Genomic DNA, 72,089 nt, shown 5'->3' with positions numbered 1-72,089 from the left:
TATTGATAACAAGGGATTATAAGTTCAATTGTCTGATAATTGACAAGATCAAGACAGTTTACATCGCAATCAAAGTAGTAGCAGCGGACCAAAGTATCAGTTTTAATGGCATGATTTAGTATTTTCTGGTTTGGGTTTGTCAACAAAGATTATGACTTATGAAGAGACCAGATGTATAAGTTTTGTTAACACATCAAAAATGTCTTGACTAAAACGATTGATGGGCATCATTATGGAGCTTGACATAAACCATTAACAATGTGCATATTCATTAATGAGAAATATATAACAAAATTAATGTAACATGTCATGATGAATGTTATAGACTTCATTAAGTAGTGCATGAATATCCAAACAATCAAAAAGACTAGATATTCCATTTCCTATAGTACACAACACAACCTTTCTCAGTACACATTTGACAAAACCACCTCACTTCAACTGGCAAAACATCTCTAATTCATCCAGGTCAAGCCTTCCTGAGAGGGGAGAAAAAGAAAGTAAATATGAAGGTGTTTACTGAAATAAATTTTCAAACATCAAATGTAAACAGTGAAAATTATTCTCAAAACTTTGCAAAAAGTCCTAACAAATAAAAAGAAATGTTCATTTCCTTGCCAATCATGCAACAAGAAAATAAAACTTTGCTTTTAGGAGATTTATCAATTATTGATATCACCTTTAATTAATCCAGGCTTATCTTGAGCTGGGGTAACAATGAGAAGGGACCATAGAGGACTCAAATTTAAAGAGGTTAGGTGTTCTTTACTGCTTAAGGACTATTATTTTTTTACTTTTTCTTTTTTATGGATACTTGTCTCCCCATTCATGGGAGCAAACCATGGACCCAATCACTTGGCCATGGCCTACCTATAGGTACTGAAAAGTATAAAGTTAACTTGGTTTTAAGGCACAATTACTGTCAACATTGATAAAAAAAATTGTAATATTAACAGGTAAATAATTAGAATTTGAGGTTTATTCTATTTCAGATTAAAAGAGAAAGGGAGAGAGAACATAATTAGCCGCGCTATTAGGCCAATAATAAATGAATACAATAAAAAGATCACCAACCACAGACCCATTCATGAATTAAGAATTAAGAGCCGAATTTGTTTGACCTAACTGAATAGGAGAGGCAAACTAATGATTGCTTCAAAACTCAGTATGCAAAATTTGGCTGTATATTACTTATTATTCCCAGAAGTCATTTTCCATACCTTTAATAGCTCTAAATCTTTTCATTTACTAAACCTTCCTCTCTCATATAATCAAAACTTCATCATCCATTGTTTATGATCCATAATTATTGATATAAAGTTGTTGATATACCTATAGAGAGACACGTTGCTCATATGAAAATTGACCCCTAAATACTAATGTCTACACCATTTTCTATTAGGACTACCTAACCTAGGACCATACTATCAATTATCAAAATACCTTTTATCATATCATGGTATTAGAAAATGCCACATGTGATGTGTTATTATCACCTCCAAAGTTCTACCATGATCAATTAAAATTCAATCAATGCCAAGCTTAAGCAAAAGTTTATTTCTTCAAATACATAATTAAATGTTCCTACCCATAATTCAGACCTTAAAGACAAATATTTCATGGAATTTTCAATACAAAAAAATCCCATGGTTTAAAATGTGTAATCATTATTGATCTTCAACTACAATGCATTAAGCCTTGTAGTAAATGTAGACAGATACAAGAAAGCAACTCTCAACAAGGCCAGAGCAGAAGAAAAAATAAATAAAAATACAGATAGGCATAAAGATACGTTTACATTATAGAGTTATAAGGGCTTCAACTTGTTTAGTTTTATTCATACCAAGAAAATAAAAATATGTCAATAAGAATGTCAACTTCATGAAAGAAAATATTGCTTAGAACAAGAAAATGTACATAAAAATAAATAAATAAAAAGTTCAATCTTCCAAATGGGTTTCGAATTTCCCCAGCATTAATCAATCAAATGCAATCATCCAAATATAAATCAACAAAATCAAAGGTCGGATCCATCATACAACAACTGAAATACAAAATCCACATACATAAAAGCACGAACCTGAATCAAAATCAGGTAATGATTATCTTGAAAAGGACGAAGTAGAGGAAGCCAAAAAAAATGAGGAGGAAAAGGTAATCCACAAAAACAAACAGCTTGGTTGAGCCATGGTTCCTCTCCTTCGTCGTCGTCTTGTTCTTGGTGTTGATGTTGATGTTGTCTGGTTCAGGCTGCGGGTCCAGTAATTCAAGTTTCGCCATTTTTGCGTTGCAGGTGAAGATCTAAGCCCGGAGGGGTTGAATATGGAACAAGTTTTCGAGATCTGGGGCTATTTTCGCAAATTTAGAACCTTGGAGGGTTCCTATACTATATTTCACATTTACATTTGTTGTTCTTTTGCGCTAGTTAAAATACCCTACTTACCCTAACATAGATTCTAATGTTGAATTAAAAAAAAAAAAAATTGTGTAAGCTCTCGGGAGTTGGGAGTTCTTTGCTGACACTTAAAAAAATAATTTTTTATTTAATTAATTAAAATTTTAAAAATTAAACATAAAATAGTATTTAATAATTCTATTTTTATTTATTATTTTTAAAAAATTTAATTAAAATTCATTAAATTTTTAAAACAAAAATTTTTCACTTTCAAAAATTTTTTAAACCATTTTTTATTTTTTAGTTTTTTTTTTCTTCTCTTCTTCAAATCAACACTCATATTATATTGTTAAACAAAAAATAAAAGTAAAAGTTATCAAAAGTATTTATTATTTTTTGTTTTTAAAAACAAAAAACAAAAATAGTTATCAAATATATTTTTATTTTTTAAAAATAAAGAAACAAAAATAAAAATAATATTTCTATTTTTTTGTTTAAAAAATTCAAAAATAAAAATTTTACCAAACACAACCGTAATTTTTCTTGCTTTAATTAAAGAGATTTTTACATAAAATACTAATTTTCGCTAAAAAATTACGTTTTTACGGTCAAACATTTTTTTCTTTCAATTTGACAGTTTTTACTTTTTTCTTTTTTTGTGTTGTTTCAAGTTTTTTTTTACGTTGTTTTTAGATTTTTTTTGAGTTAATTTTTATTAAAATAGGAACTGTAAAAAAGTAAAAATAAAAATAAAAATAAAAAATGTGTATTTAAGAAAAAAAATCTCTTAATTTAAATGTCTTTTTTTCTCTTACTTTCCAAAGAATTCAATTTTGGCCAAAAAATTAAATGAAAATTTTATTTTGAGCTGTTTTTTCCCATAACATAATTAAAACTAATAAATTGATTGTTGAATAAGCTATAACTTTTTTACCAAATTAGTTTTTACTACTTGAAACTAAGTTTTTTTGGGTCTTGGAAACCGAAATTGGTACCCTTGATGCTTATATACTATTGTATGCTAGTCTTTTTCACCTTGTTGACGTTGATTCACCCTTTGGAGTAATATTTTGTCATTGTGACTTGTCAAAAAGCTATTGTATCATACTTGGTCTATAATAATGTGTTGAATATGTTATGATTGGTTAAATACATAGTGTAATTATTAGGCACAAAGAGATGCAAAAACCATAACGGTTTCACTAAAGTCAACACGTGAATGTTGACAATTGGTATAGACATCTATAAATCTTCTTTTTGGGTCCAAAGTGTTTCTTTTGAGTGTATAAGAGTACCCAAAAAGTTTTGAGGTGCCAAGTCAGAGAGACATTCGTTGCGTTACTGGTCCTTTGAATCACTACATAGGCAACACATCGCCTGCATGGTGGTGATGCATCGCCTGGGCGGTCTGCACAAGACCGTATAGTGACGTGTTTTTTGCTCTAAAATTCAAATCAAATGCTTTAATCTCATTGGTTGAGTCTGATGAGGGATTCTATTCTGATGAGGGATTCTATATTATTTAAAGGGGTCACGAGTTTTTGGTAAATTGATTACTCACCTCTCTCTCTCTAGCTCTCAAGATTACTAGTTTTCTCCAAGATCTTCATCAAGAAAGTTTAACTTGCATGAAGATTCAAGACTTGTAACTCTCAATCTCATTCCATTGTAGTAACTTCAAGCAATCTCAAGGGGAGGCTAGGAATAGTGATTTTTGGACAATAGATCTTCATTTGTGTCAAGTCTTCTTACATTTTGTGATTCACATGTAACTTGGTTTTCTCTTCACAAATGTCTATTCTTTTCTCTTGATCTAATCTGTGTTATTCTATCATTAAATCCATGGTTGTATTATGATTAAATGTTTCTAAATTCATATTATAATTGTTTAATTACTTATTATTAATTTATCAAGATTTGCATTCATACTTTAAATATGTTTATTTAATTATCAAGATTTGCATTCATACTTTGAATATGGTTCTTGATTAGTCTTTGACCCTCCATGGTTTGAAATATTGAATTAATTCTCATTATTTATTATTGGTTTAGAAAGTGTAAGCCATAAATCCCTAATAGAATGAAACCTTGGAATTTTAATAATAAAAAAAATTAGAGAACATATGATTTCAACATTTAAGGCAAAACATAGTCCAAAGACCAAATTCACAACATTTTTTCTTTAATAAAAAAAATCTAGAATCATTTACATTTAGAAATTTGGAGTTTCTCAATCAATCCATGATTATCAAATAAATTTGGAGATTTCTCCGAAAAACCTAATTCTCTTTGAGCTCGTGTTCTAAAAAGAGAGCTATTACCTTAACAACGATATCATTGATGCTAAATGTGACTCGAAATATTCTTCTGTTTGGAGGAGTTTGATATAGGGGGAGAAGATTATTATGAATGGCTCTAGATGGAGAAATGGGGATGGGAATAGTGTTCAAATTTTGCATGACCCCTGGATTCGAGACCCTTTAGCTTCAACATTTATGATAAGCCTACTATCTTGATGATTTTCATGTGATTAACTTGAATCTTGGAAATGGACAATGAGATGTTGACTTCCTTAGAAGAGTGTTTAATGAAGACGAGGCTAATCTCATTCTTAAAATCCCTTGTGAGAATGACTCTTTGAGTGATAAGTTGATGTGGCATTACACCAAAAAATGGAGAATACAATGTTCGTAGTGGGTATAAAAGGACCATGAGTTTAAGCAATATAGCTGAGACATCGGATACTATGAGAACTAAATCATGGTCGAAGTTCCTCTGGAAGATGAGAGTGCCACCCACAATTAAACACTCTTTTTTGGAAAATTAGTCATTCTTGTCTTCCTAATAACCGTGCTTTGTTTTGCAGATATGTCATACCGATCCTTTATGTTTAAGGTTCTCTGGTGGTCATATGGAGAATGCTTTCCATGCTTTTTGGCGATGCCCAAGCATTGTGAAATTTTGGAAACAAGTTGGCTTTTGGCAACACATAAAGAATTGTTTTGAATATGATCCCATTTTGTTTTTGTCTAGGATTCATAGGGTGCTTTCTAGAGAAGAGTTTGACCTCTTTGCTATCATGTTCTGGTAGCTTTGGTACGTGAGGAACAAGCTAAGGAGAAAATGTGCCAGATTCGGTTGACTTGCTAGAGTGGTGCTCAAAGTTCAATATTGAGTTAAAGAATGCTAACTCAACGTATGTTCGAAATGAAGCCGGGTGGAAACCGCCAATGAAAAACCAAGTTAAAATAAATGTGGATCCGTGTGTGCACCACAATGACAGTGGTTGTGGAGCGGGTGTTGTGGCAAGGGACTGTCGTGGACAATGTATTGCAACAAAGGCATCTTTCTTTCAAAGGCCTTATGATGTTTAATAGCCGAATTATTTTCTATCAAAGAGGGCTTGTTATTGGCTAGCAAGTCGGGTTTACAACAATTTATTGTTGAATCTGATTGTATTAATGAAGTTTCAATTAGGGATGGAAACAGTGCGAGTAATTGGCAGCAGGTGCTCCCCCGGCCCCATCCCTGTTAATCATTTTAATCCACATCCCCACATATTCTCCGTTGAGGATGGGCGGGGAATCCCTGTTGGAGTGGGAATCCCCACGGGTACCCATTTATTTATAAATAAAATAAACAAAGGTAGATCACCTAAAATTAATATATATTACACTATTTTAATCACTCAAAGCATTAAATATGTCCAAAATAAAAATAAAAAAATATTTTAAAAGTTACTATTATGCTACAAAGTTACATAAAGAAACATGTAAAATAAATAAAAAAAATTAAGCGTGACCATGTTGGGGCGGAGAATGATATCCCTGTCCCCGCCCCGTTTAACATTCGGGGTTAGAAAATGGCCCTCATCCCCACCCTATTAGGGGCAAAAACCCGCGGGGCCCCATCCCCGTGGGAAAATTTTCCATCCCTAGTTTTAATGCTTCAGCAAAGTAGTATTTTTTATGATGATTTCGAGTAGGGTTGTTCAATTTTGTTTTGCAACTAGTCAAATGTGAATAACCTGTCCAAACTAATCAAAAAAAAATCGATGAAAAACACAACTAAAAAAATTGACAAAAAATGTAACCCGAAAAAACTAACGAAATCTTAACTCGCTCAATTATTACATTAGGTGGGTTGGAAATGGTCCAACCTGCCCAATGTAACACAAACCACCCATTTAACACTTACACTTAATTTATATTAAAAATTATTATTTTGAGGATGAATGTTCAATGTTGATTTAATTAATTTAATGAATAGTTTCTCATAGTCAAAACAATTTTAATTTAGAATAATATTTTTTATAATAAATTTAAAATAATTCATCAAAAATATCTATTTTTTTTTGTTAAAATTTTATTATCTCAAAGCATTTAATTATGTTACCAAGTTACCCTATAATACATTGAAATAATTAAACAAGCTCAATAACATGATTAAGAAAAATGAAATCAAGTTGAGCGGGGTTAACTTGACCAACCTGACCATTTTATTGGACGGGTTCAGAAACTTTTTCCCCTTAATTGGGTAAGTTACGAATTGGCATATGTGAACCCAACTTTAACATTGGACAGGTATAAAACCCCTATAATCCCACAAACTCGTCCGATAAACAGCCCTAAATTAAAAAGTCTAATTTAGGGTATTATAAACTTTATCCCCAGTATTGGTTTTGGTGATTTTTGTGTTGAGTTTAGAGAAACAATAGGTTAGCTCATTGTTTAGCCAAGACAAATTTAGTTTATGTAGAATAGGGATCTTCCCTTGTTGCTTATTTTGTCATTTAGACCAACTTTACCCATTCCTTTGTAGTTAGTTTATTGGGCTTTTTTCTTGTATACTCATATACAGAATAAAAGTTGTAAAAATACAGTGAGGCGGCATTAATTACATTTATATGGTCAATCAAAAATTTAAACAAAAATACGACTTCTTCTTTAATGAGCTCGCACTCAAAGGAAGCTTATCTCTTCTAAAACCCAAAACCAACGAAACAATCAAAAGCAAACCAGAAAATCCTCTCCATGACGGTGATTTACCAATAAAATGGAAAACAACCCATCACAGCGACTGGAAAACACCTAAATAACATTCAATTCCAACGAAATTGAGACAAAAACAGGTAAGAAACGGAAGAAAAAAAAATTCAATTATAAAAAAAAATTCAAACACTTAATATCTGGTATAAATATATTTTTCATTTTTCCAGAACAAATGAGGTACAAGGGGAAACATTAATAATGAGTTTCCAAACGAAGTGGAATCGTAATCTCAAGTATGACAATTTTAATATTTTTCCTAAATATTTTAATTAAATATGATTGCAAACTATTTTACCTGTTGCTTACCGATAATTGTCTTTCAAATCTTGTTGTTTTTTGGTTTCTACAACAAATAGATATAAAAAAACAACTGAATATTAATTCGTGTTGTTTTTTTTGTTTTGTCTTTAAACAACTGGATATGAAAAAAAAACACAAAATCCTGTGATCCGCAAGGGGAAAGACCAGGTAAAAATTGTGCAATCCCACATCGCCTAGGGAAGGTCAAGTGTGATGATTCTAAGACTGTTTAGGTATGGAACTACACAGTTGAAGAGAGCTTAAATGGATTGATGGGTACTACCTATTCCAAAAAGATGCATCTCCTTTTCGGTAGTCCATTACTTGAGAACTCCAAAGTTAAGCGTGCTTGACCTAGAGTAGCTCATGATGGGTGACCTCCTGGAAATTTTTCCCAGGGAGCGTGTGAGTGAGGACAAAGCATGCTGGAAAGACTCATGTTGATTTGCAGGGCTAGTCGTCATTCCAGGAAGCAGCTATAGTGACGTGGGGCGTTACAAATGGTATCAGAGCCTTGACCCAGCCAAAAGTGTGGCCGACGGGGACATCGGACCCCTAAGGGTGGGTGATTGTGACAGTCAGAATCCCGTGATCCGCAGGGGGAAAGACCAGGTAAAAAGATGTGCAATCCCACACCGCCTAGTGAATGTCAAGTGTGATGATTCTAAGATTGTGTAGGTATGGGACTACACCATTGAAGATGACTTAAATGGATTGATGGGTACTACCTATGCCAACAATATGCATCTTCTTTTCGGTAGCCCATCACTTGAGAACTCCAAAGTTAAGCGTGCTTGACTTGGAGTAGTCTCATGATGGGTGACCTCGTGGGAAGTTTTCCCAAGAAGCCTGCGAGTGAGGACAAAGCACGCTGGAAAGACTCATGTTGGTTTGTAGGGTTAGTCATCATTCCAGGAAGCAGTCATTGTGACGTGGAGCGTTACACTTATAATCAATCAAACTTTCCTTATTGTCATTTCTAGTCTTATAGAAATTCATAAGGTAAAGGAACAACGACAACAAAACATAATATGGTTCCATAGCCTTCAACGCAACACTTTCATATCGCTCACTTTTCAATGAGTTATACATGAAAATGATCCTCTCATTGACATTCAAACGACCTAGAATCCAATAACTATCCTTCCTCATATTTATTGGAAACAACATATGATCACATTCAATCCATGGTCTACCACACATCAACATTTTCCCCTTGGTAAACTCAACAACCTCATGCTTTAGATTCACAATAGAACCATCCTTATTCTTCTGCACAAATTCCTCATACAAAGAAGAAATAGAATCACTAAAACAACAATCTATTGTAATGAAGTTCACCTTAGGCCCAGGTAAATACTACCCCTTTTTTTTTTATGTAATAAAATATTACATCAATGTGTTGTAAACAACACAAAAACAATAACAACAAAATCATAAATAAACCCATTAAAACAACTAAACTGTAACAAAACAACAACCATTATAAAAATAATCAAAATGCTCGGTAACTATAAATAAATAGCAGAACAACACAAAAACAACATTAAAAATTAAAAAACATAATGAATCAGTAAGACATTCGCCACAATGAACAAGAGTGTGGAACCAGATCTTATCATTCACAGAATCAACACTCAGATCAAATGGAGGAGTAAATAGATTCTTGTGTTTTCTGGTAAATATTGTTCTTCCTGCCAAACAAAAAATAAAAAAAATACATATTATAATTGAATAATGAAATCAATACAAAAAACAAAAAGAACAAAAATATTAACATACCTCACCCTTTTGTTTCGACCATCAGCTAACCAAGCATCAAACTCCTCCTCATGAATTGGATCATGAACTTGCCCAATGTTCTCATCTAGTGGCAGTAAATCTTTAGCATAACTAACCACCTTGTAATCTTCAACTTCTTGAACTGAACGAGAACCACCAGATTCAAAATCCTTACAAAATGGAGACTTCAAAATAGCTCCAGGTTTTGCGAGCCTCTTCTCAACAACAGGAGTTGCTTGTAGATCAACTGCCCCAACCTTGTCAGAAATAACAACTTCAGGCTACTGAACTGATGCAGCAACAGAAGCATCCTCAACTGTTTTGGCAACCGAACTTACATTGTCAGCAACAGCCGATCCACTTGAAAACAATTGGAAAACAACAATGAAAAACACATATAAAAGATAAACATTTATCATAATAAAAATAAATCAGCAATACAAAAACAACATTTAGACAACATCAAAATAACATTTATAATAATCAAATAAAGTTAGCAACACAAAAAAAAAAAACATTCAGACAACAACAAAACAACAACACAACTAACCATCATTTTTGACACAGCTGCTAATCCAGTCAATACAGGATTATCAACTTGAAGTTGGCTTAGTCCATTGAAAAAATTATCTAAATCCTTCTCACTATCAGCCTTAAAAAAATACATAAAAAATTTAAACAAATTAATGTTACAATATTGAAATTAAATAAATGAAATATTCATACGTACCTTGCCAACTTTTTCCTCAACGACTTTTTGAGAAGATCCCTCGACAACATTTGAATCTTCATCCACATCAACTTTCTCTCCAACATTATCGCCAATATCTACTTCATCACCACCTCCACCATGATGATGATCACTTTGGCCCTAAAAAACATCATTCTTATCATCACTTTCCTTATCATCCTCATCATCATCATTATCCTTTAACTCCTCATCATTGTTCTTATTATGAATGTCAGCATCACTTTCGGTCTCTTCATCATCTTCAACACCCACATCAACCTTAGCATGAACAGTTTCCTACACAAACAACATTTGGGTTTTTTGTTTCTTTAACAATAAAACAAATACTAAAAAAATAAGACAAAATTTTCAATACCTTTGAAACAGAATGCTCAAACATTGAATAAATTTTTTTGTGCAAATCTTGTACAGAAGAAATAAGATCCTTAAAATTCAGCTCAACAAAGGCTTTCAAGACAAACATGCCAGTGAACAACGACTGCTGCTGACTTACAACCTAGAAAGTTTTCTCTTTAATTCGTCAATACTAGATGAGGAAGCACTTTTATCTACCTTTGAAGAACAACCACCATCAAATGTCTTATCTGGAAAATCATCATCTTCAACTTCTTCCGCATCAAGTTTCGTTTCATGAACAACACGTTTATCTTTACCAGGGTCATCAAGTGTTCGATCTTGAAAAAACCCTTTCAAATTCAACTCAGCAAGCTCTGTATCAGTGGGAACCAAGTTTTGTAGTCGTAACTGCAACAGTAAAACAACAACAAAACAACATAAACGAAACATCAAATTATTAACAACAAAATCCAGAGAAACGGAAAATCAACAAGAAATAAACAACATAAGAAAATATACATTTGCCAAAGGAATATAAAAAATGTGCCTCTTCAATTCGTACAAAGTTGGAGTTTTTATACCAGTGCTCCAGTTTAAAATGCTTGGAACTGTAGCACTCTCACGAACAACATATTTGCCTTCAATGTAAGGGAAACACTCGAAAAACCAAACTTGGAAAGCATAAGGACAACCTAACAACCTATAATAACATTCATAATGATCTTTGTCATGAGCTCTTACTATTTGTTTTTCTTCTTAATCCCACTAGCAATCTTCCCCTTAAAAGACTTCAAAGTAACAGCAAACGACTCCTTCCCCCAAAAATATTCATGATAAAGGCTACTATCAACAATATCTTTATCTTCTTTAGAAACTGCTCTATCCTTAGGACCACTCAAAAGAAAACACTGAACCAAATACAGAACAACTAATTTGATGGCAAGCTCATCATCATTCCCCCACATCTAACCATTAAATGCATCTTTTATTATTTTGCTTACTCCAACGAGACACTTTTCAATAATACTATTGTAATCTTGCCTATAATCCATTTTGTTACATTCCCCATGGCAATCCAAGCTAGTGATCAAACTAAATTCCTCAATACTAAATTTGATCCTACGAACAGAAATATTTGCCCAAAACTCATCAGGATTAGGCTGATTAACCTCACTCAACAACAAACTATGGGACAGTTGAGGTTGAAATGTGAAACTAGGAATACCCAAATAATGACCAAATATGGTTTTAGAAAACATCACCTTCTGCCTATCAGAAAAATGCTTATTCAAGTTTGTAATGACACTATAATTACAAGTTGCAACCAATTTAGTATTAAAATAGTCTGACTCGGCATAATTGTTGTCCCAAACCTACAAACAAAAATAAAATAAGTTACATAAACATAAAACAATAACAAATACAAACAAAACAAAAAAACCAATAAAACCCTAAAACAACATGTAATTAGAAACAAAACCAAAAAAAAAAAATTAAACCAATTAAAAAAAAATGCATACAAGTTTCAAATCAATACAAAAAAAAAAAAAAAAAAAAAACTAGAATACTTTAACAAAATCACAAAATAATGATCACAAATAATTTTCCCAAAAAAAAAAAGCAAAACAGATAAACGAAAGCAATTAGAAAAATAAATAAATAAATAAAAATCAACCTTAGCCCCTTTATCCGCTTACACTATTTCCCTCTTCATTCCAGAAACTTCAGAAATTTTGGGACCACCACTTTTAGTTCTTAACCTTTTTGCTTTCCTATCTTCAACTTGATCAGAAATAACACGTTTCTTCAAAGATTTAGAACTATCTTCATCAGTTTTTTTTGGATTGCCTTTAGGTTGTTTTCCTTTCGTGGACCGACCAACAACTTTCTTCCCCATTCTCGAAATCTCTTTACAAGGCTTAGATGATTTTCTGGGTTTTTTTTGGAGATGGAGAACATGAAGCAGAACGTAATAGCCATCTCCAGTGACACACCACTATTTATAGAGATACAAAAACGGTTTACAGAAATTTGAAATTAAAATTTTGTTAAGAAAGAGGGGGAAAACAAAAAATGCTTCATAACCTATAATGTGATAGCTATAAGATCGTGGAGATAAAACTGTTCATTTAACCAAGAAGATCATGAGAAGATAGAGAATGGACTGAAGAGAAAAAAATAGTGGATTGAAGGTGCAGGAGTTGTACAAACGTGTAAGTTATTTCAATATATATATATATATATCTTCTATATAATAAGTGTATAGATAACGGAAATTATTAGTTTTAACAGTTTTTTATTTTTTAATGTTAACTTTAATGGAATATTATTATATTTAACAGACTATTCTTATATTTAACGGTAGTTTGTAAACACTTAAACTTAAATAAAATAAAATAAAATATTTTTGAGATATTTTATAATGATAATTATTTAAAAATAATAAATAATTAAACAAAATAAAATAGGATATTTTGAGATATTTTACAATGATAATATTTAAAAATAATAAATAATTAAACAAATTAAAATATGATATGTTTGAGATGTTTTACAATGATAATTATTTAAAAATAATAAAATCATACGTTTTATAACTTAAATAAAATTTAATTAAATTTAAACTCACTTATTAGAATAATATCATATTAAACATATAATATAATCTATTGTCAATTAGCAACAAATTATTTATAAAAAAAAAACTAGCAAGAAACTTAAATTTAAAATCAACGTAATATATAGTGTATATATATATATATTGTAAGCTAAACGTTTAAAAAAGTAAAAATCGTGTGCACATAGAGGAAACCGTAATCTTGTAATATTAAATATATTATACAGTAAAAAAAACTGTATAAAAAAAAATTGGCGCCTAGTAATAAGAAAGTAAAAATAGTGTCAATTTTAGCACTCCACATAAATTTCTCTAGTTTATTCAGCCTTATTTGGACTTTGGATTTTAATTTGTGTAAATCCTATAATCGGCATTTTTATAGAAATATCTTTTTCTTATAAGATTAATTGGTTGTTTCCCTTTATTATAATTTTCGGAAATCCACTTTCCCATTTTGTGAATTTTGGATAATTATGAGCTTCCTTATTTAGCATATATTGTCTCAATTTGTTTATAAAAGGAAGATTTATATTGCAAATATTCAGTACTTACCCAAAGTTGTTTCTGGTTTATTTGCTTATATATTTTCGTGCAGCTCAAGAATTAATAAACAGGAAACTGGATCCTTAGGGTGTGATTGGTAGGGGATTTGGAAATGATTTTATGATTTTGAAAACTTAAAATTTATGGGACCTACCAAAATATTTGATTGGTAGATTGTTTTTGAAAACTATATCCTAATCATAATTCTAATTTTGTGTTGTAATTTAGAAAACAACAATTTTGCGTTTTCTCTGTTTTGTGATTTTTTCTCCAAAAACTTAAAATCAAAATCAGGATTTGTTTGTTCTCTTTATTCCTATCCTTTGTATCATTGCTTGTATTTATTTATTTTTTTTGTCAATTTTTATGACTTGAGTATGTTCCCATTAGTAATAAGGTGTTTATGGAACATTTTATGATATTTATGCACAATTCAAAAATAAGTTGTGCTGGTATTTTTATAGATGACAATGCAATATTGTTATAAATTTAATCAATAATTATTATTAAATTTTAATTTATCAATATAATTAAATTTTACTTAATTAAATCTATTGATAAATCAAAATTTAATATTATACAACCTATGTATATAAAATATATAAAATTAAAATAATATTCAAATTCAGCTGTTTCAATCACATATTCAGTTTATGTTATATTTTCAAATTTAATACCAATCACAGATTCATTTTTTTAAAACTCAAAAACAGTTTAATTGAACCAATCACATTTTCAGAAACATGATTTCAGTCACTAAATTCAGATTTTCATTTTAGAATCTCACTTTTCAAAAATACAGTTTTCTAATCGCGAACCAATCAGACCCTTAATGTCATTAATTGCTGTTTCCTTTTTTAGCTTGTTTTTTATCCGACACAGGTCTGAGCTGTCCCCACCAAAATCGTATCTGTTGGATCAGCATCTTGTAAAAAAGGCAACTCTTCATCAATCAAGAATAACTTCTATGACTCTTGCCTTTTTTAGAAGAATTCTTTCTCACCTTTATGAGCACGAAAAAGGACTCTATAAATAGGGCTCTAAAGGCAGTGATAAAAGTGAACTCTTTTGTGCATTATTCGTGAGCATTATTGTAATATTTGTGAGAGTTCCTCTTTGTATTCAAGATCATAAGTATTCACGTGATCTTGTAGAAATATGTGTGTTTAGTTTTTAGTGGTGGGTTTATACCATGTTCATGAGTGAATACACATTGTAATTTAAACACAACGTTTATAGTCTTCGGGGGAAGATTTTTACAAGCCTTGCGTCGGGAGGATGCAAGCACTCGCTGGCCATTGAAGGGAGTTCAAGTGGTTGAGCGTTTCAATCAAAATCAGATTAGTGAAGAGAAGTACAACAAAGTTGCAGCAAATCTCAAGAGGGAGTATTGTTTTGTTTAAGTCAATATTTTGTACTTGTGATTCTTTAGTAATTGGTTTTATTCTCTCGGCGTGGCCCCAAGGAGTAGGTTATCCGAAAGAGTTTTTGAACCTTGTAAAAATTCGTTGTGTTCTTTATTGTTTTGCACTGTCTTTTTATTGTGTTTAGTTTCTGTCGTGACAAGTTCGGATTCTGTCCCGACAGAACTGGAATCTGTGTAAACAGTTAATTACCTGTTATCCCCAAAAATTGGAGATCATTGACGTGGCAATAGAGGTGACAAGTGGCAGTGCATGGTCCGTAAACGACACATTAATAGTCAATAAATATATTGGCTCCTCAGAGTTGTGATAAAGTGATCTGGCTTAGGAGTGACCCGGTAGACCAATGAAGAATTTTCACTGGCCAGTCAAGTGTCATGACCGACCAGGCATGACCTTGTACGACCAGTCATATGATTGTCTGCCCAGGCATAACCTTGTTTGCCCAGGCATGACCTTGTCCGACCAGTCATGACCATGTTCGACCAGTCATGACCATGTCCGACCAGTCATGACCTGTCTGCCCAGCCAAGTGCATGTCTGCCCAGTCATGACTTGTCTGCCCAGCCAAGTGCATGTCTGCCTAGTCATGACCTGTCTGCCTAGTCAAGTGCATGTCTGCCCAGCCAAGTGCATGTTTGCCCAGTTAAGTTCGTGTCTGCCCAGTGAAGGTTTGGGCGACCAGACTGAATGTGGTATGGATCGACTAGATAGAGCAAGACTATGTCAAGATTCCCATAAACGACTTCAACAAGAATCGGTCTTAGCATACGCGGGAATCTCTCAATTTATCCCACGAATTTAGTGTATTTTTATATTTTGAATATTATTGTAATTTTAATATAATGAGAATAATAAAATATCCCGATTATGGGGGATATCATCTGTACGATCCTGAGCCTATAAATACAAGGCTTATGACATCATAAAGAGGACTTTTGGGGGAACTGTTTGATTCAAATTCTTATTTTCTAGAGAGAGAGAGTACTTGTATTTGGGAGAATTCTTGTATTCTTGTAATATGCACTGAAGAAACTCAGTTGACTCAGGTTCATCTGATCTTGAGTGCAGATCTATAATCACAACTCTAAGTGGATTAGGCTATTACCAACACATTGGGGCTGAACCACTATAAAAATCGTCTGTGTCGTTTATTTCTCTTGAAGGATTTTATCGTTTTTGACATCTACACGTCGTTGGCCAAAAATGCGGTCAACATTTTGGTGCTTTCATTGAGAGCCTGAAGAGAAAGACAGACGGTCCCTGAAGTATTATGGCGCCTAAGAACACCAATGCGGCCTCCAAGAAGACAGGCTCTTCTAAAGAGCCTGCCATATCAGAAGGTCCTAGCCTTCAAGATCGTGAAACTGAGCCTAGGGTCATGCTCGAGGACGTGACTCCAGAAGTCGAAGAACTCCAAGAGGCCATGGGGGCCTTCCAGGAGGAGATGGTACAATTCCACGCTAGACAGGAGGCGTTTGCTGAAGAAATGGCTAGGCAAAAGGCTGCGTTCGAGCAGCAAAGACGGGAGATGGACGCTAGGAGTGAGGAGATCCGACGATAGCAGGAGGAGGCCGATAGGCGACATCATGAAGCAGTACTTGCTCTAGAAGCAGCTACCCAATTGGCCCAAGCCAATGCTCAAGCCACTGCACAAGCAACCACCCAGGGAGCAAGAAATAATAACGTTGGTCGAAGGACCACTGACAGAGCCGATTCTCGAGGACCGGGCAGAAGCAGGAGTAACCCCCCTGGTCGGGAAGATGATGGGGACCGATCCAGAACTGCCTCGACGCAAAGGGAGCACTCTAGAACCCCCTCCAGGAGCCACCGATCAGAGACTTCTAGATCAGAAAGTCACCAGTCGGGAAGTAAAAAGACTCCACCCAGGCAGGATTAGACCAAGACTCCTCGAGAGAATAGGACTTCACAATTCAAAGATGGGCATGGTCATGATGAGGCTGATAGTCATCACACCGACCAATCAAAGGAAAAGGAGGGCAATGACCAACAAGGAGGAAAAGACTGCCCAAGGCGTACCGAAAGGCCTCCACTGCACCCCGGCCAGCAACGTAGTGGGAGAACGCAAGTCTCGCGTAGTAAGCTCTCTGGGAAATCGAAGAGTACGGTGGTCGATCGAGCAGGAGAGCAGGCTTCCCGAAAGGATCTAAGGGATGTTATCACCAACAAGAGGATGACCGTCCCGGTCGAAGGGCAAAATCTGGACCACCCTGCCAATCAAGTAGAAATACTTGACGACGGCGCGCCAGATGGTAATGCCCGACCAGGCGGTCAAGATCTTGGGACTCCATCAGTTGCACCAGCCATCCAAGCCCAGCTGGATGTACCAGCAGCTGCAGTGCAAGGTTTGTCAAAACGACCTTCCAGGATAGATGCAATAGACCACCGGAGTGGCAGCCCATTTTGTGCCCAGATTAGAGCAACCTAGCCACCGGCAAAATATAAAGCACCGGTACTGCCAATATATACAGAAAAGGCAGATCCCATCAGACATATTGGGAATTTTGAGGACCAGATGGAATTGCTAGGAGTAAGTGACGATTATCGGTGTAGAGTTTTCCTGACTACATTATCGGATACTGCCCAGGAATGGTATTGGAAGTTTAAGCCGAACTCCATTACCTCTTGGGAAGCATTCAGGAAGGAGTTTTGTAGACAATTCAACACTGCCCAGACTCCACCAGTTTATGCAAACCACTTGGCAGATATCAAACAAGGAAAAGATGAGTCTCTAAAGAATTATATACAGAGATTCATGAGAGATGGCAATAGAGCAACTGCTGTAAGAGACGAGGGGAAGATGGTTGCCATATCTGTTGGGATAACTTATTAGAGCCCTTTGTGGGATAGTATACATAGAAATCCAATTTCAACACTTCAGCAATTTCTTGACCGGGCGGACAAGTATATGAAATTGGATGATGCAATAGAGAAATAGGAGAATGGCATAAACAATCCGGGCGGATCAAGTGACTCTGGTGGAAGGAAACGTGGAAATAACGGGTCTGACCACCATGAGGAAAAGAAAGCAAAGTTGAATTCAAATGAAAAGCCAACCAAGTATGAGCCTCAATTCACTAACTACACCACTCTCTCGACCAGCCGAACGAAGATATATCTTGCTAGTCATGAAGAGGTTCCCTACAAGAAACCTCCACCCATCAGGAAAGAGATGAGGAAGAGAGACATGAATAAGTTTTGTCGTTTCCATGGAGATTATGGTCACGACACGAATGAATGCAATCACCTCAAGGACGAGATAGAATTTCTTCTTCGGTCGGGCAAGTTGAGAAAGTACCGGGCAGAGACACCCCAGGGAGAAGGAGGCAGCAGTGATCCTGGTTTCAAGCGACAAAGATCTCCACCCTTGAAGCCCGGATCTGTGGACTTTACCTTAGACACTATATGTGGAGGTCCACACTTGGCTGAGGAAAGTAACGAAGCAAAGGAGAAGTATGCTGAGCGGGAGTGCTAGGATCAGAAACCACTGGAGTGGCGAGCATCAGAGGATATATTATTTTTAAATACCGCTTGCAGAGTGGTAGCTTGATTTCGAGTTGTTTGACTTGTTATTTAAGTTTGGTTTATGAGTTGGTTATTTGCTAACCAGTCATTTTATTTTTGAAAATTTTTGGTTGTTTAAGACTCGTTATTAGACATGTTTTGTCCTTTTTAATTTACGAGTAATAAAAGAGACTACGCGTAGCGTGGTCGATTCTTGCTACAAATATGCATTTGTGTTAGTTATCCGAGAAATGTTCAACTGGTCGGTAAAATCGGACAGTGTTCAACTGGTCGATACGTTCAAGCAGTGTTCAACTGCTTGAATATTTTCAATATATTCTGTGTTTCACGAGCAATTAACTGCTCGAACAGATTCGGTCAAGTAGCAAGTGACTAAGGATCTTTCAACCCTCGATCACCTGGGGGGCACATGGGGTATACTGGTATATAATGTAACACAGGCAATAAGAGCACGAGTTAATATATCTGTTTTAGGCTGACTTGTAAATTTTCGAAGTCCAAAAAGGCCATTAAGCTAACTTGTTTCACAAAGCTTAAGTAACTTGGAATTTTTTAAAATTTCAAGTTAGGAGCAGATATTCGTGTGACAATAAACATTATGCTCATGAAATGTTAGAGCAATAAGAGTGTGAGAAAGTATACTTAGTATGGACTTATGAAATGTCTAGAATTTCTAAGTTAGAAAACTAAGTACTCATGCGAAAATATAAGGCATACATCAGAGTGACTTTACTATTCACAAAAAACTTATAACTTTTTAAGTCTAAAAAGACTTAGAATGTTTTAAGTTAACAAAGAAAAGTAAAGTATAAATGCCAACAGCTCGGTTGTACGAGAAAAATATCAAAGCTGCTAAGTAACAATTGTCTTCACAACAAAAAAGAGTAAACTACTGGCAAGGTACAAAGTCTAGCTGATAAGGTGCAACATTTTCCTGGTCGGGAGGAATACAACTTCCCTGGTCAGCTGAGCATGTATCACTGGTCGAGTAGGAAACTCTATTGTTGAGCATTACTAATAGCGAAGAGTCGCTACTTGGAGGAGTATCGCTCGGTTGCGAGATGAAAGTATCAGAATTCGTGTGGTTATCACCTCCCTTATAGTCGAAGCGATTCCTCTACAAAAAATAAAAATGGGGAGGTGAGTAGCCGTACAAATATAATTCAATAGAGCAGTGTTTATTTTTCTACTTAGAAAAAATTTATCTAAAGAAGAAAAATTTTAGCATGCATGGGAAAAAATAAATTTAGTGCCTAAAAAGTGCTTAAGATCCCTAGGGTGAGCGTGAATTAAAAGTTTTGGACATAGAATTTTTTTTTTCCAAGTGGCGTGCCAAGTGCCTAGAGCATGCCATGCTTGGTCCGAGCGGCGTGCCTAATGCCGAGGAGCTGGGCGATGCATCCGATCGGATGCCTAGACACCCGATGAGATGCGCGCATGGAGCTGCTGTCCGAGGAGATGCGCGCCTGGGGTCCGAGGAGCTGCGCCTCATCCGAGCGGTGCACCTGGTTCAATGAGCTGCGCACCTTGCGTCCGAAGAGCCCAGCGCCCTTGGCGTGTCTACGTGGGTGTCCGACCGGACACCTAGTGTCCGAGGAGGCGTGTCCGAGGGCTCTGTGGGGTCTAGTCTAAGCAGCTCAAGCGTGCGGGTCTGAGGTTCCGAGGGCCCTAGTCCGAGTATAGCTAACATCCGATCAGATGCCCTCTGGACCGAGGGGCTATTGTATGGTCCGATCGGATCATACTTTTTATAAAGAAAAAAAACCAATGGCCAAACGGCCATACCCCATATCTCATGCCCAAACCTCACCATAAACCCTAAGCCGAAAGCTAAGCCTAAAATCCCTAGCACAAACACATTTTTTCACCCAAAACACACAGCCATAAGATCAAAAAATTGAATTTGAAGAAATCAAAAGGCAAGTGCAGTCGTGGGTTTACGTGAAAGTTATTGACTGGATAGGAGCTTTTGAATGACCTCAAGAACATTTTGCTAGAAGAAAAGTTTATCATACGAGAAAATCGTATAATAAACTTGGGGGACAAATGTTATCCCAAAAAATTGGAAATCGATGACGTGGCAATAGAGGTGACAAGTGGCAGTGCATGGTCCGTAAACGACATATTAATAGTCAATAAATATATTGGCTCCTCAGAGTTGTGATAAAGTGATCTGGCTTAGGAGTGACCCGGTAGACCAATGAAGAATTTTCACTGGCCAGTCAAGTGTCATGACCGACCAGGCATGACCTTGTCCGACCAGTCATATGATTGTCTGCCCAGGCATAACCTTGTCTGCCCAGGCATGACCTTGTCTGCCCAGTCATGACCATGTCCGACCAGGGACCAGTCATGACCATGTTCGACCAGTCTGCCCAGCCAAGTGTATGTCTGCCCAGTCAAGTGCATGTTTGCCCAGTCATGACCTGTCTGCCCAGTCATGACCTGTCTGCCCAGTCAAGTGCATGTCTACCCAGCCAAGTGCATGTCTGCCCAGTCATGACCTGTCTGTTGAGTCAAGTGCATGTCTGCCCAGTTAAGTGCGTGTCTGCCCAGTGAAGGTTTGGGTGACCAGACTGAATGTGATATGGATCGACTAGATAGAGCAGGACTACGTCAAGATTCCCAGAAACGACTTCAACAAGAATCAGTCTTGGCATACGCGGGAATCTCTCAATTTATCCCACGAATTTAGTGTATTGTTATATTTTGAATATTATTGTAATTTTAATATAATGAGAATAATAAAATATCCCGATTATGGGGGATATCATCTGTACGATCCTAAGCCTATAAATACAAGGCTTATGGCATCATAAAGAGGACTTTTGGGGGAACTGTTTGATTCGAATTCTTATTTTCCAGAGAGAGAAAGTACTTGTATTTGGGAGAATTCTTGTATTCTTGTAATATGCACTGAAGAAACTCAGTTGACTCAGGTTCATCTGATCTTGAGTGCAGATCTATAATCATAACTCTAAGTGAATTAGGCTATTACCAACACATTGGGGCTGAACCACTATAAAAATCGTTTGTGTCGTTTATTTATCTTGAAGGTTTTTATCGTTTTTGACGTCTACACGTCGTTGGCCAAAAACGCGGTTAACATTACCTTTCCGCACTTTAATTAATTCAAATTGTTTAACTAATTTGGTAATTACTAAAAACGAAATTTCAATTTGGAAAAAAATAAAATCCAAATAATTCTATTTTTTCATGTCTAGATTGATTGAATCAATAAGTTAATAATTTTTTTTTTAAATTTACAACAGTTATAAATACATAAAAAATATATATATTATAAAAAAAAATTCTTATCAAATTTGTGAAAAATATTTCGCTTTACTTTTTTCCTGACCTAATTATTTCCTTCAAAATAAAAAATATTAAATATAAATTTAAGCTTTTTTGGTGTTCCGACGAACATGTCGATTGAATGACCTAGAAATGTGTTCCTTATATTTCTGCATAGTTATTACCGTCACTCTATCAAAGACAAAATCGTATTCGGCTTAAATTTGAGGAAGAAAAACGACATGCTGTTTAAAATTTGAGTTGTCGTATTTCAAGCTCGTAACGACAATATTATTGTTCTAGAGAATTGCCAAAGAAAAGAACATACAAGAAAACATCTGATAGCCCATATATCCCCCCAAAAAAAAACACATCTGATATATTGTGTCTATATACTATATTGGTATATCATATATCCCCATTTATATGTGTATAAATAAATAAATATATATTTTTAGCGCAATTTTTTTGTTTGCATGAATGTAAGTAATAACTTTATACAACAAATTTACCAAAATCTTGTCTTCTTCTCCTGAGACCATAACTTATAACATATATAACAAAGACTTGGCTAGACCTACCTCTTTCTTCCCTCTTCCATACCATCATTTCCAAATGCATAAGCAGTGAACAGATCCTCCAATATTGACAATTCCTTTTACTTTGCAGCACTCTCACCATTCATTAAAATATTTGGTTGGTTCCCAACCAGAAAATTGTCATGTATACCAACAAATTTAGTCCTGGCCAAAAAAAAAAACAAAAAAAGCTAACTGAATCCCATGTGAGCAAATATTGATGCCCTTGGCTTCTATGAACATGAAGATAACAAACTGAACTTCTGAGACAGGTCTTATGGTTTAGAATGTTGTTCCTTACCTTGGATTCATTGCTTTGACTTGATGAAGGGTCAGAATTTATATTTACTGATGTTTCAGATGTTCTTGACTCGGACTTCTCGTTTGAGTAACTAGAGGAGGCAAATAAGAAAATTATGTCAAACTTCTAAGAATAAGACCAAAAAAACCACATTGAGATATAAGAGTTTCAAGAATTTTCTTTTATCAAAATGGTCAATAACAAAAGGATTAAGTCAACAACAAGTGAAAGAAAGATAAGATGTCCAAAATCTAATTGCTTGCACTTAAGAATGAGGACACAAATGGGCAAAACCAAGTTGACTAGCTAATGACAGACACGTGATACTGAAGCAGAGAACAGAAGTGAACCAAAACATTTCAGATGATTTGCATGATTTAAAATACATGGTTTTCTAGTAAATCCATTATTGTTTATATGCTTTTTGGTTTTCAAAAGACCAATGATGTTTGTCACCATAACAGGAGAAGAAAGCATAATCTATTGGTTATAACTCAAAGGAACATGGAAAAGAAAAATAGACAATTCCTGTGCAGTGATGAAAAATTTAACATAAGAAAACCACTGAAATGAGATGCTTACGTTGACAGTATTGTTACCCAGATGAGCTCCACACAGTCCACCCAAAGCAGCCTTTGTTCAATAGGGACCACACCATAGGTGATTAGATGAGCAAATGGCCAAAGCTTCCAACCAGCCTGTACAGCCAAGCATAACAATAAATAATGTTAACATAAGAAATAAACAGAAACCAAAGTATCAGTTGAGCCCTTACTCAGATGATCTCAAACAATACAAGCACTGTAATCATATACCGAAGAAAAACAAGTTGAAATGAATTGCTTACTTGTTACACTCCTACAAGTTCCAGTAAGTTTCATAATAAAATTTCTTTGAAAGGTCATATACAGATTTACATTTCACACCAATTTAAAGACATAGATGCAATGCAACCACTGTCTAAACAAAAGAAGATAAAGACTTAGAAGCCTAAATCATCCCTTCATAAAATTTGGACATAAATTACCAGGCTGCCAAACTCATCATGATTATTAAACAACCAATCAAGAAATGCATATTTAGCTGCTGCATCAATTTTTAAACTTAGTTCCCCCTTTTCTCTTTTATTGATTGGGTCATGTACTTATACCATAACAGCAATGTGCAATAGCATGTATCCACCAAGTGAACCTAAATGCATTCGATAAGTGGCTGACAAATTTAACCAAAGATCAGGTCAATATGTGTAAAAATTCTTTGACAGAAAACGATTCATGCTTATCTAAACTGGTTTATGAGGATAAGCATAAGAGTTTCTTACAGTCAGCATGGGCCAAAATGTTGACTTCAGTTCACTCAAAAGACTGATTGGGGATTCAAAACGTAAGAGCCCCAAAACGAAAAAATAGATACTGTTCCAAATTGCCGCCCATACAGTTTGGTCAAAGGCAACTTTGGCTGGAACCACCCACCAATCCTCAAAAGGGAAAAGAGCCTACAAACCAAAGTCAATGATTTTCAGCCATTCACAGCAAACCAAGAAACAAGCCAAGAACATGTGATCTGAAAACAATTATCACCTCACAAAATTGGTAGTAGTAGTGGGAAAGGGAGCCATGGAGAGTAAAACCAACAAGGCCTGATCTGAACACGCGTGTTCTTTCAATTTCAAAAAGCGGTTTTCCTTCATAACACTGTATATTTAAGGAAAGATAATCAAGAGATCACCAAATGTAAAGGAGTTATGATTTCATGACGATTTACAGTAATGCCTTACTTGTGCAATCCAATCTCCAATGGCGTAGACAACACCACTAATTGCCATTTTGGACAGAACAGGATTTGCTTTGAGCGCTTGTTCATAGGCAATCCAATTGTGTTGGGGTGCATATCTTAGAACCTCATAAATTGTCCACCCCTGAATAGTAATAAAATATAAATAAAAAAGAGCTCTGATGTGCAAAAGGATACAACTTTGCCAACTTATCAATTACTTAGACAAATTTGATTCCACCAAAATCATTTTTGTTTTAAAATCTCACCAGTCTTCATAAATAAACATCCAAATCAATCAGCTATCAAGAAGAACCGCATAACATAATTGCTGGAGAATTAACACTACATTGAAAACACTAGCAAAGAAAGATGGCACTTTAAGCAAATTATTTAACAAAAACCCACCACAAAAGTCATAGAACCAATCATAAATATATAGATAAAACTCTCACCTTTGGGAAAAAGCAGAAAGAAAGACACTTTGGCAATATTTTCAGCACACATAATTCTCAAGTATCACTTTTAAAAAAAAAAAAAATCAAATCAAAGTATACCAATTTCTGAATCTCCAATATCCATAAGATTACTAGGAAGAAAAAAAAAACTGATAAAGTACCTCAATTGCATAAATAGGATCATTGAATTAACTCACATGCCAGTACTCGTGGTCAATGGTGAACAACTTAGTTATAGCAAGGGTCCCAAATCCGAGAACAATTGCAGCGTTTATAGCTCTGCTGGTCAATCTATCCCAATCTTCTTCACCACTCACTGAAATGGGTAAAATAGACGAAAGAGGCTCAATTTTTTCAGACCCATCACTCAATAAGGCGTTAGCTTTCTCCTTTGACTCGTTAGGCCTCCCCGGAGCCAACTCTTGTTCCTCAATGATGGCACGGAGGACCCAGTTTCTTCTTTTTCGGGTAGAGAAGACCCGTCTAGTTTCTGGGTCTAACTTGGTGATGAGTTTGGTAGATAGGAGAACTCGAGTAAAGCTGGAGTTGTTAGATTTAATAGTGAGGGAAGAGACTCCATGACCACTATGACTGATGATGGTGTTAAGAGTTGCCATTAATGGTCTAGTGTCAAGTATGGCATCAAGCTCAAGCAAATAGCTAGCACTTGATGAGAAGTTTGATCATACGAAATAATCAATATTACGTACTACACATTAGTTGGTTTTGAAGATAGATCGTTTCTGGCCTTGTGATCTTCTCTGGTCGGTACTAGAGTTCTCTTATTTACGCAACTAAAACGACTTGTCGTCTAAAGTTTATGCTGCTGGTTGAATTTTCTAGTGCCACCAATTACAATAATTATGAGTAATGATATGTGCACCAAAAATATGCACATAAATATTACACACAGTAATGTTATTGATTTTTAAAATAGTGGGTCTTAGTTTTAATAAATGTGATTGGCTAGACTAAACTGCCTCATCAATTTGTATAATATTTTGGTGTATATTTTGAGTGCACGTTACTCCAATAATTATACTTAGTCTTCTTCTTCTTCCTTTTTTATTTTTATTTTTTTAATCAGTTATCAATTTTCAATTAAGATAATATACAACTATAATTATTTTAGTTTTAAGAAGGAGAGCTTATAAAGGATTGAGAGGATGGTAGTTTTATTTTTTTAGTTTTTATTAAGTTTGATATTAGAATTTAAGTTGGAAGGAATTAATTAAATATAATGATTGAGTTTTTTACATAATGTGGTGTAAAATACTTAACAATTTTTATTTAAGTTGAAGTAAAAATATGACATTTTATTGTAGGCATCTATAATTGACTTTTGAGTAATGATATGTCCACCCAAAATATGCACATAAACGTTACACATAGTGATGTGATCATTTTTTTTCTTCAACCAATCACACTTCACTAAACTGAGACCCGCTGATTTTAAAAATAGTACCACGTCACTATGTGTAATATTTGAATGCATATTTTGTGTGCACATGTCAATACTCTTGACTTTTATGTGTACAAAGGGATACAATAAGGTATCTAAGCATGCCCAAAAAATTTGGGAGCATTTGGAGTTGATTAAGGTCAATTTTGAAAAGTTGACCAGCAGTGTTTCAACATGTTGTATGAATGTTGCGACATGTTGCCTAACTGTTTCATACAATTATATTTGTTTAGCTCCAAATGATGTGTTTAAAAACTCTAATTCTATTAATTGAGTCTAATGATAGTGCATATACTATAAAATGAGTCTTTTAGAATTGTAAAGTCTTGATCACACTTTTCAGCACTAATTTGGCGTCGATAGATAACCGAAGTTTTTTCCATTTGCGTCAGTTCTTTAATCGATGACTATTCAAGTGTCACAATTGGTATGGGTATTAGCAACGGTTCTTAACCGACGCTATTGGTACCAATAGCATCAATTTTGCACTGTCGACCCATTTATTTTAAAAAAAAAAAAAAAGATTTTATTTTACATTCAATTCATTTATTGCCCAGAATTGAGTTAAATCTAATATCCAGAATCAAATGCAAATTAATAAAATCACAACCAAACTCAATAAATCTAAAACTTACAAAGTCAAATGTAAAACTCAGTATATTCATAATTTACAAACACAATAAACTTAGAAATTACAAACTCAAATCACAATAGAGAAACCTTATCAAATGAATACAATATCAAACCCATAATTTTAAAAAATTAATCAATCCAAAAACAATATCCCGAGCCTTGAACACAGCCCGAGTCTCGTGAGCCATGCAACAACCCCTCTCCCTCTGTTGACCACCACCACCACTACCAATGTCGATAACCACCACCACCGCCACCTACAAAGTAGTAAAAAAATGGATCTCGGAGATTAAACCCACCAGATCTATGCAAGATCCCAATCCCGAGTCTAGGACCCCACAAGCTTCACCTTGCCTTTGTCGTCGTCGGAGATGTGCTTTAGAGAGGGAAGGAAGGGCGACGTGGTTTAGATTTCAGAGATGGAAAGAGTGAGAATGAGAGAAGGAGTGATGGTGGTGACATGAGAGAGGGTGAGAACGGCTAAATTATTTTCAAATGAGAGAAAGAGATGAGTTAGGGTTAGGTCAAATGGATTTGGGCTTTTTAATTTCGAGCCTTTTTTTTTAATAATTAACCCATTGGTGTCATTTTAAAACCGACGCTAATGTTTTTTTTGTGTTGGGCCTTTTATTTTTTATTTTTTATAATAAGCCCATTGGCATCACTGCATAACCGACACTATTGATATCATAACCATCGCTATTGATATCAACAACATCGGTTTGAACTATCACAAATGATATCAAAAGAGTCGGTTTAGAATCAACGCTAATGGTCTTCACTAACAGCGTCAGGTGGTGTACCGACGTAATTAACAAAAATTAGCGTCAGTTTAAAACCAACGTTATTGAGCTTATTTGATAAATTGTAACGGTGAGTGTGTAAAATTGATACAAAAAAACGACACTAAAAGACATTTTTGTAGTAGTGCAACTTTATCTCTAACCCATCTCTCTCTAGTTTTCTAAGAATACTCATTTTCTCCAAGAAACTCGCCAAGAATTGCTTGACTTGTGTGAGTTTCATTTTATTATATTGACATTTCATTTTGATATTATAACATTTTGGGTACAATCCTCTGGAGCAAAACTCAAATTTTTTTTTTCTGGAAGTGTCAAAGATGAAGCGTTGATTGGTTTGTTGGTAGGCACCTATAATGTTTAAACGACCATGATCATAAGACTCTCCAATGGATGGTGTAAATTTTGTGCCAAATTTGGCTCAAAAAATGAGCAAATGCTATGTTTGACCCAATTTTTACAATTGTATTCCAATGCATAGGTGTTAATTAATTCAAAAAAGTCAATAAAGTCATTTAATTTTTATTGAAAAAATATATAAATAAATTATTAATTAAGTAAGTAAAAAGTTAAAAAAAAAGCTTTCAATTAATATAAAAGACATTAATTAGTGAAAAAGGCAAATAAAAAATGTAACATTTATTATATGCCAAATTTGGCTCATGCTATATTTTGTGCCAAATTTGATGAAACTTTTAGCATATGCTAAATTTGGCATACCTTTAACAACACCATTAGAGCTATATTTTTTCAAGATGGGCTAAAATATAGCAATGCACCACTTTTATAGGACTTTGTTGGAGATGCTCTAAGGCAGAGAAGAATGTATCACCGCCAAGAGAATAACTCTCTTTGACTTCTTGACATATGTCGAAAAGCAGCCTATGGTTGCAGTCAATTAAAGTTGAGACTCTTGAAAAGGACTCAAATGAAATGTAATGCTTGAGAGGTTACTAAACAACTATTCTCTTCTCATCCTTTGGCAGCATAATCTGAAAGACCCCCAATTTGACACGTGTCAAACCAAGAACCATAGACAAGTACTTAACCATGCCTCACTCCAAAATATCATAAGTCAGTTTCACAAGAGTTGTGTAAGAACTACCCTAGTCAATAACGATTCTACTTCAAACATTTTGACTCCTTCTAGAAAAAAAATTCAGTGGGATGTTGAGTCTCGAACTAGCAATACTAATATCTAGCAAGTTGAAAAATAAAGCATGATCCAATGTATTGTATTGGATTATGTATAAGTGGTTTTTGTTGAACTAATTGGTGATACGTTGGGAATGTCGACTGACCCAAATCGTAGTACAATGTTCTGCATGTGATTATTATTGTCTGATATTTGAAGACGACAAGAAAAACGTCCTTGAGCTCGAGACCCCAGTTGGTGGATTAGAGAATGCGAACCCCAACCAATGCCTAACACACCAGATATGTTTGTTGGGGTTTTATGCCCTAATTGAAACTCAAATTCTTTGTAATCTCATTTTATTATCAATAAAAGAATAGAAACCATTTTTTGACTTGGTTAATCTTTGCTCACATGTTTTATTTTCATGATTATTTGTTTAATATAAACTTCTATTAAATCCCGAGCATATAGCTAATCTTATTTATAGTGACGTAATCACAGTGGAATATAAATATGATTATATGTTCAAAATAAGTTAGTCCTAAGATTAGTCAGTGCACAAGATTTACACTGACTTTCCAATCTACGATATGATCTACTTGCACATTATAGTGTTATGTTCTTTCCAGAACATTAGCAAAGTAGATAAGATCGGATGTATTTGTTACATCGGACAGGACCGATATTGACAGCTGATAAGATAAGTAAACATACCGTTATTATCTATTCTAGTCATATCATATAGTTGACCATAGGTCAATTCAATCTCAATTCTAAGTGGTTGGTATTCTAACTGATTGTATTATTTGATTTATTTGACTTGTTCGTTACTAGCTTACCCTACGGACTAGCCCATACTTACATCTTGGGAACTCGGTAGTATAATTGAGTGGGAGTGTTAATCATAGATATGAACATCTATAGCTTCTGATGAAGAAGTGAAACGATGGTTTCCTTTTAGTTTGGTTCAAGGTGTTAAATGATAGAGATCTCATTTCAGTAATTAAATTAGTTTACTGAAATATCATTTACAAGGAACTAAGTGTTTTAAGGATAAAATACAATGAGGGGTAAAACGGTATTTTAGTCCTATCTCATTGTAGACCATCTATAGAGGATTGAATGACAATTGTGGTTGTAACAATGGATAATTAATAGTGTATCTATATTTTTTATAGAGCGTTTTATGAATTCAAGAGTACAATTCCGAGTCTATAGTGGAGTCACGAGGAATTAATAAGTTAGTAAATTTATTTGTTAGATTTATGATAACTTATTGGAGCTTGATTTCATAGGCCCATGGTCCCCATTGTACCTTGGATAAAATCATCTAGATAGTCTCAATTAATTGATTTAATTATCAATTAGAATTATCAAAGTTGACTAGGTCAATTTTGGATAGTTTCACAGAGTTATGTAATTTTGAGAAGAAAAGAGAAATTATGGCTGATTTATTAATTAAGATAAATTTGTATATGAATTAATAAATAAGTTTAAATCAAGGTTCAAATTATACATAATTAATTTGATAAAGGATTTAAATAATTATTTAATTAATTAAATCAATAGAATATAATACAGGCTTTGATTTTAAGTCCAATGGGCTTATAATCAAATGGGAAATTTCACGGGCCTAAAGCCCATGATAATTTCGACCTAGGGCTTTAAAATGTCTATTATTTTATTGATTTTTTAATTAAATTAAATGACATAATTGAGTCTATAAAAAGAGTGCTTAGAGAGAAGTCAAAACATAAGTTTAATCACTGATTTTCTGATAGTTTTAGATTCTTTCTAAACACAAATCCTTTTCTAAGTCTCTTTGCTATTATCTCTTCTTCTCTCTATATCTATCTCATGTGTTGAGAATTGCCCACACTAGTCTAGGTGATTCTAAGGATACATTGGAAGATTGTGAAGAAAATAGAAGATCGTTTCAGTTTCTTGATAATACTCTGCGATAGAGAGGATACAAGAGTTAGAGAAACTGAAGGAATGACTCTTTAATTCCACTGCGTATACTAAGTATTCTATTCATTGTTTCTCTTTGAATTCAAATTTAGAAACATGTTTTAGGCTATCTCGTATTAATTTGTTTAGGCTATTTAGGTTTTTTACCCCCCGAACTATTACATATGCATTATCGTGCCTCCTGAATTTTTCAAGCAGTTAAAAAATTCCCCCGATCTATTCACAATCAAGTAAATTAGGACTTCCGTCCAATTCTGTTCATTTTTTGTAACGGGAGGATGATGTGGCCTTTTTTTTTTACATAATTTGGGATGACACGTGGGATTCTAAAGTGTACAAAAAGAATTAAATAATTAATTAACAATCCCTCTCTACATATAAATTTATATATATTTTTATATATACTAATTAATAACAAGTATTAGGCACATCATATCATATCATATAACACCTCCAAATGCTCTTAATTCGTATCTCAAGCTGATCAAACCAAGGTAGAACAAGTGGAGGTGGAAGGGTCAAACAGAGCCGGAAGCAAGTACTTCCTTCCATTGCCGCCGTGAGCATTGTAGCTGGCACCAGTTGTGGGGTCAACCAAGAGATCACCGGCATATCCAGGGTAGGCCCCCTTCCCAAAAGTACTGGGACAAGCCGAACCCGCCTCTAGTGGAGCCTCCTTCGGCCCTTGGAAGTACCCATTTCCGAACGGGTTCATTGCGGTTCCAGCCAAAAGGCTAGTCAGGTTGATGATCACTCCGTCAAGACCCACGTCGTTGTTTGGAGCAATCAGTGGCTGTGCTTGTGGTCCGTAAATGGGCTGGTGGAACGGCCATGCGCATTGACCTGGGCACTGGGTCTCTAAGTTTCCGACCCAGATGTAAGCGAACTTGGAGCTCTTTATATTTCCTCTCAATTTGTTGTCGGCAACGTCATCGGCAGTCAAAACAACGTTGATGGCATCCTTTTGACCGCCCTTGGAGGCCAGGCGCATGATGTGTTTACTTGTCAACGTTTTTATGAGAGAGTAGGCCTCGTCGATGAACTCGGCTCCTAATGAGATGGAGAGGGACGAAGGTTTCTTGGAGTCGGAGTTGGCAAGGCGCTGGTAGGTTTCGATGGTCTTCCACCACATGTTGACTGATGGCTGGTCTGTGCTGGGTTTGGAAGAAGATGGAGAAGTAAGGGAGGTAATGAAGTCGGAGACAATGGCTCGTTGGGATGGCTTGAAGTTTTCGTACCATATCAGGTTAATGGAGATTTTTCCAAAGAGAAGAGGGCCATTGTGGTACTGGAAAGGAAGTGGCTCCTGGGTTTTGTCGGACTCACTGGAAAGAATCCCACGTGTCATCCCAAACACTACAAGAAAAAATGCTTTTAATAACACTGAAAATGTGTTATCAAAACATATGATAACACTTTCTGATGTGTTAAGACCGACTATGTTATTGTAGGTCAGGGTACTTTACATAACACTTTATCAGTGTTATACAGGTGTGTTATTGTACTGTCAACGATAACACAATTTCTGTGTTATTTTAATATATAGATAAGTGTTGAATTATGTTATTTATAGTCGATTATATAACACTTTTTTTGTGTTATACTACACTTTAGTATAACACATTTTTTGTGTTATACTATACTTTAGTATAACACATTTTTTGTGTTGTACTACACTTTAGTATTGTGTTATACCACACTTTAGTATAACACATGTGTTATATTAGCTTAGAGAAACATAATATTTTTTTACTTAGACAAAACTAGGAAAACAAATATGAAAGTTGAAGCCAAATAAGGTAACATAAATAGATTTTTATTAATTACTCAAATGTAATTACAATATTTAGTCTACTAGTCTAGGCTTAAGAAATCATATTACAACATAATTTATGCCCAATTCAGATTCCTTTATCACTAAATACAAAATAAGAAATGTATACAAAAATTAGTGAAATACATTCTTCCATTCTTCAAGAATTGCTCCAAAGAAATCATCTCAATATACCTGCACATTGTAAAAAAAAAGTCCTTTTATTATTAAGAACATAAGACTTAAGCTAGTTTCCACCTGTAAGCATATAAAGTTTAAATTAAATTTGTAATAACTCCAAAACTTGACGAAACAACAGGGTATAGCAAGATGTACTACCATGCAAAACGACTGAAGCAACAAAACATGCAACTTAAAACAATAAGCTAAGAGATGAAAGAAGAGAAAATTCCACTGCCAAACAGAGTACTCTATCAATACCTAAAACTTAATGAAAATGAAAGAAACATTCAGCAGCATAATTCTAAAGCACAACAGAAGACTTTCTTCTTTATACCTTGACAAGGGCTGATGAAAGTCATCTTTTTGTTGGTAGTTAGTATGAAGATGTGATGAGAGTTATCAAAGCTTAACCACTGCTATTCATTAATGTTATCGAACTTGTTTGCTTCCTTGTATTTGGTGTCAAACCACTGCTATCATGAATAGTAGTGCTAAATATTGCGGAATTAGATTTGAGAGAAAACTTTGTGTATTAATCAAAAGTGAATGAAATAGTCCAAGGTACAATAGCTATATTTATAGCTAAGGATGATAAAACTAAACAACTAAACTAACTGAAACAACTTATTTAAATAACTAAACTAAAACTAATTGAAGTACATGGAAAATACAAGGGAAATAAAGTAATCTAAAGTCAATAATCCTAATACTAAATCCTATGTCATTTGATTGCAACTCCTTCATAAAAGCATACCCAAATAAGGCAAATAGTGTTTCAAGAGCAACTAACCTTCTTTATGAAACCAACGAGCAAACTTGAAAGATTGTACAGAGTCTGGGCTCTCTGTCTCATCTACTCAATTATCATGATGCTACCACAGAAGCAAAAAAACACGGGTCTATCTCAAACCAATGAGCAAACTAATGTTCGGAGATGCTACCATAGAACCAAAAGACACAATGATTTCCTAAACCAAATAAAAAAAATGGGTATATTTGCTTAAAAGCAACACTTATTTGATACGTATCTGAAGTATGAATCCTAAAAATATTACACAAGAGAAAGCAATGAATAAGGCAAAATATTAAGTAGGATTTTCAATTGTAAATAATCCAATAAAATGATTCTTGAAATCAATGGAAATGTGAACTAGAAAACTGAATATGTAGCACCAAAATGGAAAATTCAAATGTTTAAAAACCTAATACATGAAGACAATTCATATATCAGAGACAATGGAATTTAGACCAATTTAAAATACTTCAAATACCTCAAGGGAAGGGAAGTAGAAGAGCCAGTGCCAGTGCCAGCAACACTTAAGGTTAAGTGTTAATGCACTGCCGAAAAGCTTATGCAGGATTGAACAAGTAGGCTCGCCCAAAATTGAAGGCACAGTTACCTTCTCAGCATTAAGTTGTACAGGCTCGTATGCTATCTGTGCCAAATGATTTATCTGAAACATCTAGAGTAGATGATGATTATCAATTGAGCCACGATTGCTTATACTCAATCTACCCTCATGGAGGCCTTTCCATGGAATCAATATCCTTGATTACATACATATTTGCATTTGAATCAATCATCTAATCTAATATACAACTCCTTACAAGTCTAAGGCCTATATCGATTCACTTCCTAATACTTTCAACACAACAAACCAAATTTGCAGAATATTTCAATAAACATTTGAAACAAAAAGAAACATCCATGACTACCAGCTTACAGATTCACAACTCACCACTGCTACATGGACATGGTTAGATTGATTACCTCTTCTGCTTTATCTTCACTTGTAGAGTCAGAAGAGAAGAACCAAATGTTATTCAGATTAAAAAAAATTCCAACAGATTAAGAAATTGAAAAATGTAAACAAAATAATCGAGGACTAATTAAGTCACGAAGGGGAGTCGAATTTTGCGGCAAGTTTTCAACCTATTTTTAAAAAATAAAACGACCATTCCGTAACAAATAGTTTAAAAAATAAATACAAGTTTTGAATTAATTTAATTTTCAAAGTATAAAAGAACACTTCGAAACACATATTTGAGGAAAACAAGTTTTTAACTGATTTTAAAAAAATAAAACGACCATTCCGAAACTAGTGTTGAAACTAATTTTCAAAGTATAAAAGAACACTCCGAAGCACATATTTGAGGAAAACAATATATTTTTTTTGTGATGTGTTTAAAAAAAAAAAATCTCCAGACTAGTATGTCCAGAAATGTTACTCCATCCCCTACTTACATCCGTACATTACCAAGTTTTTCATGAACTTCTTTCTACCTTTTCCACACATAAAAAACCTTGCTAATACATTAATTCCTGCAGTCCATTCTGAACATATGAAGCAAAAATACTTCCAAACCTATAAAGAGTAGAGCCTCGTTTCAGTAGATGAGCATCAATATAGACAAGACAATGATAATTGATCTAACCAAAGTGTCTTGCGTCACACTAAGAAGCCTAACCTCCTAATCCAAAGTTAACAAAAATTTGTTACAGCTCATCTAAAACTGGTAACCAGGGTGGTTATTTATATATTTAGTTTCCCAATATATATTTTACAATGTTCACATCACATAACTCATAAACTATTAGACTCCTAAATTCTGGTACAATATACACATAGGAACTTAGTTGTAACCTGTCAGATATGAAATTAATCAAGCAGAAATTATTATTATCATCCTAAACTAGCTAATAGCTTACCAATTATTTATAAAGCAGCTGAAATGAATAACAGATGCTTTTCCAAAAAGCTTTGCTCAACAATAATTGCAACCCTTTAATTTCAGTAACAACACAGGTCAAACACAAAAATTGTAATTATGAAAGCAAACCAGTGATAGAAACTCACACAAAACATCATGTGCAGATATCCGCCTTTTGGAATCTCGAATAAGCATTTTCCTTACTAAATCTTTGGCACCTTCAGAAATACTAGGCCATGGGTCTGTTGAAAAGTCTTGGTCACCATGTAATACTTCTTCATATATCCCTTGCTCGCTCTCTATTGAAACCAAGGGGAAAGAAAAAAGGTCACAAAATACACATACAGAGACACAAATAGAAACATAGATACTAAATACAACAATGACTAACAAGAAGCATCTTTAAAAATCCTACCAGCCCAAAATGGAGGCACTCCACTTAACAGAATGTAAAGAATCACTCCAGGCACTCCAAACATGGTGGGAATAGTATTATCTAAGCACATCTAGTTTCTCACAAACCATACTCCTTTACTCATTCGAAGATATTCAAAATATACTTACTAGTTACTTAGAAGATATTCAAAGTCATCCATAAAAATAAAAATGAAAGAGTCAAACTTATCAAAGTGAAAAAGGGCACTGAGTTTTAAAGTGGGAAATTGATCAAATATACAATTCATAGAGGAATGCTTAAAGACCACAGATGACACTAGAGGGTCAACAAAAACTCATCTAAGCACAAGCTCATGTCCAACTACTCTTCAGAATGGTGCTTGTCAAAAGACTAAATCAATTGAACGGAAATTCGGGCTGTTTACAGTGGGAGCTACAGAGAGCCATGTAAAACAGCAAATATGGGATAGGGAACGAAAAAACCGTCACAAAAATAATACCATCTTTATAGTTATTAACAAATTATACGTTTTTCTAGCTGTTACATATTTGCAGGGATGGTTTGGCAACTATGAGACTATCTCCTTAAGCAATCAAAATATGAAATTAACTCATTCAGATTCAAGGGCCACAATTTCATATCTGACCTCTTCCAAATGCTAGTTTATAACAGTCACAACATCCTGTACTCCTCTAATGGCCTCCTTTAGTTCTTTATCATACATAGCATCTGCTTCTGCCTCTTTAGTCCCAGCAGCTTCTGTAATCTCATGGACATGCACACATTCATGCTCCATTGGTTTCTCAAATTTGCAATCTGCATGGCTCACCAAACGTTCTGATTACCAACCAGCCTTCTTTAGTACATGTAATGTGACCGTCTTTAAAAGTAAAATAATTTAATGTTAGCCGGGCAAGAGTAAATTCTGGAAAAATTGAGTTACAAGAAACAACATATGAGATTCCATTTGCATACAAGGTTACTATTCTAGAAGTCTGGTTGTGAGTGCAGAGTCATCTTAAAGAATTGAAAATGAAAAAGAAATCACTCTACTACAGCCATAAGATCAACAATTATCCTCTGTAAACATGACATTTTTTTAAAGAGAACAATAGCTTTTATTTAAACTCGTGAAATAAAAAGAACAATTCTAGCAGAAAAGGAAAAATAATCATTGAAATAACTGTAAATTTATGTATGTCTACTGTCTAAGTGGTTTAGAGATCGTTTATGGTCAGTCATCTTTATTGTTACACAATTTTTCCATGCTGCTTCCAAATCATTATCTTACATGAACTTACGGTCCCCAAGGAAACTCAGCTAAATGATTCAAACAAAATGATTCGCCCTGAGGACCATAATTTCCTCAATAGCTCACCAAAGGTGATTGCAAGCTCACCCTGCACAGCTAAAATATACTTTAGAAATTGTATAAGCACTAGACCTACTTAAAATTCAAGTTATCCCCATAAAAAAAAAAATAGAAAGAAGATAATAAAAAGAACTAAAACCTACATGCATTCCCAAAGGATTTTCAGTATTGATCTCATCTTTGTAATCTTGCAAGAAATACTCAACAAGAGGAGGCGTGTGAACTAAACATTGCAGGGCACAAAATACTCAACATGGGATGAAAATTTGAAGTATAAGAAACATATACGACTGTGAGAAATTGGTGATTGTGAAACTAAATACAATGGTCCCATATTCAAGAAATAAAAGACCAACAGAAAAAAGATAAATAGAAAGATATAGGGATAGAGATTTAGGGAGAAATAGACAATAATCATGTATGAGAAAGAAAATAGAATTGCAATCCTAAATGGGAAACATCTTCACTTTATCTCCATGTGTTGATTATTTGATGAATATCTTTATTTGGATTATTTTTATACATTTCAAAATAAGGGAAATAGTACGCATAGGAGAATACAAACCTATACTCAGTTGTCATGTAAGACTCAAAAACTACTTCAAATGTTAATAACAAGATAAATAGAGAGAACGCCTTACTTCCATTTTGACCAGTGATAATATTTACCCAATCACCAAGCTTGATCGCAAAATTTCTATGGCACATATTAACGTTCCAATCAATTCCTTATTAGCTTTGGAATGCTAACTAGAAAGGGTTCTGGGGTCCTCCATGACTCAAGTATGCTTACTCTAAAGTTTTATCCGTTGACAGTGTAGGAACATCAGCTTCATTTGGTTCAAGAGGCCTTGTATTTCTAGGAACAATACCCAGATCTCTACTAGATGTTAGGAAGAGAAATGTCAAGTCATGCAGATTTGTCCATTTGTTAGATTATGTCAAAGTAAACAATATAAACAAACACAAAGAGCTCCATGTACTCTCTCACAATTAGGTTCATTCTAAGAAAAAGACACACATAAAGCAACTTATTACAGAAACTTATCCCAAGTTTATTACATTCTGAAGAAAATGAATCATAATTAAGAGGAAATTACACTGGCCACTCTTATCATTGAGTCAATTTTCAAAAGCTAAACTTGTCTTACCTATGTCATAACGCTTTTAAAAATTCCTAGTACTCCAATCCAATATACACCTACAACTCCGAAAAAGGTAAACTTAAGATCCTAGCAATTAAGTCCTATTATAGACTATTATTTGTCCATGTAAACTTAAGATGCTACTGGCTATTAAAAAAAATTACCAAATAGACTTCGGCCTATTAAGTAGAGTGAGTTAGTTCAAGATCGAAACTGGACCTATTGTGCCAAAAGAAATATGCTTAAAGTGATAATATTTTTTAATAGAAAACATTTAATTTTTATTACAAATTACATTACTATACTATTAATTATAGAAAGTAATTTTTCTATACTATAGCTAATGGATTTCAAATTTATAGTGATACTTTCTATAAAGTTGATCAAAGGATTTTTTTTTAACTCAGTTATACGTGAGAAGAATTGTGGAACAAATAACTGAAAGAATTTTTCAAATGGTAAAAGAAATTGGAAAACAGCCTAGGAAAAAGATTGCCATAGTGGCAAAGTATAATCACAAGATGTAGAGTGTGATTGAAAAGAAATATATTAAAAAAAACATTATACTTGCCCAGAAATCTTTCCTCTTAGAAGATATCAATGCTAGAAAGAAGAAATAAAATACCTACCAAAAGAGTAAGAATTGCGCCAACGACCAATACGAGATTCCAGTTACTTTTATAGTAGTACCTTATGTAATCTATTTCATAAAAAACCTTTACACAAAAGGCAATTGCAGGCCCAGCTATAAGAAATACAGGTAGAATCACGGACGCTGCATCGGGGCCAAAAATGAATCGCCCACGACAGAAAAATTTCATGCAAGAACAAAGAAAGTTGTATTAATGAAAGTAGGAAAATAACTATAAGAAAAACCCTTCAACAAAACTCAAAAACCCACCTCCAAAAAGTTATCAGAACTCCAAAGCTCCAGCTGAGTAGCTACATGTAATATCCATATATGGATTTAAATTTATTTAGTGATGAGTTTAGCCATGGCCTCATAAGCAGCGCCAAACTTCCAGACTTTGGGTATGGCACTGGTAGAGCGAACCACGCCGTAGACCCACCACCGCAAGCACCGTCGCACCCACGAGTGAGCCACGCCGTAGACCCACGAGTCGAGCCTCCTTGTCACACGACCCAAGCACAACAATCTCCAGCAATTTGGGGAACTGATTCATTTCATTGAATTAAGCATATCATCAATATGCCAACTTAGGGAAAAACAATCTATTGACTTGATTGAAAAACAAAGATGCTAAGGAAAAGCCTACACACCACCGAGATAGAATCAATTGCTCCAACAACAGCTGATGCTAGCCACAGGGTAAGCAAGGCACCGCCACCAAAAAGTAAGAAAGAGTAAGTGTCTTCGGATTCAAACTGCAAGTAGTGAAAAATTATCTGTTAATGACAATTAAACTCAGTATACTGACATGTCAGTATGCATGTGTATATATCAACAAACAACAAGCATAACAATAGACATGAAACGGTGTTCTACCCTCATCTTATCTACTAAGAAACTGTGCTTCTGGAGAACCTTGTGTTGCTCAGGTAACCGCTTAGGATAAAGACTCATAAAGCAAATAAGTTTAACTTTCATCACTTCTTGATCTCATCATAGCAAGTAGATAAAAACAAACATCATTTTTAAACACATGATAATTTATAGTTGTCGTGGAGCCCAAGAAGGTGAGCTTTTGTAGTGGGATTGGAGAAAAATAAACACATGATAATCTTTGTTACTTATATCTCCTAAATTGTACATATATACGAGCCACTCATTTTAACTGATATAAAATATCACTTTATTGAGAATCATAAGTTTATTTAAAGATATTAAAGATACTTACCATTTGCATAAAGTCTACGAATAACAACAAATTAATACCATATATGCAAAACTTAGATAAATAAAGTATTAATTGGGGAATAAAACTGAAAATATTACACCTCTAATAAATTTGAATATTGTCAGTTTAGTTTAAAGATATTATTCACATATATCTCAGTGAAGCATTTATTCAAACACTTCTAATGCATTATTTAAAAGATTAGTAATATATACTTTAAAAAGGCAAGCAAGACCATCAAAAGTAGTAGAATTATGGAACAGAGCACATCCCACTATATATAACTAAAACTTACCTCATTCACACTTATAAAGCCGTTTATATATAGTTATAGCTAAAGAGCATAAATACACGGGTCTTACACTAACGCTTACAATCATTATAATTCCAAAACTCATAAAATTGATCACTATGATATCAAACTGAATAACATATCTCATGTATATGCATATAGCTAGCCGATAGTGGTGGTGGTGGTGGAAGAAGAAGGAGGCTTGTCTTCGATTCTAACGGAGGTGATGACATGATTGGGCTTAGTGGAGTAGTTGAGGGTACTTAGATTAGGAATGTGGAACAGAGAAGTGGGTAGTTCTTTAGGCAAGCATCGAAGCTTGAGTTAAAATCCGTACATACACAAGAAAATAGAATTACAGGTTATTGAGGAATTTAATCAAACAGTTTATATGCACACCAAATTTTGAAAAGAACAAAATATAATATCATCTTAAATGGATTTATGTAACGACCCAAACTCCAGGGACCGCTACGGTGTGCCTTGTAAACAGTGCTAAACTCGCTAATCGAGTCATTTGGCCAAAATCGTGAACTAAGTATGATTAGCGGTTTAAGGATTAAAAACTTTGGTTAAGATGTAACGTTTCACTAGAACGTTTAGTATATACATTGGGATCCCGAAAATATAATTTCAGAGTTTATTACAGAAAATATTTACAACAGGCCGTTCTAAGCGGCAAAACAGGGTTCGACCCTAGTTCCACTTTAAACCTCGGTCGTGGCGGACGAGCAGCTGCATATGTACACGTCATCACCTAAGCTCTCCAACTCAAGGATGGTCCAACTTCCTCGTGCCTTTACCTGCACCACGTAGCACCCGTGAGCCGAAGCCCAGCAAGAAAACACAATCCAACATGATATAATATCAACATATAACATAACCATTCAGGACTATCAGTCCAAGCAAATAGGTGACAATAGCCAAAAGTCACAATAATGAGCATCGCTCCTTCTAGCCATGTGACGATAGGGTCACCAGGGCTTAACCGATAAGTGATTCTTTCTTAAGTTTGATTAGGACAGGTGCAAGGTGATTAGTCACCAACATAACCTTCCTCACGACTCTAGAGTCGAAACTATGGACAACGTCCCTTAGCCATGTGACAAACGGTCACCGGGGTCATATACCTTGGCTATAGTCATCTGGTCGTAGACCAGGCAAGCGCTTATAAGTTCTTCGACCCTAGGGTCGGTCTAGCATTAATGCCATAAAGCCATTCAATGCGTGATTCTCTACTTTAGAGTCGGTCCCTGACTAGTCAGTGTCATTCACAAGTAAGACATGCCACCAATCATATATCACATGTTCAATATCCATAAACAAGGTATTTAGCATGCTTACTAAACATATACCGGTACAATTAGGACCATGCACAACCACATAGGCTCAAGCTTTGAACAATATCATACCCAGTATACAAAGCATGTCCTAATCACATGTTTCTCATGCATCTTATGCAATATATCCAGCAATCCAACATGCACCAATAACAGCTATGCATGCCACATTTAATAGTCAACCAACATGCATCAAGAATAGCCATGCATGTCATACATAATAATCAACCGACATGCATCAATAATAACCACGCATGTCATACTCAATAATCAACCAACATGCATCATAATAGCCATGCATGTCACATATACACAGGGTGCAGTTTTCTTACCTTTGGTCCAAGCACAGGTTACCAACAAACGAACAACAAGCACGATCCTGATTCCAAGCCTCTAGTGATAACCTAGTCACAACCACAAATGGTGATCCAATGAGTTCAAGTTCTAAAACCAATCTCGGAACCAAGACCTAGCCTCCGAGACATCAAACGCCACCAATCCGGGTAGTAGGAATGATCCCGAGGCCTAAGGTTTGAGTTCCCATGACTAAAATCCCATTTTGGTCACTTTTCCTCTTTTGAGCCGCGACCCCATCCATTAGAGCCGCAGCTCCACCCAAATCAGGCCCAAAAATACTCTCTGACAGCAATTAGAGCCTTAGCTCTACCCCATAGAGCCGCAGCTCAAATAGCCCATCAGCACCATTTCAGCAGCTTCTTCAAGCTTGAGCCGCAGCGCCCAAGAACTGAGTCGCAGCTCAACCTCGAACCCAACCAAAAATCCTCCATTTCTTCATCTAAAATCCTTTCATAAACATATCCAAACATCTCCAAACTCAAAAATCAAAGTTCCCAAACATCCCCATGATCCAAAACCCATAAAACCCAAGTCTCAAATCACCCAAAAACACATCAAAACACAAAATCCAATTCAATCTTAAAACTTTAAAAACTTAGAACTTAAAACTTGAATTACCTCCGATTGAGTTGTTTCCAACTAAATCCTCCGGCTAATAAGCTTCTAATCTTTCCTAGGATCGCTATGCCTCGATCCTCGCTTGAATCCGAGTCCTAGAACTCAAGTTTCCTTCGAAAATGCGATCGGGAGACGAAAGGGAACTTTTAGGGAGAGAGAACGTATAGAACGTTCTTTTTATTCTTTTAAAAGGTTACTTCAAGCTTAAGTAGCCTCAACCAAATCCTAATGCTCGGGGTCCCGAAAACACCCCCGGGGACAAAATAGCCAAAACCTCCAGAATTTCCCCCTGATCTTACTAACTCCCAATTTATCACCAAATATTAATTCCCATTACCCAATAACCCGGTAATGCTCTAAATACCCCTTGACTTACTCCAAGTCAAGCTTAAATCCCGTTGTGACTTTCCCACTAGCTTACCTCCTAGGATCGTCTTATGTTGGGTAACACTGGCATAACCAAATAATAACAAAGCACCACGCCCATTTCACATATATGCCAAAAATGCCTGAAATGGCCAAAATATGAAAATCACCCAATTCATCACAAATGGGTTCACATGAATACACCTAAACATGCATATTATCATTAAATAATACAATAAAGCAATTATGGCCCTCCCGGCCTCCTAATCAAGGTCCTAAACCTTATTAGGAAATTTGGGGCATTACAATTTATATGTTCTCACACCTTGAAACTGTATTTACAAATTAGCTATAGTGTAAAACTTATAATTTCTTGTTCGGTCTTTTTGTGAAGAGAAAAGACCATCACTATCATACTAATCAATTATAGCAATGAAACTAATTTTTTTCCATTTAAAATTTCAAAAAAGAAAAATAAATAGAAAAAAAGAAAAGAAAAGAGAGAAGAGTTTGTGTTGTGTTACCTTCTGAATACAATTGGCACAATTCCAGCACGGTACTGAGCAATTTGAAGGAAAGCAGGCTCGGCCAAATCGAAGTGCTGGAGCGGAGGATTACACCAGCCACCGTTGTCCTTGGACAGAGCAAAGTTTGGGGGACAGAAGTTGGTGGCGGTGATGGTGATGGTTCAAGCGAGGCACCACCAGTGCTTTATTTCAATTGGATTGAAACAATTTTTAAGCAGCTGAGTAAGAACATACCTATTTGTTGAGGATACGAAAGCTTTTCAGGTGGTTTAGAGAAGTCGCGAGAATGATTGCTAGAAATCCATGAGGATGATTGGAGAAATGGATGAGACAATCAGGGATGAGGAGAAATGGATGAGACAATCGGGGATGAGGAGAAATGGGAGAGAGAAAGATTGAGAATAAAATTCTTGTGGTGTGGTTAGGTGGTCGGAACTGAGGATGATGGTGGTTACGGGAGTGCGGCTAGGGTGAAGGGAAGAGAGAGACGAGAAGGAGAAGGGGAAAAAAGGTATGAGAATTGGGTCTCTCTCGGGTCTCATAAATTTTCAGGTCACAAATGAAAAAAAAAAATGTAAGTGGCGCAGGATGGAGTATTATTGCCGCCCTTTTTTTTTCACAAAGTGGCCCATACTCTAGCATAACACTTTTTTATTAGTATTATATTCATGTGTTATGGAAATGGGTATTTGGTGTAGTGAAATTATGTAAAAAAAAGGCCACATCATCCTCCCGTTACAAAAAATGAACGGAATTGGACCGAAGTCCTAATTTACATGATTGTGAATAGATCAGGGGGATTTTTTAACTGCCTGAAAAATTCGGGGGGCACGATAATGCATATGTAATAGTTCGGGGGTAAAAAACCTAAATAGCCATTTGTTTAATGTTAGATATGCATGAAAATAAGTAAAGATCCTGTATAAGTTTTCCCAACAATGTTGCCTTCATCACCATAACTTCTCATGTTGACTTGATCAAAACCACACCCGAACACCATGTTTTTTAGGGTTTCTTTCTCATGCTAGAAAGCCCTGTGAGAATGAGTTATCGAAGTACTCTTCATGGTTAGCACAAAACCTTGTCATGCATTTTTTGGGATAGCAAAGAGAGTTTCGATCACAAATGAGTTTTTGATAAGAAGAAGATCTCATATTGGTGAAGATAGGTTGCTTTTAATTAAAACAGTGGTGTCACACCCCTGCAGTTAAAGTGGGAGGTTCTTGTACGCTGAGACTATCCCTAAAATCCTGAAATAACACTAAAGGAAGTCCTTTTGTGAAAATATTTGCAATCTGATAACGCGAGGGGACATGTAAGACATGTACTTGTCCACGAGCAACTTTTTTGCGAACAAAATGAATATCAATTTCTATGTGTTTAGTGCGTTGATGCTGAACTGGATTACCAGAAAGGTGTATCACACTAACATTATCGCAGTAAACCAATGTAGCCTTATGGATAGGAAAATGTAGCTCCAGAAGAAGATTACGTAACCAACATGACTCAGAAACCACATTGGCAACGCCACAGTATTCACCTTCAGCACTGGAGCGAGATCATGTGGCTTGTCGTTTAGAGAACCAGGAGAGCAAGTTATCACCAACAACACACACAATAACTAGAAGTGGACCGCCTGGTATACGGGCACCCACCCCAATCTGCATCTATATATGAAATCAGAGATGATATCGAAGAAGGATAAAGATGCAGTCCATGATGAAGTGTTCCTTTAATGTAGCACAGGATGCGCTTGAGATCGTGCATATGTTCATCCATTGGATTATGCATAAATAGGCAGATTTTTTGTAATGCATAAGAAATGTCAGGTCTCGTGAATGTGAGATATTGAAGAGCTCCTGCAAGGCTATGGTAGTGAGAGGGATCCTCGTATGGAGTGCTAGTTTTGGCACTGAGTTTTGGTTTAGTATCAACCGAAGTAGGACAAGACTTACATGAGGACATGTCGGCATGCTCAATAATTTCTTCTGCATACTTTTTCTGAGACAAAAATAGACCACCTGCATGTCGAGTGACTGCTATACCCAAGAAGTAACTCAGTGGACCCAAATCTTTCATAGAAAATTCAGAGTTGAGAAGTGTCATGATAGACTTGTGAAGAGTATCAGAAGAAGCAGTGAGGATAATATCATCCATATATAAAAGTATGTAAGCCATAGTTGTTCCATTCTGATAGATGAAAAGAGAGTTGTCAGACTTGCTTTGAGAGAACCCAATTGTTTACCCAAAAAACGGATGCTGATGACATGGCAAGGATTTCTCACACGTGGTTGACACGTGGCGGAAGTGTTGTTCGACTATCGACTAGAGGCACATCACTTCGTCAGGCTTAACTATTAGATATGACCAGGTTGGTCGTATAATTTGATTTATTTACTTCTAAGATTGTAATCCTATAATAATTGCATTGAATATTTCCTCTTTATTACCTTGATACGCGGTTTTTAAGGAAAGTTAAGGCCCATTGGCCCATGTAACCTTCCTTAAGCCTATAAATATGCATGAAATAGCTCAAGGAAGGGACTTTTGATATCTGAATCTTTTTCCTGAGGATTGAGAGAGAAAGATATAGTGTGATTATCGATCGTTTTATTGTAATTCCCCCAAGGTTTGTGAAACTCAAGAACCTTAGTTCTTTGATCACGGCTTTGAGATTCAATATTAATAATAGCACTAAGTGGACGTAGGTCTTTACCATTCTTTGGGGCCGAACCACTATAAATCATTGGTATTTTCTTCTTTACCATTAGATTAAACTCTTAATTGTCGTCTCATTTTCTGTCGTATATTTGACTCCGTGTCGTTGGCCAAATCGAGGGTCAACATTCCGGTGCTTTCATTGAGATATTGATAAAAAAACTATAAGAAAATCTAATGGCGAAAACATCCAAAAAGACTGGATAGGCCGCTGGCGCTGCACCATCCCAACCTCCTCCCCCAAATGTGGCTAAGAATGAACCACATTTGGAGTTTGAAGAGGAGGAGTTAGATTACGAAACGCTGGGGGTGTTGCAGGATGAGTTGGCTAATCTGAGGGCCAATCAGAAGAATGATGCGGAGACAATGGTGCTGCAGCAAAGAGAAATAGAATGCCAGCGCCAGGAGCTGAGTGAGCGGCAGGCGGACATGGACCGTCGGCAGAGGGATGTCATGGCCGCTCTTGAAGCAGCCATCCAATTGGCTCGGAGTTAGGCTGCGCCAGCCTCTCAGCGAGATCAGTTGCTGAGTGCGCCGCCTCAGAGGGCTCCCAATCCTAGTCCTCCCATCCAGCCAGCAAGCCCTTAAAGGCCGGAGCAACCCTCTGTGGCTCAGGATGATGTCCCAGTTAGGGATCCTGAGCAGCAGCCTCCCTCTCAGGCTAATCGAGGCAATCCCCAGTGCCCGAGGCAGAACAGGGCCGGGCAACTGCCCCGCAACCCTAGACGCCCAGGGGATGAAGAGCCGAATCTACCGAGCAGGGGACAGCATCCTTCTGCCAACAGAAGGAACATTGAGTCAGGCTTTGCGGTCAGGGACCCCCCACGGCATAACAAAGCATGGGGACCCAACGACCAACACAGGCCTCCCCCTGACGCTCGGGATGCTAGCCCAAGGAGGAAATAGCGTGAACAGCCGGTCACGCCGTAGTCAGCCACAATTTAGAGATGGCCATGACTATAATGAAGCCAATTCCGGCAGAGGAAATGCTGGTTGGAGAAATGAGGAAAGAGGTGGAGGTAGAAGCCCCCCACCTAGAGAAAATAGGCCAGCTAGCCATAACGCTGGGGGCAACCCAGGCAGCAGAACGTCTTTGATCGGCTAGGAGTTAGCGAGCAGAGACATAGGGACGATAATTTAAAGGACGTACTTAATGACCGCCGCGAGAGGCACGACGAGTACGCTCCCCCAGCACCAGTTGCCCCAGAAGCGGTTCAGGCTCAGATTAATGCTCTGAACCAGGCGGTACAACAGCTAGCCAGGGGATGAACGTCCCATATAGAGTACGATAGGAGGAGGGGCACTCCCTTTATATAGAGGATTGCTGCGGCTGAAACCCCCAGTAAATTCAAGATGCCAACATTGCCGAACTTTGACGGGTACGGAGACCCAGTATCTCACGTTAATAAGTTTGAGATACAAATGGATATACAGAAAGTGTCGGAAGATGCCCGCTGCAGGATCTTCCCCACGACACTATCTGACACCGCCCAGGAGTGGTTCTTCAAGTTCCCTCCTTCTAGTATAGTATCTTGGGAGATGTTCGTAGAGGAATTTTACAGGCAATTCTATGCGGGTCGCGTACACCCCACAGAGGCCAACCAGCTGGTCGAGATACGCCAGAAAGGAGGGAGAACCCTCAAAAGAATATGTCCAACGCTTCATGCGAGCAGCAGTTGGAGCCAAGAAAGTGGGCGATGAAGGTAAGATGATGGCTCTAACTGCTAGGGTTAGGCGCCATTCACCCCTCTGGAGTAGCCTCAGAAAGAATGGGGTAAGAAGTACCCATGAGTTTTTGGATCAGGCTGATCGATATATCAAGCTCGAGGACGCGATTGCCAATGAAGGGAAATCGTCAACAAAAGACAAGGGGCTGAAGGAAGAACCCGCCAAAGCCGCCAACGGGTCGGAAAAACCCAATGGCAACGGCAACGGCAATGGGAATGACAATGGTAGGAACGATGGAAAACGGGCGAACAATGAACCCTCAGCTTCTGAGAATAAACACCCCAAAGGCAGTCGATACGAGCCGATATTCACCAACTACACGGCCCTTGTCGAAAGTTGAGCGGAAGTCTACCAGGAAACTTGCTCAAGCGTGCCTTACAAACGACTCACACCTATAAGGAAATATATCTCCAAGAGAGATACGACAAAGTTATGTCGTTTTCACAACGACTATGGGCACGATACTAACGAATGCAACCAGTTGAAAGAGGAGATCAAGTTCCTGATTAGGCAGGGACATCTAAGGAGATATGTGCGAGCCATAGGAGGATCCCAATGAGAGGCTCAAAGTGGCAATGAGTAGGCGCTTGCACGCCAACGCTCACCACCCCTACAGCCAGCTCCTGTGGCAGACACTTTACTCACCATCTGCGGAGGCCCACATCTTGCAGGGGATAGTGGGAAGGCAAGGGAACAATATGCTCGAACCCTATGCCACGACCAGGACATCGATATGATGTGTGTGGAGGATCGAGCACCAAAGAAGGCTCGAACAGAGGAGGAATTAATAACCTTCTCTGAAGACAATGCCTAGCACGTACGATTCCCGCACTCCGATCTGCTGGTCGTGGACGTGCAAATTGCCAACATGATGGTGAAGAGGGTGTTGGTTGACACAGGAATCTCAGTCAACATCCTATACAAGTCTTCACTGGAGAGAATGAAGCTGCCCGTCAAGGACCTGGAGCCATGAAACCAAACCATCTATGGTTTTTCCGGCGAAGGGCTCACCCCAACTGGGTCGATTAGGCTTTCAGTTACACCAGGTACTGCACCTACTAACAGGACATTACTCACTACTTTCATAGTAGTTGATTGTCCTTCGGCATACAATGCTGTAATTGGGAGGCCAATTCTGGTCGACCTACGAGCCGTCACTTCAATATGGCACCTTGCCATGAAATTCCCAATAGATGCAGGGGTAGGATGCGTATTGGGAAATCAGCGGGAGGCAAGGGAGTGCTAGAACGCCTCGATAACCAAGGAAAAGAAAGGTGTGTCAAGAGATGTTCCCAGAAAAGAGTTTCAAATGGCAATTCATGCTCAGGCCCAGTCAAGTGATAATGTCACCAAATAGGGCATTTCCCAAAGTGAGGATAGATACTTGGATCCTCGCTTTGGGGATTTTGAGGAAGAAGTAGGACCCATCGAGGACCTTGAAAAGGTCCAACTCGATGAAGAAAATCCGACCAGGGTTGTGAAAGTCGGTAAAAACTTAGAGTCAGCAACAAAACAAGCACTGGTGGAATTTTTGAGGAAGAACCAGGGAGTCTTTGCCTGGTTACACAAAGACATGGTCAGAATAGACCCTACAGTCATCAGCCATGTCCTGAACATCGACAAGAGTTTTCCACCGGTGCAATAGAAAAGAAGGCTGCTCGGCAAAGATAGATCAAAGGCCTTAAAAGAAGAAGTCGAGAAGCTGAAGGAGAATAGATTCATCAGGGTGGCGTTTTATCCATCGTGGGTCTCTAATCCCGTGCTAGTTCCCAAGCCAAATGGAAAATGGCGAACATGCGTGGATTTCACAGACCTCAATAAAGCCTGCCCCAAGGATTGTTTCCCACTCCCTAGGATCGACCAACTGGTCGATGCCACTGTAGGGCATGAGATTCTCTCTTTTATGGATGCATACTCCGGATATAATCAGATTAGTATGCATCCCCTTGATGAGGATCACACTAGCTTTCAGACTGATACTGGGCTTTACTGTTACAAAGTAATGCCCTTCGGTTTGAAAAACGCTGGTGCGACTTACCAGCGACTAGTCAACCACATGTTCAAGGAGCTGATCGGGACAAACATGGAGGTATACGTCAATGAAATGCTGGTTAAGTTGAAGAAGGTAGAAGGGCATGTAGAGGATTTGCAAGAGTGCTTCAACGTCTTGAACAAATATCAGATGAAGCTGAATCCCCTCAAATGCTCCTTCGGAGTAGGATCAGGGAAGTTCTTGGGATTTATAGTTAACTAAAGAGGAATTGAAGCCAATCCCGAGAAAATCAAAGCCCTAGTCGATATGAAATCCCCAGTAAAGATTAAGGATGTTCAAAGTTTGACCGGAAGGATTGCCGCTCTCAGTAGATTTATTTCGAAATCAACGGACAAGTTCGTTCCATCTTTTAATCTACTTAGAGGCAACAAAAATTTTGAGTGGACGGAGGGGTGTGAGCAAGCTTTCCAAGCATTAAAGACTCACATGGCGCAACCACCCATCCTATCAAAGTCGGCCGATGAGGAAACCTTGTTTGTCTATTTGGCGATTACGGAATATGCTGCTAGTGCTGTCTTAGTAAGTGAAGAAGAAGGCGTGCAGAAGGCTGTTTATTATGTAAGCAAGAGGCTCATTGGAGCGGAGCTGCGATACCCACCAATTGAAAAGTTAGCCTATTGCTTAATTTTGTCCTCAAGGAAGCTGCAGCCTTACTTTCAAGCCCACCCAATCACAGTTTTGACCAACCAGCCTTTACGGCAAGTGCTGCAAAAGCCAGAGGTTGCGGGAAGATTGTTGAAATGGGCAATCGAACTTGGGCAGTTCGATATCTCTTACCATGAGTAGTGATAAAAGGACAAGCCCCGGTTGACTTCATTGCAGAGTTCACTAAACTTACAAATAGCGAGCAGACCGAAGAGCTTGAGTCTCAAAACCAACCTCCCTCATGGAAGTTATTTACAGACGGATCTTCCAATGAGCATCATGCCGGAGCAGGGGTGATCCTTATTATGCCTGAAGGGCATCGATTTCACTGTGCAATCAGGTTTGACTTCACTGCTTCCAACAACGAGGCTGAATATGAAGCGTTGCTCGCTGGGTTACGATTAGCGAGGGACATGAATATAAAGATACTTGACATCTATAGTGACTCTGAGCTGGTGGTAAATTAAGTCATGGGAGAGTACCAAGCCCGAGGTTTAAAGATGGTTGCCTATTTAAACAAAACAAAGGATCTATTAGCACAGTTTGACAAATACACCCTTCAGCAGGTACCTCGCGACCAGAATTCAAACGCTGATGCTTTGGCCAAGCTAGCAAGTGCAAAAGATGTTGATACTCTGAACATAGTGCCAGTTGAACAACTATCTGTACCAAGCATCCAAGCAGAGGAGACCACTCTCGTGATCCAAGTGGCGGATACATGGATGGCACCATATGTAGAGTATCTGACTCAAGGCGTGTTACCAACGGACAGAAAAAAAGTTAGGACCCTTCAGTGATAGGCTGCTAGGTACATCCTAGTCGTTGGAATCTTGTACCGAAGGGGATACTCAATGCCACTCCTTAGATATGTTTCGAAAGAGAAGGCCAAAGAATTAATGAAAGAAGTACATGAAGGCTTTTGCGGGGACCACGCTGGGGGGCAAAGTTTGTCGAAAAAGATCCTGAGGCAAGGGTATTTCTGGCCAACAATGAATGAAGGCTCGATGGAATTCGTATGGAGGTGTGACAAGTGTCAGAGATTCTCAAAAATCCCGCGAGCAGCCCCTAAAGAACTGAAATAGATGCAAAGTCTGTGGCCATTTGCAGTGTGGGGTATAGACTTAATCGGATCTTTACCCACAGGAAAGGGCAGCGTCAAATATGTTGTGGTTGCCGTCGATTATTTCACTAAATGGGCCGAAGCTGAGCCACTCGGAACCATAACGACCAAGAAGGTGCTGGATTTTGTGGTCAAAAACATCGTTTGTCGCTATGGATTGCCAAGGAAAATCGTCTCAGATAACGGCACACACTTTGATAATGATTTATTCACGGACTTTTGCGAACGACATGGGATTATCAAGAGCTTTTCTTCAGTCGCTCATCCCCAAGAAAATGGACAAGTCGAAGCAGTCAATAAAACGCTAAAGGATACCCTGAAGAAAAGACTGGAAGAAGCTAAGGGAGCATGGCCAGAGCAATTGCCTGAAGTCCTTTGGTCGTACAGAACTTCTCATTGAATAGCAACAGGCCATACTCCATTCTCTTTGACTTATGGGTATGAGGCTATGTTTCCTGTCGAGTTAGATCCACCCTCACATCGCAGAATAACATACGATCAAGGCTCTATAAGCCAACTATTAATGGAATCCTTGAACTTGATCGATGAGAAACGTGAACAAGCCCAACTCCGAGTAGCTACGTACCAGCAAAAAGTCTCCCGGTATTTCAACTCTAAAGTACGCGAGAGAAAATTCAATGTCGGAGATTTAGTACTTCGAAGGGTTTTCCTAAATACCCGCGACCAGACTGCTGGAGTACTCGGACCTAATTGGGAAGGACCATACCAGATTGAAGAAGTCCTCCATCTAGGCACCTACAGACTTGCTCGCTTAAATGGAGATCTCATTCCTCGTTATTGGAATGGAGAACACCTGCGCAAGTACTATCAATAAACAATTCTTCTTAAAGAATTGGATTGTATTAATTTTACTTTTTACAGGTTATGAAAAAGGGTTGGTCATTTTATGTGACTAATCGCTTATAAGTGTAAGATCTTATTGATCACTCGTACAGACACGTTTTGTCCATTTATTACGAGAAATATAAGGGACTGCGCGCAGCCAATCATTCTTGCCAATTATTGTATTTATTACAAGTATTTGCTCATTACGTGTGTTGTTTTGTTGTATTATCAGTTTAGTTATTTTGCTCCGACCAATAATGTTCGAACAGGTTCTGGTCAAGGCAAGTGACCAAGGACCTAAAGCTCCTCAATCACTTGGGAGCATATAAGGCATCTAGTAAGCAAAGCATATCGAAAGGTATGTAAACACATGAGCAAAATAAGTGAAAGCATGCTAAGGTACTTAGAGTATTTTTCAAAATTTTATATTTTGTTAAATCAATCCAAAGTACTATGCTAAGTTTGGTCATGCGAACAGATGTTATAATAAAATGCAAATATTATAATATCTTAAGGAAACCTTTTACATCGCGAGCAATTACTGCTCGGATGTAATTGTTCAATTAAAAGTAAAAACTGCCCATGCAGCAATAAAATTTTAACTAGAAAATTAAAGTGTGTCTTTACATCACGACCTGCAGGTCGTGTAATTAAAAGATTAAAAGATAGAAAGGAAAAATACTAAGAGTGTAATGCCCTGGATAGCCAAGACCGTTACACTGTGTGTTTATTAAGTGACAGACTTGCTAATCAAGTCATTTAATTAAAATCGTGTCGCAGAAGCTACAAAGGTACTAGGGTTAAAAGAGCTTTGGTCTCAAAAGCCACATTTTTCATTAAGAAACATTATCTGGTTACACGGGATCCCAAAAATACAAGTTTAAAGATTGTTTATAAAAGTTGTAAGACTCAGATACAATAACCAGTCATACTAAGGCAAAACAAGCAGTTAGGTAGTCCCTGTACTGGTCCACTCCTTGATCGTGGTGATCGAACAGCTGGCTATGTACGTTTCACCTCGAAGCTCTCCACCTCAAGCTTGGTCCAGCTTGCCCTTGCCTTTACCTGCACCACGTAGCACCCGTGAGCCAAGGCCCAGCAAGAAAACACAATATCAACAGAGCATAAGCAATTATCAGACAAGTCAATATCTCACGTTGCATCACATAGCCTCAGTAAAATAACCATTCAATATAGTCAAGTATCCACATACTAGGCATATTAACTCATAACATGCACAGTTTATAAACGATAACCAGGGCTAGCGCTCACATGCTACTCCCTCTGTTATCCCAGTGTTCATGGCTCCCAGTGGCCGAATCGCGCTCTGTGCGCTAATAGCAAGTACGACACTCTTAGGCCGCTTTTACATGTCCCATGGCGTAATACCAACATTGACACGATACAATTCTCGGGAGCACTTAGTCCCATCACAAACATATAACCGGGTGCAGTTTTCTTACCTTTCAATTCAATAGCTTTGATCCCTCGACACCTTGAGCACGATCCCCCTCGAGCCCTAGCGCTCACCTAAACACAATCATGGCCAAAGTCATCACCAACCCTCAAGTTATAAACTTAGTCCCGGGGCCAATTCCGAGCCCCCGGGAAGTCCTAGTTCCACCAAACAAGGTGGTGGAACCAAACCCCAAACCTTAGGTCAAAAACCCTTGCAAATAACCCAAAAATCCCCTTCACGAGGCAGGGTAGCGCTACAGCGCTCTTGGGAGGGCGCTACAGTGCTACAAACAGAAGCCAAAAGCCCTTCAGCAAAATGGCCTAGCGCTACAGCGCCCAAAGGCTAGCGCTGTAGCGCTAGTCACAAACAGCCCTGCACTGATTTTTCCCTTTTTGCAATTTCTTCGAACCAACCTCAACCAAACCTCTTCCAACTCTTACCCAAACTCAAAAACAACCTCATAACCACACTCCACTCATCCCAAGCACCCCAAATATCTAAAACCTAAGCACATGCATCCACAAACTCAGAATTCACCATAGCCACTTCTAAACTCTAAAACTCAGTAAAAACCAGTTGAACATCAAAGTTTAGAGTTTAGACCTTATACCTTTGATAGAATTTCGACCACAAGATGCTTCTAGACCCCTTTGGCTTTCTCCTCCTCAGCCTCAAGTCTGAATTCCCTAAGGTTCCACCCAATTTCAACTTAAGCACCACAACTCAAAAACCAGAAACTGAAACTGAAGAATTCTAAGTCTTACCTCAAGTGTTGATGAACCCTTGCTAAACCTCTGTCAATTCCTCAGTCTTAGGTTAGGATCCTTGATGCCTAGTTAATCCCAACTCTCCTCTGAGATTTACTCCAGAAATCCTCAAGAAACAAGTGAAGGAAGCACAAACCGACCTAGAGAATTCTCTCTGTTTTCTCTCCTTTCTTTTCCTTTCCTTTTCTTTCTTTTTTCAAACTTCTATAATATTCTACAAATCCCACTAACATAAAGCCCCAGTAATACCCATCCTTAAAAGCCAAATGACCATTATGCCCTCCCTATTAATTCTAATCCTTTAGTCCACTTAAGGGCATTTTAGTCATTTTACCCAATTCCCGCTAATTCCTCGAGTGTCTCTAATATTTCCCGCTTAATTCCCGATACCTAATTAATCACCAGTAACATCCCTCAATATCAAAATAGACCCCAGTATATTCACTAAATTCCCATTTATACTCGAGTCACAGATCACAGATTTATCCATATAATAATGTGGCCTCGTCAATTATCACATATATCAAAGCAATTATGCCCATAATGGCCAAAATTACGATTATGCCCTTCTAACCTAATCTGGGCCTATATGCATACTAACACACATAGTCATGCATCTCAAATACTCAAGTAATCATATAACATGCTTTAAATCATAATCATGCATCTTAATCATTAAAACCACACATTGTCTCCGTTATGCCCTCCAGGCACACTAATCAAGGCCCTTAAGCCTTATTAGTGAGTTTGGGTCGTTACAAAGAGGTTGGAGGGTCTTGAGGAGCGTCCTGGTTGACAGCTGCGCCAACTTCATTATCTACGCCATCTATCCCCGTTGCCAGGGAGATCTCTAGGGAAGTAGGAACTTTAGCCCTCTCTTCTTCCTCCAGGAGAATAGCACACTGAGACAATAGAGTCCGCCTCAGGCGATCTGACAGGTAGCTGAAGTTAGCCTTCCGGTTGTGCTTCCAAAACTCATAGAAGCAAAGATGAGTGGCTTCCTTGCACTTCTCCAAGTTCTTGGCTTTGAGTTCCTCAAGCTCCTTCACGCGCTTTTCTAGCTCCTCCGTCTCCTGCTTGCTCGCAATCAAATCAAGCTCGAGCTGTTTGGATTGTTGGTAGTTGAGTTTGGCGCTTTCCCTGAATTTTTCTTTGTCTTCATTTGATTTCTTCAGGGCGTCCTGACTCTCCAGCAGCTCCTTGGTCAGAGTGGCTTTTTGCTCGAGCAGTCCCTCATTCTGCTTAGACAGCTCCGCACTTTTCTCAAGCAACTCGTCGTTCTGCTTGGTTAGCTCATTGTTCTTCTCGAGCAGGTCAGCATTTTTCTCTTCAAGCGCTTTCTTATCCTCAGCAAGCCTGGTGTCAAAAATTTTGGTATTGGACACCATTGCACCCGCACGGTGCCAGCCAGCGATCATGGTCAGCAATCCCTGCAATCAGATGAAAAGGGTAAGGCGATGGCAGAAAATCAAAAGCAAATTATTCAGCATCAAGAAGTAACTTACGCTAACTATCTCATTCATCGCTCGGTTGAGTATTTGGTCGATCTCCAAGGAAATGGTGTCGTTAATGGCCTCTTGACTGCGTTTGTGTTTGGAGAGCTTGTATATCCTCTCCCTGTCTGAGCTGACCACGGAGTTGGACAGGGAGCCTTCGGGCTGAGTGTGCTGGGTTTGGCTAGTAGGGTCCTGAGGAGTAGGGTGTTGGTCGACTGGTGCTGGAGGAGTGGAGTGCTGGTCGACCGAAGGAGTTGAGGCCGGCTGCTCAAGTGGCGATGGAGGTGGCGTGTTCTCCTTCGAAGGGACAGTGGCTGGAGGGTCCTCAGTTCGGGCCTTCTTTGAGGTGGTTTTACTGCTCTCCCCCCGAGTCCTCTTGCTGTCTTTCTTCCTGCCTGCCTGAAGATGCAGCGGCAGCCTTGTAATGCTCAAACACGTCTTCAGATGACATATCTGCACAAAAAGAAACAACACAAGCAGTGAGACAAGATATATAGACGGAAATAAAAATGAAAGTAAAGAAGATTATAAGTAAAGTACTCGTGCCACAATTACTGGTCGCTACATTACTTACTGAACTACTTACTGCCTGGAAGAAATCTGAACTTAAGTTTGGAGTACACTTAAAGTTGTCATCCCTGTCAAATAAGTGACAGGGAATTGGCAAACTATCTAAGAACGAGAGATCAATACCGTTCTCATTTGAAGATTCGTTGATGGGAGCAGGAGGTTCGGTGGCTTTCCTTTTTCCCTTTCCCAGTAGGGCGGGGGGAGCGGCAGCTCGTGGGATGCTAGAGGGTTCTCTAATTGTCACTCCAGTCGTCCTCCTCCTTTGAGGTTGTGACACATCTGGGTGCTGCTCGGGAATCTCCTCGCTAGTGGCACTTCCCGCTGTTGACTGCCTCACATCCTGTTGAGGAGCCAAAAACCCGACCAGCCTAAGGTTAGCCTTTGTGACCAGATGCTTGATGCTCTTCTCCACGTCAGTCATACTAGCCAAGAGGGCTGATCAAACCTCCATGTCTGGAGTAGGGTCTGGTTGCAACCATAGGCCTGAAAGGCGCTAAAAATCTAAGGAAAGTGAAGAAAAAAATTAAAGAAAAATAAACGACCAGGGGTGTTTAAGTATTACCTCCTTGGGTGAAGGCCAGATTGTTGGCAACCATGTCCGTAGTCATGAAGTACTCAAGGTGGTACCTCCCCACATTGGAAATAAAATTTGTGTCACTCAGGAAAGTACGAGACGTTTCCTGGTGACAAAAGTGGAAGAGCCCGGTGTTTTCTTGATTGGGGTTGGATTTTAGGTCGAACAAATAGTTGACCTCGTAAGGTGTGGGGGGCAGACCATTTCTTATGGCTATAAAGGATATAGAGTGCCGAGAGCATTCTATATCCATTAGGGGTTATTTGAAAAGGAGTGACCCCGAAATAGTTGGCCACTCCTTGGAAGAAAGGGTGAAGAGGTAGGATAGTTCCTCCCTCGATGTGATACTTTGACCAGGCGCTGAAAGCGCCTCCAGGCAAGTTCTTTGGTGGGTTGGACTAAGGTTACCCCAGGAAGTCCGTATTTTTTAATATAATTCGCAATCATCCTAATTGTTACTCGGCTATAAGGGGCGACATACCATTCAACATCTGGTTGAATGGCATTTCGAAGCTGCGCGTGAGTTTGGATGCTAGGGTCGGGGATATTTCTTTCTCAACCACTGGTCGAGGGAATTTCAGCTCGAGGAACAGGCTGATTTGAAGGATTGGAAGGTTTCTTTTTCTGGGCTTTAGTTTTTGCTCAACCCATATTTTGGATGAGGGTCGATGGAGTGTTTGAAGTGGCGCGAGAAAAGGGAATTTTAGGTATTAGTAATGATGGTTGCTCCTCATCCTCAAGCAATTGAGCTAGCAAGTCATCGCCAATGGGTCTCTCACCTCCCCACGGATCTTGCATGAAAAGCTGCGAACAGAAAAAGGGGAGATGAGAACATAAAGCTTAAAAGCTTGTGTTGAGAGTTGGAATAACGTTGCTTGTGTATAAAAATTAAGTTTTTAAACGGCCAGCAATATTCTAACAAAAACACTAAGTCCCTTACGAGAAGTTTGAGAAACAGATTGAAAAGCGGAAGTAAAAAGTTTTTCAGAGAAAACTTTTTCAACTCCGAGAGGGCGGGAAAAACCCAGTTTTTCAACAAGCTTAAAAATCGAATTTTTACTTCGATTTTACACCTTAAACCTACGGTCTCGACTATCAAACTGGCTCCTAACTCCTATACAATACTATTTCACTTTCCTATCAAGCATCCATCAATATGCCCATTACCCCAAAACAGTTTCGGTCAAGAACAGTCAAGAACACAGATTTGAATACATAAAAAACAGTTTTGCATGGCATCTCAAACATCCAAGGGGATCGTAAAACTTACTTGGATGAAAAGAGGGGTCTGAAACGAAAGCTTTAAGCGTCCGAGCGGAGGATCCTTAGAGCAGCGATGGAAGCTCCTCAAATTTTTTGGGCTCTGAAAGTCGAGGTTCTCAGGAGTTCTTGACAAGAAAATGGCGAGTGAAAAGTAAAATATGGATTTGCGGTATTATATATAGTGATTGCGACACGATAAAAGAGGTAATCATGAATTACTTTTTTCTGAGTATGGGGAAGTGTAATAGCCGTCAGACAAGTTTTTTGGAAACCAAAAAGGCTTGATTAGACATGATTGATTACTTTTTCCGAAAGGGCATGGGCGGCTCTGATAGGTTTCGTGGAGTAAGCGAAAAGTCAGTTTCCTAAGTTTACTTATTGCTGGTCGCAATAAATAAACTTGGGGGGCAAATGTTTACCCTAAAAATGGCTGCTGATGACGTGGCAAGGATTTCTCACACGTGGCGGAAGTGTTGTTCGACTATCGACCAGAGGCACATCACTTTGTCAGGCTTAACTATTAGATACGACCAGGCTGGTCATATAATTTGATTTATTTACTTCTAAGATTGTAATCCTATAATAATTGCATTGAATATTTCCTCTTTATTACCTTGATATGCGGTTATTAAGGAAAGTTAAGGCCCATTGGCCCATGTAACCTTCCTTGAGCCTATAAATATGCATGAAATAGCTCAAGGAATGGACTTTTGATATCTGAATCTTTTTTCTCAGGATTGAGAGAGAAAGATATAGTGTGATTATCCATCATTTTATTGTAATTCTCCCAAGTTTTGTGAAACTCAAGAACCCTAGTTCTTTGATCACAGCTTTAAGATTCAATATTAATAATAGCACTAAGTGGATGTAGGTCATTACCATTCTTTGGGGCCGAACCACTATAAATCGTTGGTGTTTTCTTCTTTACCATTAGATTAAACTCTTAATTGTGGTCTCATTTTCTGTTGTATATTTGACTCCGTGTCGTTGGCCAAATCGAGGGTCAACACCAATAGAAGAAACGTAGTCAGAAAATCATTTGTACCAGGATCTAGGAGCTTGCTTGAGCCCGTATAACAATTTCCGCAAAAGACATACATGATTAGGATGATCTAGATCCTTAAACCCCAATGGATGATGCATGTACACTATTTCTTTTAGCTCACCATGTAAGAAAGCATTCTTGACATCCAACTAATGAATGGGCCAAGCTTTAGAGAGAGCTAGTCTGAGCATAGTTCGTATGGTTGCCGGTTTGACTACCAGGCTAAAAGTCTCTCCACAATCCACACCAACCTGTTGACCTGCACCATCACCTACAAGGCGGGCTTTATGCCTCTCAAAAAACCATCATATTTTTCTTTATGTCTGAAAATCCACATAGACCGAATAACATTAACATCAGGTGGACGAGGAACCAAATCCCACGTCTTATTTTTAATAAGAGCAGTATATTCATCATCCATAGCCATTTTCCAATTCGGGTCTTTGAGTGCAGACATTGGGTCACGAGGTAAATGTGATTTTGTGACATGAGTGAGAAGGCCATGATGGTATTTTTTTATTGGGTTTAAAAATACCATGTTGGCTCCTTGTATCGGGCTTGAGGTCTGAACTCGTAGTGGGCTGGAAAATGGGAGGAAGTTGAAGATGTTGAGTTTGGTCTATGTTGGGGCCAAGGAAAGGCTGGCCCACGGTGGGAGAGGCTAAAGGAATTGATTCTGGCACTGGGTTGGTAGTGTCAGATTGGACAACATAGTTGGGGGTTGGGTTTGTGACAGTAGGCGGAAAGATGGGAGATCTTGGCAAGTTGGGCTGCAAAGAATTGGGCCCTGAAAAGCTGGGCCTCGGTGAGTTGGGCAAAGTGGTATGGGCACATTTTGAGCAGTAGCTTTTATTTTGAAAATGATTAATCAAGAAAGGTGAAATACCATTATCAAGGAAATCATAAGTTGTGGAAGTTGGAGCGTGCAACTTTGAGAAGGGAAATTGGGTTTCGTCAAATAAAACGTGGCGACAAATGATAGTTTTATTTGATGATAAATCCCCTATTCTGCCGCTTAGATCGGCGGGTTGTAAATTTTATACTGCAATGACTATTTTGTATCGTAAGTAACTTGTAAACGTTTTTATGGGCCCATGAACAGTTTTATGCTTTAAATAAAATATATGTCCTTTCCTTTTGATTGGACCTAGAAGCACATTTTTAGCCAAAGAACTCGGTTAGCGAGTTAAATCACGGTTCGAAGTTCATCGTAATTATCTTGGGGTAACCAGGGTGTTACAGTGGACATCTCCTATTTTGAGTTATTTGGGCCACAAATATTATGTGCTCTATTTGGATGACTTTTCGAAATTTTTATGGACTTTTCCCATCTCCAGAGAATCTCAAGTATTTTCCACCTTTCTTAAATTTAGAGCCTACATCAAAACTCAATTCGAACGGGAGCTCAAAAATATCAATGGTAGAGAATATGATAATGGTCCATTTATGAGTCTTTGTGAAGCTAATGGTATTTCTTTTTGTTTTTCTTGTCCTCATACCTCATCTCAAAATGGAAAAGTCGAAAGAAAGATCCATTCGATTAATAACATTATTTGAACTTTGTTAGCTCATGCTTCATTACTTCCATCGTTTTGGCACCATGCATTGCAAATGACAACATATTTTCTTAACATATTACCATGTAAAACACTTGCCTATCAATTGTCACTACAAATTTTATACCAAAAAGACCCATCGTACTCTCATTTATGAGTTTTTGGTTGCTTAAGTTATCCTCTCTTCCCTTCCACTACGATAAATAAGTTCAACCTCATTCTACACCATGTGTCTTTTTAGGTTATCCGTCTAATCATTGTAGTTACAAATGCTAAAACCCCTTAGTTCCCCTGAGAACTCCTTGGCCGTGGTGGTCAAGTGGCCGCATATGTACACATCTCCACCTAAGCTCTCCACTCAAGGCTGGGTGAGCTTTTCTTTCCCTTTACCTGCACCACATAGCACCCATGAGCCGAAGCCTAGCAAGAAAACTCAATACTGCATGAATATAATATCGACAATGATCATAATAATCATTCAAGACTTTTAGTCCAAAATAAAGGAGTGACAGTTGTACAAGTCACTAAGGTGGGTTCCGTTCCCTTTACAAATAAGTGATCCTATCACTAGCTTAAACAAGATAGGTATCCGACGAAATAGTCACCAACATAACCCTATCGAGTGACCATAGAGTCACAACTGTCGGATTCCGTTCCCTTAGCCATGTGACAAACAATCACCTAGGTCTTTGGGCCTGGCTCTGAGTAACTAGTCATAGACTACACAAGCGCTTATAATTTTCATCGAACTTAGGGTCGGTCCAGCATTAATGATCCATATGAGTCATTCAATGCCGATGTCTATTAGATCTAATCTTTTATCAGCTCTACGTTCATGACGCTTATGCTGTTTCTGACTCTTAGGTCAGTAACATGCGACCAATGTCGATTCTGACGCCATACACAAGTAAGCAAGATTTGCTAAGTATTTAATATGCAATCAATGTCCACATTTAACAATCAACATGCCTCTATAGTAACCATGCATGTCATATACATAGGGTGCAGTTTTCTTACCTTTGGTTCGAGCGAGAAATAATAAAAGAACGACCCTTGAGAATGATCAAACTTTTAGTTCCTTAGCGGTCACCTAGTCATAACCAATTGGAATCCATCAATAAAGTAAATCAAAAAATGGTTCACAATCTAAAAGCTCACTCTCGGGATAAATCTCACACTCTTGGGACTCCCAATCCACCCAAACGGGGTAAAAGAACCCATCCCCGAGCCTTAAAAGTCATCCCAAGCCCTAAAATAGGCTTGCTGGAAAATGGACTAGCGCTGGGGCGCTACCCCAAGTCAGAGAGACCTAGCTCTCTGCCCTGCCTAGCGCTGGGGCACCACCTGTAGGACCAGGTTTTTCCTGGTTTCCTCCCCTGCGATTTCCCCTGAAAAACAACCCTTCAAACCAGCCCCAAACATCACCCAAACATGTCATTTAACCCCTAAACTTCATCCATACCCCAGCCTCATCAAAACCCAAGTAACCTTACTCAAAAACTGCCATTGATTCCCAACTAGACACCTCAAATTCTTCAACTAAAAAACCATAAGAAAAACAGAGTACAACTAAAATTCATGGATGAATTCTTACCTCAAGCTGAATTTGAGTCCTCTTCAATGGATGAACTAAGGTCCTAAGCTCCAAACTTTGATTCCCTAGCTTAGTTTTTCAAATTGGGATAAAAAACTCCAAAGGAGGAAGGAGGAGGTGATGATCGTGAGAAGGGAAACCAGCAGCTCTGTTTTGCTTCAGTTCTTTCTACAGCTTACTAGAATCACATATATCCCTTGCCAAATGACCATATCACCCCTAGGTTAAATAAAACTCTATAAAGGCTAGTAAGGGCAAAAATGCCATTTATCCTCTAATCCCACTAATCATAATTAACGTTGTCCAATTCCCGTTATTCTCGATACTCTCAAATACCAATAATTCATATCCTGTTATCCTTTAATTTCCGGCAACACTCTAATCATTAAATCACCCCGAGACTCACCCCGAGCCTTGAACTTATAATCTCGTTATGACCAAACCGCTAATTTGCACTCAAAGATTGTCTCATGCCGAATAGCTCGAGCAAATATATATTATAATGTGGCCTCAACAATATATCACCGACATGCATACAAATATACAATTATGCACTCAACGGGCCAAATTACCAAAATACCCCTGTAATGAAATGTGGACCCACATGCATGCATTTAACATCATATTATAATATAATTCATATAAACATGCATATAATAATTTAATGGCATAATAAATCAATAATGGCCCTCCCGGCCTACTAATCCAACCATTAAACCACATTAGAGATTTTGGGGCATTACATCGACAAATCACTATGCAAAATGTCAAAAGGAAAATTAGCAGAGTTATGAGAATCAACAAAAGGCAATTTAACATGTTTACCAAGTGGACAAGAATGACAAAAGCTAGAGTTTGTTTTATTACATTCAATCAATTTATTTCGCCTAAGGGAGTCTAAAACAGGTGCTCCCAGGTGACCTAAACAGTCATGCTAAAGAGATGGAGATAAAGCTGCAAATGTGAACGGAGAAATGGCTTGATTTGTGGTGGTGGTTATAGGATATAGCTCGCCCTGACTATCACATCTCATTAGTGTCATCCCCGTCTGAAATTCCTTCACAGAAAACCCAAAAGGATCAAATTCAACAAAAACTTGGTTATCAGTAGTAAACTCTCTTACTGAAACTAAGTTTTTAATCAAATTAGGGGCATGAACGACATTTTCTAGTACAAAAGGAGGGTGGGGGGAGGTAAATTGGCACTACCAAAACCATGAATAGGAATAGAATGGTCATTTCCAACAATTATACCTTGATTTTAGCTCAAATTTAAATAAGATGAGAGATTACCTTGTGCGGATGTCATATGAGACATCGCCCCTGTGTCCATATACCACGATGGATCTGGTTGAGCAAGGCTAAGGGTGTGCAATGCCGCTTCAATGTCAGTTAGGCTAGGAGAAGTCATTGCATTGAAAGCTGATTGTTATGGCCATGGACCAAGAAGGCCAGCCTGCTGTTGAGGCCTGGGAGAAAAATTGGGCCTGACCCAATTGTAGGAAGGGTATGGGCTTGGAGGAACAACCCAAGGAGCCCACTGTTTCATCCAAGCATTTGGCTGTCACTGCATCTACTGTTGACGGCCATTGCCAGAGGTCTGCCCGCCACCGGAACCACTCTCGCCGCCCTTGCTTGAGGTTCGCCCACCCCCGCCAGAGTTCCGGCCACCTCCGCCGGAATGTTTATTGGGAGTTTGTTTATTTTTACCATTGTTTCCACATTTATTATTGTTATTCTAATTATAGTATGATTACTATGAGAAGAATTATTGTAATCATCATTAGAATTTTGAGAATTAACAAGAAGGGCAGCTGGAACAGATTCTTGTTTTTCTCGCTCCAAAATGGTGGTTTCCTCCAAAGCGAGTTTGGACGAGCAATAACAAAACTAGGGAGAGTTTTCTTGTTTTGCATCACAGTGAAAAAAATAGAAAATTGTTCTATCAAATGATGGACCCAAAATAGGTATGTTTTAAATATTTATATCGCAAGCGCACGAATCGTTCATATAGAATAGTGATCGTGTAAGCAAGGATGTCGAACTCAAATGAGTTGTCTAAGATCGAAAGAAAACTATTTAAACCAAAATTAATAAATTCTAACCTAGCTCCAAAGATTGATGAGTTTTGATGCTATGAACATAAAATAAAATATTGAAAATAAAACTATTTAAGAGAATAAAAATAAACCAATAATGATTTGAAAATAAGTGTTAAAAGGGAAGATTATTAAGATACTAGAATCCACAAAATGTAAGTTTAATAATACTTATAGTATATTGATTCCCAAGTTTTAGTGATAGTTAAAATAAGTCAAACTATCATTTTCCAAATAGATTTATAATTTTAAGCACAAATTACTTCTAAAAAGATAGGATTTTTCTTCACTTTTCAAAAAGTATAATTTCAAAGTATTTAATGTGAATCAACCTAATGAAACAACAAAAAAATTAAATAACATTATTTATAAGGCAAAACATAATATTTTTGTTCTAAGCATTGGATGTGTACAATTTAATGACACATCTTACACAAAGAATATTATGTTTTTGCACTAATGAAGAACAAAGTGTAAATATGTGCTAACAATCCAAAATACATGATATTTAAGATGAAAGAAGATATTTGAAGAAGAAAATCCATAAACTTCATTGCACAAAATGGGAAATCAACACACAACATAAATACTATCTAGTTACATATTGTTTCATCATCACCTTAATAATCTTAAAAAATTAGAAACTCATAACTAGAATAGAAAATACAAACTCAAAAATTATAAACATGAATAGGAAAATTTGGAGGAGGAACTCCCAAATTTTTCCTCTAAAAACTCATAGAAAAAATGACCAAAAGAAGAAAAAGATGAAGAGAATAAAGAGGTCTTGAAAGTGTAGAACTTGTATAGTGTAACCTCCCTCCAATAATCACTCACAAATCCCTTATTTATAGCAAAAAAAAAAGAGTATTAAAATAATCAATTTAAATTAATTATAATATGGCAAATATGTGTAAATTATAGGATGTAATGATGATGTTATGGGGTAAAATGTGTAGAAAAGTTTGGGTAAAAATGGTAGTTTTTGACATAAGGGGACAAAGGTGCTTTTATTGGGCTCAAAATGCACAAAGGCAGCTGAGGTAGGGGATGGGACCGAAGGTGGCAGGCTGCTAGTTTGGACAGGCACTCTGGTGGATGGGCCTGGTTGGGTCGAAGGCAGCTGGAGATGGCTAGCGGCCCAGGCGTGAAAGAGGCTAGGCGTTGATTGGTGGGGCTGTGTTGATGGCGAAGCTTGGGGGAGGTGCACGACTGGTGTGTTGGCTTTCTGGAGTTGAAACAGCTGGCGGGCCTAGGAGGTGCTGAATGAGCTGGAGTGGCAGGCATGGAGAGAAGCTTGGGCGTGGCTGAAGAGGCAGGGAGCAACTTGGTGTCTTCAGTTGGGCCTTGGTGGTGGGCCTTTTCCAAGGCTTATAGCATTTTAAAAATGCTATATTTCCTTTCTTTCTTTAGCTTTTTATCATTTTTTCCAACACACAAACATATCACAAATTCCCTAACAAAATAAACATAAAATAAATCATAATAAAATATTTTCACTATAAAATAAATCAAGTTAATTTTTTGAAAATATTAATTATAACTTAATTTATATTTAACATTTAAGCTCAATAATACAACATTTTTTTACCTCAAATTAAACTACAATAATTCAAATAATTAACTACAACATTTTACAACAAAATAACTATAAAAACACAAAAAAATATATATAAAATCAAAATAAACTCAATAAATTTAAAATTACTTTAAAACTTAATAAATCAATTAAAAACTCAAGAATTAAGCAACAATTAGCACATAAAAAGTGGTAAAATGACTATTTTGTAGAGTTATCATCAAACCTTGGAGAATTTTCAAAACCGTACCTTAATCATTGACGGGAGTCCCGACATTGGCTAGTTGATAGGCAAGACTTTTGAGACGATTGCAATACGCATTTGTCATCGAAAATTCATCAAGACTTGTGTTGGTGAATTCCTTATTAAGAAACAAGGCCCTTGAGTTTTTATTATCGTGAAAAAGATCCACAACACTTTGCCAAGCATGTTCAGCCGAGTCGTCGTCAATAAGAATGGAGGTGAGGATGTCGGATGAGAGTGTGTCATAAATCCACTGCAAGACCGCCACATCGAGCCACTTCCAGAGAGGAAGATCATTTGCTTTGGGCTTGTCATACGTTGCTTTCTCTTGTGCATCCGTAGGTGGGATGAGATGTTCCAGCACGTCATGAACCCTCACTTGAACCTTGAATAATGCTGCCCATGAATGGTATTGTCTCGATTCCAGGTCCAATGTGATGGGGATGAGAGTTTTCACATTGGTGATAGCCAAAGCAGGATGAAATTTGGGAGTTTCGGCCAAAGCAGAGAGAAGGGAGAAAGAGGTTGCGGAAGCGAGAGAAAACCTGGCTCTGATGCCATGAAATATTATAATTCCTGTGCCATTTTCATTGATTGAATTACACATTTATACAATAGGTACATACGTAATCTAAGGCTACAAAATACGAACGTTATTGACTAATTGCAACGCAATATATGCTAATTTAATATAGAAGATTACAAAAGAGATATGAAAATAATTTACATATTCTATCATTTAGTCTTGACAAAAAATATTATTGTTGTTCAATAATAGTTTTATTATAATTGTTATGTTCCTTATATTCCATTTTTTATTTTTATTTTTGCTCTTATTAAAATACATTGTTACTAACTCCGCCCTTGGTTTTCTTGATATCATTTCAGAGATAACATTTCTGGAAATCGCAATAATTTCACTTTATTTCATGTTTATGGATACACATTTAATTTTAAGATTTAAACAAAGAGCTTTTTAATAACTTCATAATATAGCCATTTTATTCAAGTTTACACAATGAATCCACGAGCTCATTAATACAAAGTTATGACAATTTGAATAGTATAAATACTTCTAGTATTATAAAACAATCATATTTAATTTGTGAATATTAATGATATTTTTGGAGACAATAATGAGATAGTAGTATTTTTCTAAATAAACTACATGGTCAACTAACCCAATATCTAGGCCCAATGATCCAATAATATCATAATAGAACAAGGAAATTACATATTTCATAGCTTTTCATAAAAGTTTTGTAAGAATATAGCTTTTTTTAGGAAAAAAAATATTTTATAGGTTTTTTATTAAAATTCTAAGTTATGGGTTTTATTTTTCCATATTTTTTACAAAAATTAGTTTAAGCCTAAGTTTGACTATTTATAAAGTTTTGTTAGCTACCAGATTTTTCCCATAAATTTTCAGTTTTTTTTTTAAATTTTGTCATAAAATTTGAAAAAAAAAATATAATTCTCATATTTTTTTCAAACTATAAGTGTAAAAGCCATAAATTTGAAAAATCCCTTAATAGAATTAATATCCTTATTTTCCTATTATGCTGAAATGAATGCAGAGGCAGGTAGAAGGGAAAGGGGACCTTGCTCCCCCCCTCCCTCCAAAATTTGGCATTTTTTTTATAATTTTTTTAATAAAATCTTTAATTTTTAAGAAATTATGAATTTGGACCCTTCATAATATTTTTTTTAACAATTTGGCCCCACTAAAATTCAATTCGCCTTCATTGATGTTTGTGGGTGTGACTTTTGAGGAAAGACTTGGGTGAGTGAAATAGAGAAAGTGCATCTGAAAGAGACTATCTTTCATTGTTGTTGTTTTTTTGCAGGTTAGAAGAGATGACTTTTAGCATTGGTGAAAGGCGAAAGCAGTGGAGGAGGTATGTATTTAATGACACTTTCGTATTGTTTGTATAAAATTTACACTTCTTTATTTGATTAAGATGATATCAGTGTTTTTCTAGGACTTTTTATGGTTACTAAAAATGTGCAATTATACAAATATAAGAATTATATACATAAGAATTTAATATTAAATTATATTAGTATAGAATTTACTATTAGTGCACCACAACAAATATATATACATGGAAGACTTCTTAATGGTTATTATCCATAAATGAATACTAATTATTATGATAATGTGACAACATAGTAACTTTATATTAATTTTGAATTTAATTTTTTTTTGCTATAATTAATGTTATTTTCAACCAATGAGAGACAATATCTATATTTAGAAATTGACATGTATTTAAAAAAATAAAAAGTTTACAATATTATATTTTCATAATAAATACATTTTTTTCATAACCCTTTTAAAAATTTGAAAAAATCAAAATTTATTTTTAGAAATATTAATTAACAACTATAAATATGGATAAATGATCTTATTCCAATAGTTAATATTAAAGTAACCATCCATGAGTAGTAACCATCAAGACTGCACATATATACTACATATATACTAGTTAATTGCTAAGTTCCCAAAGCACATAGTCCATTAATTATATATTTAAATTTAATGGAGTATGAAAATAAATATTAAAAAAAGAATAAAAAAAAGTGGATCAAAGAAATAAAGAAAAATCACTTAGGTATATTTCTTATCATGATTTTACATTAAATGAATAGTATAAAAATATAATATAATTTAAATCCTTAGAAAGAAGGTACAAAATATAGATAATTGGAAATTTAGCTAACAACAAAAAGTACTTATCAGTAAAAAAATAATAATAATAAACAAGCGGGAAGAACAAAAATTTTTTGACAGAAAAGATAAAAAAAAAAAGCTATGTATTAAAAGACAAAATAGTTTATGTAGTGATTTTATACATTAATGAATAAATAGAATATAATATAATATTTTTTGAAGAATAACTATGAATATGAATATAAAAAATAAAAGGAAATTACAGCATAAAATAAAGAATATACCAAATATGATCAAAAATAAAATAAATATATTTATTCTTATTATTACTGAAATAAATAAATAATATATACGATAATCATAATTATATAACCTATAAGTGATAGTTATACAAATAAATAATACATGCGATATTTTGATCTTCATCTATTAAACTATAATAAATAAATAAAAAATTAAATTTATATATAAAATAAATTACATATAAAATAAAATAATCAAATGAACCTGGAATATATATGAGATTTTAATCTATCAGTCTTTTAAATTACAATAAATAAATCAAATTAAAATTATATATAAAACAAAATAGTGAAATGAATTAATATGTGGCTTCTATAGATGTACAGGGAAAGGTAAGGACATTTTTTTGAACCTTGATTAATAATCAAGGTGTCTTATAGTGATGGTTGAGTTTCCTGCATGTTTTTATCTCCTTTAATTTTTTGTATATATAATATTTAAAAATTCTTCTTTTAACGCACTATTTTTTCACTTTTTGGTTCAGCTAAGTGGAGAGATGGCGACACGTGTCGCAAGCATATTCTTTTTTTGTGTTCTTTTTTTGTTTTTGAAAGGGAAATTTCACTTTATATGTCTAATATTACCAAAAAATCCCAACATTAATAATATTCTCAATTTAATGCTAAACATTCATCTCATACCCAAAATACCCCTCCCATTATATCAAAAAATCGCAAAACCTTCTCTTCCACTCTCCTCCCTCTCTCTCTCTCATTCTCACGTAATAATCCATAAAACCTACAGTTTTGTATAATTTTTTTATCAAAATTATTGTTAGTCATCTCCATTGTCTCTGTGAAGTCGTTAATATCAAAGGCAACATCTATTTTGAGAGTTTTTGGAGGAGAAAAACCATGGGTAATAAGATTTTACATTTTATGTGTTGGGTATTATTTGTTTACATTTTTTTTTTTGCTATTTTGAACAGATCTGTGTATTTTTTGGGATTTTTTGAGAGATTTCGCGATCTGTGTTTTTCTGGGTTTTCTGCAACTTTTTTGCTCGATAACAGCTCGATAACGGTTCGATATGAGCTCGATGGTATGTAGAAGAAGGTCTTGTAAGAGCTCGATGTAGCTCGATGTGAGCTCGATAATAGCTCGATAGGTTGGGGTTTTAGTGCTCGATTGTGCTCGATGAAAACTCAATAAGGGTTCGATTGGACCCTACAATATTTGAGCTCGATAGGTTTAGGTTTTCTCGATATGTGCTCGATATGAGCTCGATAGGGGTTCGATGGAGGGTTTGATTAGGTTTATGTTCTGTTTTGAGAAATGGTAGCTCGATTCCAACTTGATAAGAGCTCGATGACAACTCGATAAAGCTCAATGTGAGCTCGATAATGCTCGATAATGTTATTTTTTAATGTATTTATGGAAAAATGACAGTTTTCCTGACAATGTTAATGTTTTTTTTGTCCAACACAGGCTCTATTGTTTACATTTTTGTATCCTACAATGGTGTTTGGGAATTACAAGGGAATAAGTGGATTTTCAAGGACCCTCAATGCATGGTGATACCGATGGAGGATACTGTAACGTACTTGCAACTTCTTGACATATTGCACAAGGAACTTAAAGTTGATAAACAGATGTATGAGTTGAAATTGGAGGTTCCTTACAC

At 36.8% G+C, this 72,089-nt stretch overlaps 3 protein-coding genes, 2 long non-coding RNA genes and 1 pseudogene across 26 annotated transcripts; all 6 read right to left on the bottom strand.

Moving 5' to 3' along the window:
- Positions 1 to 245: 245 nt before the first annotated feature.
- LOC133817712 (uncharacterized) lies at positions 246 to 2,469 on the bottom strand. The gene is made up of 2 exons (XR_009885685.1): positions 2,081 to 2,469; positions 246 to 479 (listed from the first exon to the last, which is right to left on the bottom strand). It is a non-coding gene; the product is annotated as an uncharacterized LOC133817712 (long non-coding RNA).
- A 19,813-nt stretch (positions 2,470 to 22,282) lies between these two features.
- Positions 22,283 to 25,890, bottom strand: LOC133817711 (uncharacterized). The gene is made up of 7 exons (XM_062250292.1): positions 25,347 to 25,890; positions 24,696 to 24,836; positions 24,499 to 24,612; positions 24,240 to 24,413; positions 23,501 to 23,616; positions 22,919 to 23,009; positions 22,283 to 22,782 (listed from the first exon to the last, which is right to left on the bottom strand). Exons 1-7 carry the CDS (start codon positions 25,764 to 25,766, stop codon positions 22,777 to 22,779), a joined length of 1,062 nt encoding a protein of 353 aa, XP_062106276.1. The 5' UTR covers positions 25,767 to 25,890; the 3' UTR covers positions 22,283 to 22,776.
- A 5,675-nt stretch (positions 25,891 to 31,565) lies between these two features.
- Positions 31,566 to 32,501, bottom strand: LOC133814174 (protein PHOSPHATE-INDUCED 1-like). The gene has a single exon (XM_062247170.1). It carries the CDS (start codon positions 32,499 to 32,501, stop codon positions 31,638 to 31,640), a length of 864 nt encoding a protein of 287 aa, XP_062103154.1. The 3' UTR covers positions 31,566 to 31,637.
- Positions 32,502 to 32,953: 452 nt separating this feature from the next.
- LOC133817709 (uncharacterized) lies at positions 32,954 to 44,644 on the bottom strand. Of its 22 annotated transcripts, none has more exons than XR_009885665.1 (10): positions 40,283 to 40,585; positions 40,057 to 40,161; positions 37,550 to 39,950; positions 36,905 to 37,138; positions 36,008 to 36,160; positions 34,421 to 35,515; positions 34,163 to 34,191; positions 33,940 to 34,021; positions 33,484 to 33,640; positions 32,954 to 33,161 (listed from the first exon to the last, which is right to left on the bottom strand). It is a non-coding gene; the product is annotated as an uncharacterized LOC133817709 (long non-coding RNA). The 22 variants fall into 22 exon arrangements; XR_009885673.1 differs by having other exon boundaries at positions 33,484 to 33,619; XR_009885682.1 differs by lacking the exons at positions 33,484 to 33,640; positions 34,163 to 34,191 and having other exon boundaries at positions 34,421 to 34,612; positions 34,889 to 35,515.
- Positions 40,328 to 40,408, bottom strand: LOC133820394 (small nucleolar RNA snoR128; annotated as a pseudogene).
- Positions 44,645 to 45,327: 683 nt separating the features above from the next.
- On the bottom strand, positions 45,328 to 46,312 carry LOC133814173 (uncharacterized mitochondrial protein AtMg00810-like). Its single transcript, XM_062247169.1, has 2 exons — positions 45,780 to 46,312; positions 45,328 to 45,682 (listed from the first exon to the last, which is right to left on the bottom strand). Exons 1-2 carry the CDS (start codon positions 46,310 to 46,312, stop codon positions 45,328 to 45,330), a joined length of 888 nt encoding a protein of 295 aa, XP_062103153.1.
- Between the last annotated feature and the right edge of the window lie 25,777 nt (positions 46,313 to 72,089).

The sequence above is a fragment of the Humulus lupulus genome, chromosome 2 (genome assembly GCF_963169125.1).
Source record: "Humulus lupulus chromosome 2, drHumLupu1.1, whole genome shotgun sequence".
Taxonomy (NCBI): domain Eukaryota; kingdom Viridiplantae; phylum Streptophyta; class Magnoliopsida; order Rosales; family Cannabaceae; genus Humulus; species Humulus lupulus.
Note: the sequence above shows the minus strand (reverse complement) of the source record. Positions and strands in the feature narration are given on the sequence as shown.

Bases quoted from the DNA above. Each gene is read 5' to 3' on its own strand.
- LOC133814173 (XM_062247169.1), bottom strand. From the start codon at position 46,312: ATGGCTTACATACTTTTATATATGGATGATATTATCCTCACTGCTTCT. The intron at 45,683-45,779 runs GTATACCAGGCG...ATCTCGCTCCAG, and splicing joins GCAGATTGGGGTGGGTGCCC to TGCTGAAGGTGAATACTGTG.
- LOC133817711 (XM_062250292.1), bottom strand. From the start codon at position 25,766: ATGGCAACTCTTAACACCATCATCAGTCATAGTGGTCATGGAGTCTCT. The intron at 24,837-25,346 runs GTGAGTTAATTC...ATTACTATTCAG, and splicing joins TTGACCACGAGTACTGGCAT to GGGTGGACAATTTATGAGGT. The intron at 24,414-24,498 runs GTGATAATTGTT...TTTGGTTTGTAG, and splicing joins ACTACTACCAATTTTGTGAG to GCTCTTTTCCCTTTTGAGGA.
- LOC133814174 (XM_062247170.1), bottom strand. From the start codon at position 32,501: ATGACACGTGGGATTCTTTCCAGTGAGTCCGACAAAACCCAGGAGCCA.